The sequence below is a fragment of the Helianthus annuus genome, chromosome 8, assembly GCF_002127325.2.
Source record: "Helianthus annuus cultivar XRQ/B chromosome 8, HanXRQr2.0-SUNRISE, whole genome shotgun sequence".
NCBI classification, from domain to species: Eukaryota; Viridiplantae; Streptophyta; class Magnoliopsida; order Asterales; family Asteraceae; genus Helianthus; species Helianthus annuus.
Window position 1 is genome coordinate 41,316,321 of NC_035440.2, and position 72,089 is coordinate 41,388,409.

The 72,089-nt window shown below is 35.0% G+C and overlaps 4 protein-coding genes across 4 annotated transcripts; 1 reads left to right on the forward strand and 3 right to left on the reverse strand.

Moving 5' to 3' along the window:
• The first annotated feature begins 18,959 nt into the window (after positions 1-18,959).
• On the forward strand, positions 18,960-23,968 carry LOC110872751 (sorting nexin 2A). The gene is made up of 5 exons (XM_022121623.2): positions 18,960-20,161; positions 22,606-22,815; positions 22,895-23,155; positions 23,270-23,356; positions 23,663-23,968. Exons 1-5 carry the CDS (start codon positions 19,175-19,177, stop codon positions 23,741-23,743), a joined length of 1,626 nt encoding a protein of 541 aa, XP_021977315.1. The 5' UTR covers positions 18,960-19,174; the 3' UTR covers positions 23,744-23,968.
• A 106-nt stretch (positions 23,969-24,074) lies between these two features.
• On the reverse strand, positions 24,075-27,744 carry LOC110872750 (probable leucine-rich repeat receptor-like protein kinase IMK3). Its single transcript, XM_022121622.2, has 2 exons — positions 25,658-27,744; positions 24,075-24,843 (listed from the first exon to the last, which is right to left on the reverse strand). The coding sequence occupies exons 1-2, from the start codon at positions 27,531-27,533 to the stop codon at positions 24,227-24,229; spliced, it is 2,493 nt and encodes an 830-aa protein (XP_021977314.1). The 5' UTR covers positions 27,534-27,744; the 3' UTR covers positions 24,075-24,226.
• A 31,749-nt stretch (positions 27,745-59,493) lies between these two features.
• LOC110871062 (copper transport protein ATX1) lies at positions 59,494-60,137 on the reverse strand. Its single transcript, XM_022120037.2, has 3 exons — positions 59,988-60,137; positions 59,832-59,907; positions 59,494-59,757 (listed from the first exon to the last, which is right to left on the reverse strand). Exons 1-3 carry the CDS (start codon positions 59,994-59,996, stop codon positions 59,615-59,617), a joined length of 228 nt encoding a protein of 75 aa, XP_021975729.1. The 5' UTR covers positions 59,997-60,137; the 3' UTR covers positions 59,494-59,614.
• Positions 60,138-63,735: 3,598 nt separating this feature from the next.
• Positions 63,736-65,112, reverse strand: LOC110872752. Its single transcript, XM_022121624.2, has 4 exons — positions 64,638-65,112; positions 64,228-64,297; positions 64,044-64,135; positions 63,736-63,946 (listed from the first exon to the last, which is right to left on the reverse strand). Exons 1-3 carry the CDS (start codon positions 65,007-65,009, stop codon positions 64,077-64,079), a joined length of 501 nt encoding a protein of 166 aa, XP_021977316.1. The 5' UTR covers positions 65,010-65,112; the 3' UTR covers positions 63,736-63,946; positions 64,044-64,076.
• Between the last annotated feature and the right edge of the window lie 6,977 nt (positions 65,113-72,089).

Below are 72,089 nucleotides of genomic sequence, written 5' to 3' on the forward strand. Positions count from 1 at the left end.
CCTAACCACTTCGCAAACCGGTGCCCGAACAGCAGTGGTGGTGAAACAAGAAGCTCAACAACCCCAGCAACAACAACAGCAGCCTCAACAACAAGCCGCTCACGCCAGAACTTTCAACATCAACGCACGCCAGGCTCAAGCTGATAACAACGTGGTCAATGGTACGTTCCTTGTGAATGGTATATATGCATCATGTTTGTTTGATACTGGAGCTGATAACTGCTTTGTGTCATTTGAATTTGAGAAGCTTCTTAGACGTAAGCGCTCTTATCTTTCGTCACCCTTCGAAGTAGAAGTCGCTACCGGAAGAACCATTGCTGTCAATTCTGTGCTCCGTGATTGTACTCTCGAGCTCAACAATCATATATTTCCGATTAATCTCATTCCAATGCAGCTCGGAAGTTTCGATGTCATAGTAGGCATGGACTTTCTTCGTGAAAACCATGCTGAAGTTGTGTGTTCCGATAAGATGATTCGTTTTGTGCTAGCTAGTGGTGATATTCTATGTGTTTATGGTGAAACTACTGCAAAAGACCTCAAGCTCATGTCATGTCTTCAAGCTCGCAAATATCTCCGTAAGGAATATCGAGCCTTCTTGGCCAACATTGTTGTAGCAGAGACGGACAAGAAAAGGAAAGTTGAAGTCAAGGATGTTCCCGTTGTCCGAGAATTTCCTCAGGTGTTCCCTGATGATCTTCCTGGATTACCTCCCAGTCGTGATATCGACTTTCGAATCGACCTTATTCCAGGAGCCAACCCAGTGGCCAAAGCTCCGTATCGACTCGCTCCATCTGAGATGCGAGAACTCTCAAACCAACTCCAAGAGTTACTTGAAAAAGGCTTCATTCGCCCGAGCACTTCTCCATGGGGCGCACCAGTCCTTTTCGTCAAAAAGAAGGACGGGTCGTTCCGGATGTGCATCGATTACCGGGAATTGAACAAGCTGACCATCAAGAACCGATACCCCTTACCAAGAATCGATGATCTGTTTGACCAACTACAAGGTGCTCAGTGTTTCTCCAAGATTGATCTACGTTCAGGCTACCATCAGTTGCGGATTCAAGAGGAAGACATACCCAAAACCGCTTTTCGAACCCGATACGGCCACTACGAATTTGTTGTCATGCCTTTTGGTTTGACCAACGCACCCGCGGTCTTTATGGATCTGATGAATCGCGTGTGTAAACCGTTCTTAGACCGTTTCGTCATTGTATTTATCGACGATGTCCTGATCTACTCCAGATCGAGGGCCGAACATGCGCAGCATTTGCGACTGGTTCTCGAGTTGCTTCAGGGAAACCAACTCTACGCCAAATTCTCCAAGTGTGAGTTCTGGTTGGAGGAGGTTCAATTTCTGGGTCACATTGTGAATAGTCAAGGTATACACGTTGATCCTGCAAAGATTGAGGCAGTCAAGGGATGGGTTACGCCAAAGAATCCGTCAGAAGTTCGCTCTTTTCTCGGATTAGCCGGTTACTACCGGCGATTCATCGAAGGGTTCTCAAAGATTGCTGTACCGCTTACCTCCCTTACTCATAAAGACAAGCCTTTTGTGTGGGGAACCGCGCAGGAGACTGCTTTCCAAACCCTCAAACACATGCTGTGCCATGCACCAGTTCTTACACTGCCGGACGGAAGCGATGACTTCGTTGTCTATTGTGATGCTTCAAACCTTGGACTTGGCTGTGTTCTCATGCAACGAGACAAGGTTATAGCTTACGCATCTCGACAGCTCAAAATCCACGAGAAGAACTATACAACCCATGACCTTGAGCTAGGCGCAGTTGTCTTTGCCTTAAAGATTTGGCGACACTACCTGTATGGTACAAAGTGTACGATCTTCACCGATCACAAGAGCCTACAACATATCTTTAACCAGAGGGAACTCAATATGCGTCAACGCCGATGGGTAGAACTTCTCAACGATTACGACTGTGAGATCCGTTATCACCCAGGCAAGGCGAATGTAGTTGCAGACGCCCTCAGCAGAAAGAATTACGTGATAGGTGTTCGAAACATCCAGGCTCAGTATAACCTCGAAGCTCTCATCCGCGAAGCGCAACACGCTTGCTTTAACGAGCGTACGTTGAAGAAAGAACGAATCTATCACGATGGAACTCAGCTCGTGAGCAAAGCCAACGGGATATTCTATTATCTGGACCGAATCTGGGTTCCGAGGAGGACAGATTTGCGAAAGATCATCATGAACGAAGCCCACAAATCCCGATATTCCATTCATCCCGGTGCGGACAAAATGTACCAGGACCTTCGCTACAAGTACTGGTGGCCTGGGATGAAAAGGGATATTGCTCTATATGTTGGTAGCTGTTTAACTTGTGCAAGAGTCAAGGCTGAACACCAAAGACCTTCAGGCTTACTCGAACAACCGCCGATACCCGTATGGAAGTGGGAAAGCATAGCTATGGATTTCATAACTAAGCTTCCGACCACGCCATCAGGTCACGACAGTATTTGGGTTATAGTCGACCGTCTAACCAAATCAGCCCACTTTCTGCCAATACGAGAAGACTATAAGGTGGCCAAGCTAGCCCAAATCTACACCGACGAGATCATTAAGAATCATGGTACGCCTCGAGACATCATTTCTGATCGCGATGCTCGGTTTACATCGAGATTGTGGGAAACTTTTCAAGCAGCTCTTGGTACGACGCTGAATTTGAGTACCGCATTCCACCCGCAAACCGACGGGCAGACTGAAAGAACGATTCGTACTATTGAAGACATGCTCCGTGCGTGTGTTATCGATTTTGGTGGTAGTTGGAGCAAACACCTACCGTTGGTCGAATTTTCGTACAATAATAGCTATCACTCCAGCATCGAAATGGCACCTTTCGAAGCCTTGTATGGTAGGAGATGTCGCTCGCCTATTGTATGGCACGAGGTCGGTCATTCACAATTGACTGGGCCCGAGATTCTGCAAGAAACGACTGACAAGATCCACCAGATAAGGGAAAACTTGGTGAAGGCCCGGGACAGACAAAAGATGTACGCCGATAAACGACGCAAGCCCCGCGAATTTGCAGTTGGCGACTACGTACTCCTAAAGGTATCACCTTGGAAGGGAGTAGTCCGATTCGGCAAAAGAGGGAAACTTGCGCCTCGATTTGTTGGACCTTTTAAGATTCTGGAAAGGATCGGTAAAGTTGCCTACAAACTCGAATTACCGGAGGAACTCAGCAATGTCCACCCGACTTTCCATATTTCAAACCTTCGAAAATGCGTAGCCGACCACGACGCAATAATACCACTCGGCGATCTTCAGGTCAACGAGACGCTACACTTCGTGGAAAAGCCTGTCGAAATCATGGACCGACAGACCAAGCAACTCAGACGCTCTCGCATTCCTATTGTAAAAGTACGATGGGAAGGCAAACGAGGCGCGGAGTTCACTTGGGAACTCGAAAGTGACATGAAGGCCAAGTACCCGCAGTTGTTCAGATAGATCTGAAGCATCAAATTGGTAAAATCACACGGCGATGTACGGTTCTCGGCCTAATTTCGGGACGAAATTCCCTAAAGGAGGGGAGACTGTAACACCCCGTGTTTTCCTAAAAGTCAAAGTCAAAGTCAAGAGTTGACTGTTATTGGAATTAAAGATCAATAAAGATAAATTTCACTTTAGTTTCATTTTGATTTTCATATTATTTGGAGTAAGTGTTGTATAATCAAACTAATCGGCCGATAATCGAACTGTGAATCAACGACCGACTGTGAATCAACGACCGACTGTGAATGATAGGAAGTAACAATGCAATAAAGCTAGTCAATCAATAATCAAACTAATCGAATCAATCATCAAACTCAAGTGTGGATAATTTTTAATGCTTTTATACGTGTGTGTGTGCCTTACGTGTTACTTGTGCATGCTTACTTTATGATAAAGTGTGTGGTGAATCAATCAAATCAATCAAGACTCAAAGGTGAATCAAACTCAATGGAAATCGAACCCGAAATGGTTGTAAGGATGCTTGTATGTTAGATATAGTAGTTGAGACTAAAAGTAATTTGATTAGGAATCCTATCATTCTCAAATCATCGTTCATCGAAGTCGAAATATCAAAAATCGTCGCGAAACACTCAAAATCAGGCAAGCCGATCGAACAGGGCAGCCTGATCGAACAGGCTAGCCGATCGAACAGGCTGTTCGATCGGACAGCCGCTCGATCAGGGATGCTGTTCGATCAGCTGACCCTTTCCTTTTTTTGGAAGCCTATAAATAGGGCTGTCCTTGTCAAACTTTCCACTTTTGGAAAAGCTCTGACCGACCAGCCTCTTCTTCTCACTAAATCTCAGATTTCTCTCAAACCGGTAAGTATTTCGCTCTAATCCTTGTACGTTTTTGTTCATTAATCGATTCTACATCTTTCTATCTTTCAAAACTTGGATTTCATCCATGAAATCACCAAGATCTAGGTGTTCTTGGGTGATGTCATCATGTGTTCTTCAAGAACACTAAGTTTTGACATCATTCCACCATGAATAGCTTAGATCTAACCGATTTCCACATAAATAACCTAAAATCTACCAAAGATCTTAACATTTCACGGTGGAAAAGGATTGGAAGATGGGTTTTCATCTATCTTTCAACTCTTTTACACTCAAAAAGGTGAAAACGAGACTTGAACCGATTTACAAACCATTCTAAACAAACACATGGTTCAAGATTCGGGTTCTACCGAGAGATATACCGATTTCGGGTTAAACGTTAAACTTAAGTTCCAAACCGCCTCTGGCCGAGCTTGGGTGATTCCTGCTCGAGTCAGTAGACTAAGTAGGGACTTCAGCTTGTGGTTCAACTCGTAGTCAAAATATCTCTAAAACATCAACAATTAACGGGAATAACCGAGTGTTAAGTGATAGGTTAACCGAATCGAGAAGCTGGCCGAACGGCTAGGCTGTTCGATCGAACAGCCCAACCGAACGACTATGCCAGCCGATCGACTAGGCTAACCGATCGACTAGCACTTAGTCCCACAAACTCATGAAGTGTAATATTGACAGAGTTCTATTCGATCGATCGAGCCACTCGATTGTAATCATTACTACTCGAATCATGAGATACTACACTTCAAAACACTTAGACTTTTCGAAACATTGGAATGTCACCCGATCGAGCATGCCAACCGATCGAGTGACATATTTGAAAACAATGAAGTGCTAGCCGATCGGTTGGGCTAACCGATCGAACAGCCCGTTCGATCGGCCAACTTGAAAGGTAATGCTGCAAAAACTTCAAAAGTTCAAACCATCATACACAAACACATCCTTCTCATCAAAGGAAGAAACAATCCACTTGAAGGAACCAGCCGATCGAGCCAGCCGGCCGATCGAATGGATGTTCGAACGGACTTTCAAACCAATCGAACAGCCCACTCGGTCGAACAGCTGTCCGATCGATTGGTCTATCCGATCCAGTTTCCACTGTTCACTTTTTCCGCATTACTCATTGTATTGTTATCAAACTATTCAGGCTAACCTATTCTCAGTGCTCCTTTCAATCCACAACCAACCACTGTGAGTATACTCGATCCCTTTTTGCTTTCAGCACTTTTGGGTGTTACATACGTAATCTATCAAATTCACAAACAACACAAACTATTTGAGCGCTAACCTACTTGCATGTATTACTTGTCTAAATGATGGCTGTTTATTATGTTTACACGTGGAGTGCTATCTACCTGCTTTAGCAACGTAGTACTATAGTTTGGACTCAGCACCCGTTTACACGGGGGTTGCTAAGGACAATTACTTGCATGGATTACGGTGGTAATCATGTATTGCGAACTGTCTCGGACAGTCAACTCGAAGTCATTGGTATCGATGGTCCCATGTTGATAATGTACATGCATCGTTTGCCCTTGTGTACGTGCTTGGTTATGCGTAAACTTTTCGAACTTTATATGCTATATCAAACTTGTGTACTCACCTCTACATTATATGTATTGACTTTTATTTTAACGTATGTGACAGGTGTTTAAGCTACTAGCGTGCTAGGGAAGCGAGGCAATAATAAGCTTCTAGGAGCCTGTGACCTTAGGACAGTGTCCACATACCTGCTCCAGGGTCATAATTATCTGTAGATCTTGCACTGGCACCTGTAGTCAGTAAGGTCTACAGTTAGCCGTCTAGAAGTCTTAAAACAATATTTAATTCGGTCTGTAATAATTAAGAATCTGAGTTGTCGGAACAGTTCCCATATTGTTTAGTTGATTTCTATGATAACTTGTTATTATTTGGGACACGGTATGGGACGTGTTATATAACTGAATTGTATGATAGTTGTTGTGGAAACTTCTGAACAATCTGTTTCGCTCAGTGCCGCGCCCCGATGATTCCGCCATCGGTTGGGGTGTGACACTAGAGCCTTCCCCTGATCACGTACAGAACACACACGAAGTGTGTGTGTGTGTGTGTGTGTGTGTATTATTTTCATTTAACATAACAACTTTCAAGTTATCCCACTTTGGTCCCTCATGTTTCGTTTAAATCAAATAAGGCTACAACTCTTCGCTTACTACTAACGAGACCAATAATCAACTAGGTTAATTATTCCTAGTTAATCCTCCTTTTTCAGGTTAACTTTTCTCATTAACGGTACCTTACCCATTTCTTAATAGTAACCGAGTCTAAATTACCAAACCCGTTTTTGGGGTGTTACACTAGGATAGTTACAAGATCATCCCAGATGTCCCTATGTGGCTAAATACTGCCTAGTAAGTCCCTTGTTTCGAAAACCATCTCAATAAGGCGGTGCAACAGGCTGAACAGGCAGCTGTCCATTTTCTGCTGCCAGCGACAGGCTTACGGACCGTAAGCCTAAGCTCTTGCGGTCCGTATGCTCCTCTTGCGGACCGTATGCTGAATTGGTTGCTGTCCGTAACCGACCTTTGCTGAAATCGCCCAGGTGTGCACCTTACGGACCGTAAGCTTAAAGCCATACGGTCCGTAACCGATGGCCAGAAGCCAAAAATTTTACAAACTTCCAAATCTTGACAATGCAACTTACAAGTCCGAATTCACATTCTATCCTTTTTAGTTGTGGGTCCTTTAGCTCAGCCATTGCATGCTTGCAAGTCCCTTACATGCTTTTGGATCCATGTGAGAGTTTAAAGTTGACGGAATTACCAAGAACAAGTCTTGGATTCTCATAATAGTTGAACAAGTTTAATTAACTACTTCCAACTCCTATTAGACTAGGATTTAAATCAGAATTTTAGTAGTAACATTCCTAATAACCTAATTTCCATATAAAGGATGGAATTTTTATTTATTTAGAAAACAACCGGTTAATATATAAGATGTTTATCAAACGAATTAAGGATCTTGGGATTTATAAATCTGGGTCGCTCAGAGGTGTTTTAATAACATGTCGCCTTTGGGTCGTTCAGATGTATTTTTAATAACATGACGCCCTCTTTAAAATCCTACCATACATCTTTTTATTTGATCCGGGTTCCTGACACGTTTGTCTCATGACACGTGTCTTTATTTTATTGGGTATGATTCTACGAGGTGTTACATTAGGTATGGAACAACATAGTTAAATTATTCTCAAGAACGGTGATCGGCGGGACTCCTTTTTGGAGGTTTTCAAAGGTAGGTGTGGGAACGGGGAAAGCATCAGGTTTTGGGTTGATCTGTGGGTCTCGAATGTGCCGCTCAAGGATGTCTTTCCGTTACTTTTTAGTCTAGAAGTTGTTAAAAAATGCAGTATAAAAGATTTCTTGGGAGGTATCTCAGGTTGGTTGTGGAACTAGAAGCGCCAGTTGAGATCAGAGGAGGAGTGGTCCTGGTATTCCCAGCTTTGGAAGTTATTCAGCAGGTTCAGTTGGTGATAGGGAGGATTCCTGGCAGTGGATTGGGGCTGATTCCTATGCCTTCTCGGTGGCTTCGGTCAAGGCGCTTTTATCTAAAGGTTTGGATCATAGTAACAATTATGTTATGGATTGGTGTCGTTGGATCCCTTTAAAGTGTAACATATTTGCTTGGCGCTCTGAAATGGGTAGGATTCCGACCGCTTCGGCCCTTATTAACAGGAATATAGCGGTGGAGGTTGTGGATTGTCCGCTTTGTGGCTGTGGTGAAAAAACAGTGGACCACCTGTTCACTGCTTGTGGGTTCACTTCGGTTCTATGGCAGCACGTTAGCTCTTGGTGTCGGGTTCCGAATATTTTCGCGTTTAGCTTCAGAGACTTACTGAATTGCATAATCATGTTGGCCTCAAAGATACAGCTAATTCGGCCTTTCAAGGTATCATCGTGTTGGGGTGTTGGTGTCTGTGGAAGTGCAGGAATGATTGGAAGTTCAACAAGTATCCGAGAATTGAAGAGGTGATTGCCGAAGTTAAATCGTTGGGTTTTCTGTGGATTAGGAGTAGATTAGATCTTAAGTCCCTTTCTTGGACTAAGTGGTGTAAATTTGATTTTATGTAAGCTGTCGTTTGTGTGTGTTGTGTTGGCCGCCCGGTTTTGGGTTTGGCTCTGTTAATGAAGTATACTTTTCAAAAAAAGTATTGCTATTGGGGGTTGAGTTATAATACAAAGTGTTTAAAAATAAGAAGGGTAAGAAGCCACCAGATAGTGACAAGTGTCCTATGAGTAATTAAATGAAAAGGGTAATTTTGTCTACAAGAGGAAAGAGAATATGCACATGCAAGTCACATGTTATTTCCCCCTCAATTTTTAAACGTCCGTAACTTTTTTATACATCATTTGTTTTTAAAAAAAAATTATACCATAAAATCGAGCGTTTTTTTTATCTTTAATATGAGTACAATATTGTTATATTTTTCAAAAAAAAATTCAAAAACCCAGTTGCATATTACACAATGGACATGATGTAAAACACAATTAATGACAACAGATAAAGACACAATGAACAACATACTAAAACATAATGACCATAACGTATAACACAATGGCGATAACATATAAGTATATAACACAATAAGTATCAGACTAAAATAAAAACACAATTGATGACAACAGATAAAAGACACAATTAATGACAGCAGATAAAAGACACAATGAAGAGCAGATGAAGACACAATGGAAAACAAACTAAAAACACAATACACAACAAACTAAAACACAATGAACAAAGATAATAAAAAAAATTGAACAGATTATTAAAACACAATGGACAACATATTAAAACACAATAAATAAATATTAAACACAATGACCTGAACTAATAACACAATTTATAGAAAACCCAGATATAACACCATCTTCATTGTGTCGTATATTGTGTTATAGGTTCTTATAAAAACGCAATGGATAAAACCCAAATTAACATGGTGTTATAGGTTTTGATAATAACACAATGGACATGATGTAAAACACAATGTAAAGTAGATCAAAAACACAATCAATGACAACTAGATAAAGACACAATGGACAACATACTAAAACACAATGGCCATAACGTATAACACAATAAGTATCAGACTAAATAAAAACACAATTGATGACAACAGATAAAAGACACAATTAATGACAACAGATAAAAGACACAATGGAGAGCAGATGAAGACACAATGGAAAACAAACCAAAAACATAATACACAACAAACTAAAACACAATGAACAATGATAATAAAAAAAATTAAACAAATAATTAAAACACAATGGACAACATATTAAAACACAATGAATAACATATTAAACACAATGACCTGAACTAATAACACAATTTATAGAAACCCAGATATAATACCATCTTCATTGTGTCATTTATTGTGTTATAGGTTCTTATAAAAACGCAATGGATAGAACCCAAATAAACATTGTGTTATAGGTTTTGATAATAACACAATGTATAGAAACTCTACTGACCAAAACCCAGTTAAAAGACACAATGACCCGAACCTTTAACACAATGCAAAAAAAACCCAGTAAAAATGAAATTTTTTATTTTATTTTTATATGATAATATGGTACTCATATTAAAGATAAAAAAACGCTCGTTAGTATGATAAAATTTTTTTTTAAAAAAATGTCGTATGAAAAAGTTATGGATGTTTTAAACCGATGGGGAAATTGACATGTGCCTTGCATGTGGAGAGAGAAAATCCATAAATATAGGATTCCCTTTATGCCCCTTCTATTATCTTCTTTTCCCTACAACTAATCTCAGCCATCCAAATCTAAGATCAATGAATTAAAATCCTTCTTACCCTTCTTATTTATTTTATCCTTTGTATTTGATCCTAGTTATAATACAAAGTGTTTAAAAATAAGAAGGGTAAGAAGCCACCAGAGAGTGACAAGTGTCCTATGAGTAATTAAATGAAAAGGGTAATTTTGTCTACAAGAGGAAAGAGAATATGCACATGCAAGTCACATGTTATTTCCCCCTCAATTTTTAAACGTCCGTAACTTTTTTATAAATCATTTGTTTTTAAAAAAAAATTATACCATAAAATCGAGCGTTTTTTTATCTTTAATATGAGTACCATATTGTTATATTTTTCAAAAAAAAATTCAAAAACCCAGTTGCATATTACACAATGGACATGATGTAAAACACAATCAATGACAACAGATAAAGACACAATGAACAACATACTAAAACACAATGACCATAACGTATAACACAATGGCGATAACATATAACACAATAAGTATCAGACTAAAATAAAAACACAATTGATGACAACAGATAAAAGACACAATTAATGACAGCAGATAAAAGACACAATGAAGAGCAGATGAAGACACAATGGAAAACAAACTAAAAACACAATACACAACAAACTAAAACACAATGAACAAAGATAATAAAAAAAAATTGAACAGGTTATTAAAACACAATGGACAACATATTAAAACACAATAAATAAATATTAAACACAATGACCTGAACTAATAACACAATTTATAGAAAACCCAGATATAACACCATCTTCATTGTGTCGTATATTGTGTTATAGGTTCTTATAAAAACGCAATGGATAAAACCCAAATTAACATGGTGTTATAGGTTTTGATAATAACACAATGGACATGATGTAAAACACAATGTAAAGTAGATCAAAAACACAATCAATGACAACTAGATAAAGACACAATGGACAACATACTAAAACACAATGACCATAACGTATAACACAATAAGTATCAGACTAAATAAAAACACAATTGATGACAACAGATAAAAGACACAATTAATGACAACAGATAAAAGACACAATGAAGAGCAGATGAAGACACAATGGAAAACAAACCAAAAACACAATACACAACAAACTAAAACACAATGAACAAAGATAATAAAAAAAATTAAACAAATAATTAAAACACAATGGACAACATATTAAAACACAATGAATAACATATTAAACACAATGACCTGAACTAATAACACAATTTATAGAAACCCAGATATAATACCATCTTCATTGTGTCATTTATTGTGTTATAGGTTCTTATAAAAACGCAATGGATAGAACCCAAATAAACATTGTGTTATAGGTTTTGATAATAACACAATGTATAGAAACTCTACTGACCAAAACCCAGTTAAAAGACACAATGACCCGAATCTTTAACACAATGCAAAAAAAACCCAGTAAAAATGAAATTTTTTATTTTATTTTTATATGATAATATGGTACTCATATTAAAGATAAAAAAACGCTCGTTAGTATGATAAATTTTTTTTTAAAAAAATGTCGTATGAAAAAGTTATGGATGTTTTAAACCGATGGGGAAATTGACATGTGCCTTGCATGTGGAGAGAGAAAATCCATAAATATAGGATTCCCTTTATGCCCTTCTATTATCTTCTTTTCCCTACAACTAATCTCAGCCATACAAATCTAAGATCAATGGATTAAAATCTTTCTTACCCTTCTTATTTATTTTATCCTTTGTATTTGATCCTAGTTTCATATGGGTTGAGTTATAAACACTTTGTATTATAACTCAACCCTTCATATAAGATTAAAATTTAAATTACTATTTAATTAAGTTGACTTTGATATTAGTCTAAAGAACTAAGTCATTACTCATGTTGAATTTTTTTCACACCACAAGCTTACACACTTTAAAATTTACTATGGGAAATTAGTTTACTAATCATATTCGAAATTAAAACAAAATTTTAATGTTTTTATTAAAGTTTTATTCTTTTAAAATATTATTCAGTTCTAATTTGTGTTACAGAAAAAGTAGTTTTATAATTACCCCTCTTTTTGTAAATCTTTAGTAAATAAATTTATGAACAAAGCACTACACCAATTCTTCTGTTGCAACTTGCAACATTATTAACGACATTGTATGAGTTAAATCTATAAATCATTCGGCCATACAATTAGTTTCAATTATGTTTTGAGTAAATTCGATAACACTACGAATTTAGCTTTTGTATTTTGTAAATGAATTATAAAATGTAAATTAAACATAGGTCATTAATAAAGTTGATGTGAAATCATGTCTTCAGATTTTAATTTATTGTGTAAACCATTTAGAGTGTTTTGTTGCAAACAAGCATGCTCGATAAAAAAGGAGTTATGATTATCAAGAGACTAACAAAAAGCAGCATTCATCATATTTTGAGTACCTTAATTTTGTCTTGGTAAAAAAAGTTTTTAGATCTTTATTAAGGTCTCATTTAAGGAGTTTTTGAATAATAAAACCACACATAAACCCACAGACATGTGGAGGAATAGTTTTCAAGCTATTTGCGGTACTCATTTTGTCTTTCGGTGCATCACTTTTGTCCATATCTTGCAAAATTATAATAGTGTGATTAGAATGGTACCAAGAAAATTCACATGCCATTTATGTTAATTCTAATGTATTTTGCAAAGTGTATATCTTAGTAACTTACGTTATTTTATTTCTTGTTTATCAGTTTTTTTCATGTCAACTAACAATAAAAGGTAAAGGATTAATATTTAATAGGTACAAAGCAGGGCCGTCTCCGAAAATGATAAAATAATTTTGGGCCCCGTGCGAAAGAAAATTTTGGGCCCCTCCCCATCAACCGTACATCAAAAAACCACAATACGACTATAATTATAAAATAAACAAAACAAAAATAGTGTAGCAAAATAGCTGAATATATATAAACATACCCAAATTAGTTTGACAACACGAACCTTTTCATATAAATTAAAAAAAATAGAACTATATATTGACTTATTGAGTTCTTCAAAATTTATATTGTAAATGGTTAAATGAGAAATAAAAAACCTACAAGAAAACATGTAAAGTTTGTTAGGTAAATGATTAAATAAGGAAAAAATGAATAAACTTACAAATTTGTGGAGGCCCAAATTGAAATGTGAAAAGTCAAAATTAAAACTAAAATATAACCTTTTTACAAGCTGAAATCAGCTCCAATAAAAAACAAAACATAAATTGAAAATGAAAAAAATATACGAAACATTAATTACTGAAATCAGCTCCAATAAAAAACGAAACATAAATTGAAAATGAAAAAAATATACGAAACATTAACTAAAAATGAAAAAGACTACACAGGGATTCGAACCTAAAGTCTACGGCTCTCACATTAACTTTAGCATCCATTGAGATAAAAGACTAACATGTACATTTTTTCTGCAAGAAATTTATATATAAACTTTATATTATTTTTTAAACGATTTGGGCCCCTAAATGTTTTGGGCCTTGTGCGATGGCACCTCTTGCACAGGCCCAAAACCGGCCCTGGTACAAAGTGTTGGCAATGCAATTCAACCCAACTCTTATAAACATACACCTTTCCCTATTGTTTAATGTCAGATATGGTGTTTACTATAAGACAACCAAAGTCGAATTTGGTTCGACCTTTTTTTTAATCAAAATAGAATTTAATAGTTTCGGATATTGTACTAAACAATATATACATTTTTTTTCTATTTTAAGTTTCTACATCTGTTTACCTTGTAAATTATATCAGGACGGATCTACACTATTGCGAAATAAATCAATGGGTCGAGTATGTAATTTTAATTTTCCATGATTTATGTATGCCTCTATTTTCATGAATTTCAACTTTACCCTACTTTCTAATCGATTTTCACACCAGAATATAATTTTATTTCACATCATAAGAAAAGTCTAAATATTGTTTTGATATATATGTTAAGTTGTTCACGTCAAAGACAATTATGTGTTACTTTTGTATTGTGAGGAAATAGTAAGTAAATAAAGTTATTTTTAATAGGTCGATAACACACTTAGGTATTGTCATGTTACATGAAGTATCATGTTTATAAAACCAACCCAACCCTATTTGGTTGGTTTGACTTGGTCTTAAGTTAATTTAAAGGGTTTCTTTTCATTAAATCATATATTAAGAATCGAACATAGATGGGTCTTACTGGTTGGTCTGATTTGGTTCTTAAGCTAATTTAAAGGGTTTCTTTTCATTAAATCATATATTAAGAATCGAATACTGATGGGTCTCATATAAACAAATGTTAAATTGTAACATTTCATGCTTTAGTGAAATACATCTAGTTGGACTCTACTCTATTTTAAACGGTATGTTGGTGTGTTATGAATATTTTCTCACACGTGCTAGTGTATATACATTTATTTAGATTTTTGTATTCTCTTGTTAGCGTGCTAGTTATATTTCTACAAATGCATCACAAATTCCGATGATTCTTTTTAAAATATGTTCAAAGGTCATTTATATAGTAAATCTAGTAATTTAAAGTTTATTCAAAAATAACAAGTTTATCCAAAAATAACCATTATACGATATAAATCTAAAAATGTATCCAACTCCTTTGGACGTACACTTATTTTTCATCTTCTACTGTCCCGTCTAAAGTCATTTTATTATTTACATGCCTGAAGTCCTGAACTTTAAGTATAGTATAAAATAATGAAATTCTTAATATTTGTAAACTCTGTAATAAATTATAAAATGATACCAACCAATGTCTTAGGTTCCTATAAAAAACACATTTTCGCTTGAGAAGTGTGAAAATACATAGGAATTGACATGTAGGCATCATGTTTTAGATTTAAGCATGATGTTTTGGCAAGAAAAAGACCAAACATAACAATGTAAAACACATTGCATTGTGTTTTAAATTGTTAACCTTTTTTTTTTTTTTTTTTTTTTTTTTTTTTTGCCAAAACAACCCAAAACATCATGTATAAATCCGAAACATAATGCCTAAATGTCAATTCCTATGTATTCTCACACTTTTTACAAAAAAAAAAATTGTCCTTTTTACAGGAACCCCACCCAACTTTAATCAAAATATGTCAATTTAACTTAATAATTTTTGGTAGTGCTAAAATGATGCATTTCTATATGAAATTATTATTACTTTCAGAGACAATTTAAAGAAAATATATTTTGTTCTGTAATTCAGGATGATTTATTGATTTTTACAGAACATTTAATCATGTTAAATGACTTAAATTCATCAAAGTTATTGGGCTTCAGCTAAGAGGAATCACTGTAATTCAGGATGATTTATTTATTTTTACAGAACATTTAATCATGTTAAATGACTTAAATTCATCAAAGTTATTGGGCTTCAGCTAAGAGGAATCAGAAGCCCATGCATAACACCCACAAGAGCGGCCCAATTGTTGACTCACTTATGATGATCCCGTAACACAAATAGTAATTAATCTTGTCAGTGCGTATATCCTATGACTCAATTTGGTAGTACGAATAAGAGTAAACACAATAATATATTTAGGGTAGAGAGAACAGTATGACAACTTGTAAGGTGTGCATGTGTCGGTTTGGTTTGTTTTTTATCACTAACCATAACCGCTAGTTTCGGTTACGGGATTTCTATAACCAAACTTTGATTACGGTTAATCAGTTATGAATTCGGTTTTGGTTATTTCGGTTATTAACCAAAATTTGCAACTAAAACTAACTTTCGGCTAAACTTCAAAACTTCTAAGCAAATGGGTGTACATAGGGGTGTAAACAAGCCCAAAGGGTTGAGAGCTACTCGTTATCGGCTCGGTTAAAAGCTCGAACGAGCCGAGCCTTAACAAGCCCGAGCTCAAGCTTGAAATACAGCTCATTTAGTTATCGAGCTCGAAATACAAAGTTCGTGAGTCGAAATACAAAGTTCGTGAGTCGTGTAAACTCGCGAGCCTAAACAAGTCCAAACAAAAGCCCAGGTCCATTTCAGTGTAGGCCTATATTCACTTTGTAATAGACTAATAGTTATTTATTGTTGAGTAAACTGTCATTTTGGTCCCTGTGGTTTGGTCAATTTTGCCACTTTAATTCAAAACTCAAACTTTTTGCATCTGGGTCCCTGTGGTTTCAGTTTTATTGCTATTTTTGTCCAAAAATGAAATCAGGTCATATTTGTCTTATAAAATCCTGTTATTTTGTCATTTTCTGCAGGGGCAAAATGATCATTTCTTTTTTATAAATAAATACCATATTTTATAAGAAAAATATGACCTAATTTGCCCCTAAGGAAAATGACAAAATTGCAGGATTTTATAAGACAAGTATGACCTGATTTCATTTTTGGACCAAAATGGTAATAAAACTGAAACCACAGGGACCCAAATGCAAAAAGTTTAAGTTTTGGACTAAAGTGGCAAAAGTAACTAAATCTCAAGGACCAAAATGACAGTTTACTAATTGAAGTATGCACTCTTTTATATATTTATTTATTTATTTATTTTTATTATTAGTAATGATTTATTATTTATCATTTATTATTAGTGTTGTGATTATTTATCAAATTATTTTATAGTAGTAACAAAAGCTATAAAAAGTAAGTATATTCTTACAAAATTATTATCATTTAATAGTTTACATACCGAGCTTTAATATATAACAAGATATGTAGCAGGTCGTGATATCCAAGAATTATACATATTTTGACGTGATTCAGATATATTCTCACAGCTAGCTGCATCATTGTCTCTCTTTAATGTCCATAGGTTGTTTGTGCTAGCAATTGGATACTCTCCTTGCACCTCTACCATTATAAAATGGTCACCATTCACGTGTGGAATTGTATTTTTTTTTTTTTTTTTTTTTGAGAACAGGTGAGGGTCTCTCCAAAGCGAAAAACAAGTCGAACTTTTGTATTTTATTTAGATAAGAAATGAACGATTACATTAAACTTGTTCGCAATCAGGAATCCTGCCTATGGCATAATCATCCAATGTTTTATGGTGCAACCCCCGTCCCTGATCAATCCAAGGACGTAAACACATCTTCGAATGAGCCTAAGAAGACCTCAGTGTACTTATTTCTAAACTAAAATACTAATAGCTCTTCCATCAATGACCTCCAGATAAATAACCATTCATCTTCACTATATTCAAGAGCAGAAGTTGTTTCCCGAATCCCACGACCGCAAATATTATTGTTTTGTCAAAAAAATGTAAAGTTTCATTCGTTAAGAAAACCCAAAAAAACAATCAAGTTAAAACAATTTTAAATAGTTTAAAAAGATCAAAGTTAAATTAAACAAGAATTACTGTAAACCTAATCCATTCTAGTGCTTAACCTCACACGCGTGGCGGATTCATGAATTATTTGCTGGGGGTGCGGATGAGGTGTTCAATCATATTTTCAAGGGGTGCGGTCAGGTTTTTACCTAAAATATACACTATTTTTTTTCAAGTGGTGCGACCGTCTACCTTGGCCAAAGGGTGGGTCTGCCCATGCTCACATGCGCTTAAAAACATGTAAAGAGATAAGTTTTGAATTTGGAAAAAAAACGTAAGTTAAACTTTTTTTCAAAGAAACAAATATAAATACTCACATCACATTTGCTCATCCTATTAAATTGAATTTGAAAATAATTTTATTTATTTCAATTATCAAGGCAAATTACATAATGATAGTAGGTAGACGAGCAACAATCTGCGTCGCCATCCCCTTTTAAAAAACGTCGTTAAACTTTTTTCAAAGAAATAAATATAAAAACTCACATCACATTTGCTCATTTCTATCAAAAACTCACATCACATGTTTCAATTCAACTTTATATAGTAAGTCATCAACTATATATTTGTTACAAACATATCGTTTTCAACTCAACTTTATATAGTAAGTCATCAACTATACATTTGTTATAAACATCCCGTTAAGCATTACACAAAAATCACTATCAATCTAATATAGCGTTGGACACATTAGTTGAATGGGGTTTTTTTTTCTTGCTTAGATCAAGATTCATATGGGTCAAACAAAACACTGTAGGTGCACTAGCTTAATTCGAACAAGGACAAATATATATTCACTGGTTTGAGATAAGGAAGAGAATCATCTCAATTAACTAACCATATGCTTAGAAACATAAAATTATATCATGTAGATACCTATCACATCTCTTATTTTATCACTAAAAAAAGTGAGGTTATGTGACTTGGATGAGAACATACATATGTAAAACTCATCATATTGACCTAAACGAGGTCAATCTAACAAGTTCATCACTCAACCTCGTTTATTTTGTAAGGTCGATCGCTCAACCCATCTAACACGTTTAACTCTAGTGTATTATATCATTTATATATGGTTTGAATATTTTTATAAATTACTTAACTAAACATTAACCAAATTAAAAAGATAAAGTGGCTGACCTTCTATTGCATTGGCAGCCCCATAGAAAGGTCATGAGTTTGAGTTTCGCCTGTAGTAAAAATGCTCTGGTTGAGCCAGTAATTTTACCACAGTTGTGTGCGCTCCCGAACGTGGATGGTGACAGGCTGGGTCACTAGTGACGTGGATGACGTTTTTTGCCGTTGAGTTTACCCAGTGATCGGGCACTTGTTGGTAATGTTTTAAAATACGGTTTTTATATCGTACCGAATCTGGCTTACAAACGGTTTAACCGGGTGTATCGACCGATTCAACCGAGTGTACCAGGCGATTTAATCGATTTTACCGAATGGTTCAACCGATATAACCTGCTGATTTGAACCGGTTTTTAAAACAAGTTGTTGGTTCTTAAAACAAGATTGAGCAAAAGTGGATTGAATGAATGTCAACAACACTCTCGCCGTGTAAACTCCGAAACATGTTGCACCGGCGATGATCTATATCTCTATCACTCCGCCACACTTTGTCTACATCTTCCCCAATTTCAAACCCTAATCATTTCAACCTCATCAACATCCCCCAAATCACTTCCAATCCTCTCCAATTTCTCAATTCACTTCACGAATTACAGTAATCGATGATGTCATATGAACAACAGGGCTTCGAAGAGCCCCAATTCTACTCTTCTCACGAATCAATCGACTTTAACAACCCTAAATCCCCCAATTCCACCTCAACACCCGCACAATTTGCCGAAATTCTCACCACTGAACACGGTGATCCTCTTACACATTCATCATCCTTTCACACAAACCCTAACTCCTTCAATTCGCTCATTGATTCATCATCATCCTTTCACACAAACCCTACCTCCTTCAATTCGTTCATTGATCCACCGTCGTACGCAGAAGCTGTATTCAGATCGTTCGACGGCGTTAAATCCGATCAAATCAACGAACACGACGATGTCTCCACGTCAGAACCGTCTGTAAGTAACTATTATTTGCATATTTCAGTTAGGGATCCACGGAAGATACATGATCTAGCTGCTTCGGTTGACTCGGTTAACTCGGTTGTTTCGAGTGGGAAGAATTACTTGACCTACTTGATAACCACATGGACTAACCTTCCGGAGTTTAACGGAACCGAGTTTAGTGTCCGGAGACGGTTTAAAGACGTTGTGATGTTATCTGATCGGTTATTGAAAGCGTACCGAGGGTGTTTTATTCCGACGAGGCCAGATAAAGGTGTGGTGGAGAGCCAGGTTATGCAGAAGCATGAGTTTATTGAGCAGAGGAGGGTGGCTTTGGAGAAATATTTTAAGAAGCTGGCTGCGCATCCGGTTATTCGGCATAGTGAGGATTTGAGAGTGTTTTTGCAGGTGCAGGGGGATTTGAAATGGATGAATGTCGGGAATGTGGGTGCGGTTGTTGAGAGTAGGGAGGTGGGGAATCAAGGGAAAGGAGGGAGAGATGTGGTTAGGATGTTTAAAGAGTTGAGGCAGTCGGTTACGTATGGTTGGGGTGGGACAAAGCCGCCTTTGGTGGAAGAGGATAAGGAGTTCTTGGAGAAGAAGATGAAGTTGCAGGATTTTGAGCTGCAGTTGAGTAATGTGTCTCTGCAGGTTAGTTGTTCGTGTCTTGTGTATGTCTTTCTGTTGATTTACTGTTCATGTAATTGATTATTTGCTTGGCATCTAGAGCTTTAGTTTACATACCGTGCCATTGATGCTTTAAAACTTTAAGTAGTAGACTAGTAGTATAGGGGGTGACGTGCAATCAGTGGCGAATCCAGGATTTTTCGTCACTGGGAGGCTAAATTGGGTCAGGTTACATAGCGGTAGGTCATAACGGGTCAACAGATCAGGTCATAACTTGTTGGGTAAAAAGTTACATTAATCGTAGAATTATGGCACGGCTTTAAGTAATAATGTAGGCAACTAAAAACACAATAAAAAAATTTAAATAACATAGAATTTTTGGGGGTGTGGGTGTTCAAGAAAATGAGTTCCCATAGTCTAGAACATGAGCAAGCCGCATAAATGTAGAAATATGATGGGTAGGTATCAGTGCATTTAGAATACATACATCAAATTTAGATAGAACCTGCTAACCTGTTGCGATTTATTTGGAAGTTTTGAATCATAGAACTTATGTTAAAATTCGTTTTAACCTGCTACAATTAATTGGAAGTTTGGAACAATGGAACCAAATGTTAAAATTTGATTACTCAATCAAACCTTGATATACCTGCTGTTAAAATTTGATTACTCAATCAAACCTTGATATACCTGCTGTAGTTTAACTGAAAGTTTGGAATGGAGATTGAACTGACGGAAATTTTAGTTTTAATATTGGATTGCATTTGGTAGTCAAGGGGCCTTTAGGGGGGCTGTTAGATAAATCAAAAGGGCCCAATTATTTCAATTCAAAGATTAACACTAATTATATGAAGTTGAGTGGGTTCCCCCTCCAACCAAAACGTACGTCCGTCCACCCCCGTTTGCAATTTGGAGACCTAGAAGTAGGATATATATACATATTAAAGGTTTAGATAGGAATTCAAAACTAGTGCTCATTGCAAACTATGGTGGTTTAGTTCTTATTGAGATGATGGCCATCATGGATGCAGTTTGGTTCTTATTGAGGTTGTGTGTGTATTCAACTGTAGATGTTATTCTCATGATAGAAAACTATGCCCTCATTAGCAAAATTGTCGTGGTATTGTGTTAGTACATAAAAACAAGGGAAATTAACAAAGATACGAGTCGATTGATGTAAAACTTACCGCGAAACGGTGCTCCAAACGGCTTGATTTTTGTTAATTGGAAGTTTAAACACCCGAATTGAAGCACCGTTTTCGTCATTTGGAGCACTTTTTCAAAGTAAATTTTACATCAATCAACTCGTATCCTCATTCTGATCAAAAGCCCTAAACCATCAGTTTGTAATTCAAAAAAAAACTTAACTAACTAAGGACTTGTTAAGGCAAAATAGTTAAAAGGTGGGACTGGCAGTGGGAATATTTAAAGGTGGAATCGGTAATGGCCAATGACATCTACTTGGGATTATTAGAATCCAATTTCCCTAAAAACAATCCTTAATTATAGGTATAGAACATTGACAAGGGTAGATTGGCGGTTCAGATATGCAAATGTTCATTACTATTGCTTCTGGCAAGTCAGCATATGAGTAATCTTATTAAGAAGACAAACTACCAAAAAGCAGTGTTCCAGGAATCGCTAAGCGCTAGTCGGCCGGTGGGGTATATTTTTACATGTAATCTTCAGTTTTTATATATATATATATATATATATATACGCACACATTTTTATGTGTAATTTTTTTAGCAAGATAAGTTTTAACCCCTCATCGGCTCATTTTTTTAAGTGAACAAGATTAATCACTGAAATTTACAAGGTTTGACCGGAAAATGGCCGGTAATCGGCCGGAATTTGTCCGGAACTGCCAATTTTTGGCCGATTAGGACTGCATAGGGCCGCCATTGACCGTCTAGCTATTAATTGGCCGATTAAAGGAAAATTACTTGGTCTCATACTAGCGATTAATCGGCGACTAATCAGGTGCTAGTCGGGATATTTCCAACCATGCCAAAAAGACTTGCAGTTTTGAGAGGTTAACAGGATCAAGGAACGATACTACAAGATTTAAAAATCAAGCTAAAGGGTATGGACTATGCAGAGTGTTTAATGGCTGTGGATATGAATTTCTGCTCCATATCCTGAATGTGGTCGCATATTAACTAGATACATACATATACAAACATCTTTGAACTACAATTATGATATCTGCATTATATGTTTTTAATTGAACATTACAATTGCCTATAAATTCCATAATTTGTTTTGCTTTTGCACTGTTGTCTGAACATAAAACCAATTTCTTAACATTTTACGTTTCTAACTAAATGTGTTATGTAAATTCAGTTCCTAGCTTGTTTTGTATTTATGGATAAAACAGATGTGAGCTATAATAGGGATTCCATTAAAAGTCTGATATGTTTTCTTTTAACTTTACGACTTAAGTTCATCATCCTATTGAACTGCAGGCTGAATCTCTTGTTAAAGCTCAACAAGACATAGGCGAAACCATGGGACAATTAGGTTTGGTATTTGTTAAACTAACCAAATTTGAAACCGAGGAAGCCGTGTTCATCTCTCAGAAAACGAGAGCCAAAGATATGAAAAACATGGCAACTTCTTCTGTTAAAGCAAGCAGACTGTACGGCGAATTAAATGCACAAACCATCAAACATTTGGTAACGTCTAGATACCTCAATACAGTTACATAATTTCATCGCTATTGTTAGAACAACATATTGTTTTTGATGGGCACAGGACAAGCTTCATGACTACCTAGGAGTGATGTTAGATGTGAACAACGCATATTCAGATCGATCAAATGCGTTGTTGACAGTTCAAACCGTTGTAACAGAGATTTCAATTCTAAGTTCAAGAATTGAAAAACTTGAAGCGGCTGCATTCAAGATATTTGGTGCTGACAGGTCTAGAATTCAGAAAATAGACGAGTTGAAAGAAACCTTGAGAGTTACAGAAGATGCCAAAAATCACGCAGTCAAAGAGTATAAACGTATAAAGGTAAAATAGTCCGTACCCATCATCAATTTTCTATGCCTATTCTTGATAGTCGTTACTTATTTTGAGAGATCTTGATTATTGGTGTTTAAATAATAACAATATACTAAAATGCAGGAGACTAACAAGACTGAATTCGAGAGGCTTGACAAAGAGAAGCGTGAAGATTTCATTGGGATGTTAAAGGGATTCGTCGTCAATCAGGTACCACTTTCTTATAATTTTATCTTTAATGCTTACAAGTGGTCGATCAACGGGTCAAAATGTGTGGATTGACAATTTACCCACCAAAACAATATCAATCTAAACTCTTAAATAAATTCGGTTTAGAAAGTTAGACTTTCAATATGTTTGATCCATTAGGCTGGTTTGAGATAATATAAATCCAAATCGACCTAAAAATATAAACAAATTGATTAAAGTTGACATGATTTTTTAAAATAAGATGGAGATTCTTTCTAGTTTTGAGTAAATATAATTCAAATGAATTATGGTTTGTTTATGTAACAGGCAGGATATGCAGAGAAGATGGCAAGTGTATGGGAAACATTTGCTAAGGAAACAAATGGATATGCAGGAAGTTGTAGCTAAAAGTGGTTTAATGTTTTTGTTAATGATGTTATTCAGTTATTGCAAGTGCATATTAACTGTCACTACCTAAATTTTGTGCAGCAACCACCCAAATAGTGTTTCCAAAAGGTGTACTATAAGTGACCATATGTCCAAAATGGCTAGTCTTTGTATTTTCTTTTTATGTTTTATAGATGATAAATATTACACATTTGAAAAAAGAAAAGTATTACTTCTTTTTTAAAATAATATATTGTTTGCCCCTCTTTTATCTTTTATATGAATCAAACATCTACCATTAACCAAACTGTATACTCTAAAAGCCGAAATAATGTTCGGTTTTTACTCATAATCAAATCAACCCATGCTCACATGTTATTACCGAAAACAAATACAACCAAAACTTTCTACTTAAGAAACTGAATCAAGTTTATGAACTCATATTTACAACACCTCAAAAAAACTCAAGAATGAGCAGATGGAATACAAGCTACTGACCTAAATTCATTCCCTTGTCGAAGGACCACCACCTCCACCTTCATCGCTGGAGCTTGTGGCGGTTTCTGGTCTAATCTGTTCTAGCTGCTGAAGAACTAGTTGCGCCTCCGGTCTAGCAGATGGAGATGGATCAACACAATGCAAAGCAAGTTTCAGAGTGTTCAACAACTCATCACCGATCGCAGTAGCATCCTTCATCAACTCCAAATCAAAAACCTCATTAGTCCACTCTTCTTTCACAATCGACGCCACCCATTGTGGCAAAGCAACACCATCATCCACCTCTGCTGGTGATTTTCCGGTTAAGAGTTCTAACATGACGACACCAAGACTGTACATATCAGTCTTGGTGCTGGCTTTCTTGAGCTTGGAAAGCTCAGGCGCCCGGTACCCGAGTGCACCTGCGGTTGCAACCACATTCATATTCCCAGCATTTGTCATTAACCGTGATAACCCATAATCCCCGATCTTAGGGTTAAGATAGTCATCAAGAAGAACATTGTTTGATGTAAGGTTTCCATGGATTATGTTTTGTTGTGTGTGGAGGTTGACTAAACCTCTTGTCATCCCTTTCATTATTCTCATTCTTGTTGGCCAATCAATCGGCGTATTCGGTCCTCGAGCTACATCAAAATTCAATAAAAGCTTCGTAAACAAGATTTTAATAAAATGGCATCTAATTTATGAGATGATTAGATCATATTGGCCTATGTATGTGATTCTTTTCTCATAAGAACCCATTACGTTAACTCATAGATCCTATCAATACCCTTGAAGATGTGAGTCCACATCTGCCTGAGGAAGAGGTCTTGAAGACCTTTTTTAATAAAAGCACTTCCAGAAAACAAACACACTGCAGATTCAAACGTCTACGCGTGATCTACGTGGTGCGTGGAGCAGACATAAGAGGTTCTGAAGTGCTTTTGACAAAAAACAAACACCCCCTTAGTATGAGTGTATCTATATTGTGTGCTAATGTGTATGTATGTATATGTATATGGAAGGGTTAGAATGAAAGCCTACTTGAGATGAGAAAAACTTGTAAAAATCCTATGTAACAAGCCGTTTTCTATTAAAAAAAAATAGGGCATGTAATACACATACTTTCAAGTGTTTTGAGCCCAAAAGAAAATAGAAAAAGCGCCTATGGATTATTTAAAAAAAATAAAACCATTTCCTACGTAAAAGTTGTGTAACACTATACGTAACAAAAAACCTTATTTAAAAAAAAAATTCCGATGCCCCTGATTTTTTTTTTTGGCTCAAAACTCTTAAAAATATGTATATGACATGCCCAATTTTTTATACCAAAAATAAAAAAAATAAAAAAAAAAAAAACATTTTGTTACATAGAGTTTCCGAAGTTTCTTCATCTCAAGTGAGTTTTTATTCTAGAATTCCCCTGTACATGTATATGTGTATGTGTGAAGAAAGTACCATGGAGGAAGGAAGCAAGGCTTCCTTTGGGCATATAATCAAACACAAGAAGTTTCTCCCCCTTTGGACCCAAATAATAAGATCTCATCGCCAATAAATTCGGATGCCTAATCTTCCCAAGTGAATTTACTTCATTTCTGAACTCCTTTTGGTTCTTTGTAATTCTTTCTCTCAATCTCTTTACAGCCACTTGAATCCCATCCACCAAAGTAGCCTTATAAACAGTTCCATAAGTACTCTTCCCCATTATCTCCGCCGTCGCACACAACAGATCATCCGCCGTAAACTCCACCCCACCTTCAAAATGCACAAGATTCCCTCCACCCTCACCCTCTCCTGCCCCCACTGCCGCCGTTGCCGCAGTCTCCTCCACCGGAATTTCCTTTGCAGGGCCCACTCTACCTTGTTCACTATCCTTTTCCTTCACATTGTCTTCTTTCTTTAACAAGCAACACAAAAGTATACAACAAACCAACAGAAACACTGCTATCAAAACTCCACCTAAAATAAGCAAGATATTTTTCGTATTCGTTTTCCGGTGATGGCTCTGGCTCTCTACCGGAGACGTGGTGCACGTGGCGGAACGGCCGTACCCACAAAGATCAAGATTACCGACGAAAACGCTCGGATCGAATTTCGACGAGAGTTGATCCGGGACACGACCCGATAGATTGTTGTAGGACACATTAAACACTGCAAGATTCAGTTGACCACCCAAGAAAACTGGGATTTGACCAGTGAGATTGTTATGAGCTAAATTCAATGAAGTGAGTGACCTCAAACCAGAAAAGCTGTTCGGTATGCTGCCATTAATAAAGTTATAAGAAAGATCTAAACTTTTAAGCTTAACAAGTTTCCCAATTTCAACTGGAATCTCCCCAGTGAAGAAATTATGACTGAATGAAATCACTTCAAGATCAGTCAACTTGCTTAAAGACACAGGTATTCTCCCAGTGAACAAATTATGGTCAAAAGTCAAAGATTTGACCAAGGGTTTATCCCAAGAATCAGGGATAACCCCTGAAAAATTATTATACTGCAGAGATAAAAACATGAGAGAATTCAGTTTCATGAGTGACACAGGAATGGAATTTGACAAAGAATTCAAACTCAAATTGATATTAGAAAGCATAGTGCAATTCCCAAGGGAATCAGGGATTCCACCCACCAATGAATTATTACTAAAGTCAAGATCTTGAAGCAATTTACATGAACCCAATGTAGGAGGTATTGAGCCTGTAAACTTATTATTATACAACTGAAGCCCTCTAAGATTGGGTAAAAACCCTAACTCCTTTGGGATTGAACCACCAATGGAATTATCATGAAGACTGAGTTTTCTAAGAGCTTGAAATTGACCAATTTTTGAAGTGATTTGACCACCTAAACCTCTCCATGGGAGCTGTAACACAATAACCTGACCCTGTGCACACTTGATCCCTTCCCACCCACCAGAACAAGCTCCATACCCACTATCATTCCAACTTTTCAAGAAACCATTTGGGTCAGTTAACCCTTGTTTGAAAGATTGGAGGGCTTGTAAGTCTGATTCTGTGACTATTATCCCATCCCAAGATTGGCTTGAAACAACAAAGGGTAAACACCAAATGAGTAGGTGTGTTAGTAAGGTGAAAAAGTGTGTGTTTTTCTTCCATTTTTGTTTCTTTTTGTTAAACCCAGTGTTGCATTTGTGTAAAGATTGGTTTTTTGTTGAAAAAGGAAGAGTCTTTTGTGATGGGTATGTGTTAAAACAGGTTGAAAATGAAATGAGTAGGTGTAACAACAAGGTGAAACAATGTGTGTGTTTCTTGGTGGGTGGGTGAAAATGGGGGGTGTTCTGAGAAGGGTATTTGTGGAAAGTGAAAATGGAAGCCATTGATGAAGCAGGAAGAAGAAAAGGTGGTTTTTTTAGAGTTTAGCAGGCGTGCAAAGATGGTTCAGTGAGATGAACAGTGATTTTGTAGTGGGATGTGATGGATGAAGAAGGTTGCTGCTGATGTTTGCACGTGATGGGCACGCTTCCGGACTCAAAGATCGATGCAGGTATCTTGTTAACAAAAGTGAGTGAAACTGTACACCAGTGAGTAATATACAAATACTCGAAAGTCGAACTCATTTTGTTCTACTGACGTTGTATAAAGTCTAATATAAAAGTTTATCATTAACAATAATAAAATTGTACGTATATGTCAAGACTATTAAGAACTTGTACGTATATGTCAAGTCTATTAAGAAAATATTTTAGTTATTGGTCTGTTAGGGTAGTCGGTATGGCTTCGGGGAGTGGCTTCGGGGAGAAGGGTTGCCGAGTGGGGAATGACATCGGGTGTTTGAATGGGGATCGGTGAGTGGGGAGGGTTGATTTCAGTGTATAGTCACCGATGAGAGGAGAGAGGAGAGAGAGAGGAGAGAGAAGAGATACAACCAATCAAGTTTTTTTTTTTTAATTGAGAGGTGTTTGAACCATACCTAGTGATTGAGTGTAGAATGGGAAGTTGACATGACATGCTATATTGGGTAGAGAATGACTCAAACACCCTAGAGTGATTGAACCATACCCTCCACCCTTATTGGTGGGTCGGCGGTTGAATAGGTGAACCGAAATCCGACTCGTATATTTATTTGGGACGAAAAAAATCACCTTGACACAATTAAAACCGCGTCATGTCTCCTGTTGACATGCTTAATGTTTAATTGTGTATATATGTTATAGGCTAAATTGCACTTTTCGTCCTTTATGTTTCAATGTTTCGACAGACGTTGTCCTTTAACTTTAAAAATTACACTGTATGTCCATTATGTTTGCAATTAACTTTAAAAGTTACACTGTATGTCTTTTATGTTTGCAATCATTAACGGGCGGTGTCCTTTCAGCTAAGCGCAGATAACTTTTTTATGTTAAAACCCCTCACGTGTAACTTTGTAAAACTCCTTAACAGTAGGGACCATATGTGCAATATTCAAATTCAGTTGGCCAACAATTAAACTATGTATGTCCTTTTAGTTCATGTAGCCACGCCCCATCTTCTCAACAATTAAACTCTCCTGCAAATACAAAACGCTCAAATTCCCACACAACTTCATAATTCTCAACAACCCATTAGTCGAAAACCCAGAGCACAAGTCAAAGCTTGAAAACCCTAAGTTTAGAGCCTCTGTTTCGGCAATTAGGTCAAACATGGTGACACAAGGTTTATTTTTAACGGTCAAGGATTCGAAGAGAGGGAAGCATTGACAAAGACGTAACGACGTTGTGAGGTAGAAAATAGCGACGGTGACGTGTTTACGTGTGACAGCGTTAACTTCGAACCATTTCCGGCAGATTAGAGAGACAGAGCTCCGGCCACGATGGCCGTGGAAGCACGACGCCACGCAGTTGAACACCGTGCGGTGAATTCAGTTGAATCGGGTTGATTTGAGGTCTTCTTCTCTGGTTGTGCGGTGAATTTCAGTTGAATTCACTCACTATGTAACTCGCCATGCATCACCGGAATTCGTTGGTTTGAAACTCCGACCATCCCTACTTCCTCATCGATCCAGCGCACCCAGAAGGTAATTCGTGCATGCTTTCTGTTTGGATTGTGATCATGAACTAAAGCCCTCTGCCAATTTGATGTGGCAGAGGCTTAATCGTATTAATTTTGTGAATGGTTAGATTAGGGTTTATCGTGCTCTGATTTGAGCTTAGGGTTTTCAAGCTTGACTTGTGCTTTGGGTTTTCGACTAATGGGTTGTTGAGAATTATGAAGTTGTGTAGGAATTTGAGGGTTTTGTATTGCAGGAGAGTTTAATTGTTGAGAAATATGGGGTGTGGCTACATGAACTAAAGGACATACAGAGTTTAATTGTTGGCCAACAAAATTTGAATATTGCACATATGGTCCCTGCTGTTAAGGAGTTTTACAAAGTTACACGTGAGGGGTTTTAACATAAAAAAGCTAAGGGGAATTACTTTTTGAGTCCCTATGTTTTATGGGTTTTAGCTAGTTGAGTCCAAAAGCAAAAAGTTTAACGACCTGAGTCCCCATAAGCATTTTCTTTAACCATTTGAGTCCAAATTTCTAACCCAGTTAGAATTTTGTTGTTAAGTTTTGTTAAATGACCAAATTGCCCCTATAATTAAAAATAAAAAAAAACACATGTTCTTCACAAGATCAAGTACACCCAGTTCATTTCTTCAAACACCCATCAACAACAAACACAAAAAGATCATACATTTAGACCCACATCTAACTTTCTTGAACAAAATCAAACAAAATCTGCAAAAAGGTTCAAACTTTACCACGAAGAACAGCACCACATCCACCACATTGATAAACAGCATAATCAGTAACCTTAGGCAGCAGATTCTCACACTTGGGGCAACGAACTAATCAAACTTTTGCTAGACTTTCAGACATTTTTCCTCAAATTTACACAGATTGTTGGTTCTTTTGCAGAAATTATTGTTGACCCAGTTGGGTATGCAACAAGAAGAAAGAGATAGATTGTGACTTTATGTTAAAAAGATTCTGATTTGAGAAATTATGGATGAAATGAGAGGAATCCCATGAAATTGCAGAAAAGAGAAATTGGGAGTTTTGTGAAGTAAATAGGATAAATCCAATGGGAAAGGACGAAGAACAGCACCACATCCACCACTGTCGTCGAAACCCTAACCCCACACACCACCGTCCGGTAATGGTGGGGAAGGCAGTGATAATGGTGGAGGTACGGTTTGCAGGCGGTGACTGGTGGTTGACGGTCAATGAAAGGTAGTGATAGTGGTGGAGGTGCGGTGGGGGTGGTGGTGGTGCAGTGGTGGTGCGGTAGTGTTAATGGTGGTGGTATGGGTAGAGAGAAAGAGAGGAGGGATGGAGTGTGAAATGTCTGTGCACGTGTGTGTATAACAATATATATAATTTATTTTATATATAATATTAAAATATTTATGCATTAAAGACTTGTTTCTTATACTCTTGTGCATTTAAGACTCGTACTTTGTGTGTAAATGACCAAATTACCCTTGTAGTTAACAAACTTGGTGGATGGAGTTAGAAATTTGGACTCAAATTGTTAAAGAAAATGCTTATTGGAACTCAGGTCGTTAAACTTTTTGCTTTTGGACTCAAGTAGTTAAAACACATAAAACACAGGGACTCAAAAAGTAATTTACCCAAAAAGTTAACTGGGTTTAGCTGAAAGGACACCGCCCGTTAATGATTGCAAACATAAAGGACATACAATGTAATTTTTAAAGTTAAAGGACATCGTCTGTCGAAACATTAAAACATAGAGGACGAAAAGTGCAATTTAGCCTATGCTATACATGGTGACTTTTGACCAATTTAAACAATTTCTCATATGACTATGTCATCAAATAAATCTTTTAGTTAAGCTTAATATAAACCAAAAATAAAATAAAACAAAAGTTAAACAAACAAATGTTTTCATGGTTTATATATGTAGAGGCGAGTTGCATACAAAGTATTCAATGCATATGAAGATACCAGAGTCTTTGGAGCGAGGGGTGAGTTCGTTCGCACTAAATTTACATATTATAAATTAGCAATATATTAGTGCATAGAAATGTTATACCTTATACTTTAGGGGGTTTAAAAAAAAACAAATTGACATTACACTTTTAACCCGTAACTTTTTGATTTTTTTTTTCAACCAGAAGTTTTCATCTTTTTCAATTTAACCTCACAACTTTTTTACTTTCAACTTTGATCCCCTATACTTTATATATTCCTCAAAACTTTTGTTTTACGCTTCATTCTAAATTTTATGAGTTAACACGTCGCAACGTACGTGTGTGGTTCAACGTTTTACACTACGCTCTAAATTTTGCGAGTTAACATGGTGCAATGGTGCGTGTGTGGTTCAACGTTTTTACATCGTCTATTTTTCCTGTTTGATTTGTCGCAACATGCGGGTCCTAAATCGACTTAGGGCTGTTTGGCAACATCTTAATGGTTAAGTGCTGAACCAGTAAGAGGTCTGAACCATTAAGTGATGAACCAGTAAGATGTCTGAACCATTAAGAGCCTGTAAATGCTTAACCGTTCATAGGCAAATGTCTGACCAATTCAGATTAGATGTCTTAACCATTCAGACTCTGTATAAATCTTAACCATTCAGAGGCAAATGTCTGAATCATTTAGACTTCAGACATCTGCTCGTAAAACAAACAGTCTGAACCATTAAGTATTGAACCAGTAAGAGGTCTGAACCATTAAGAGCCTCATTAAGAGGTAAACAAACTGTTAGTAATCTGTATGAAATAACCGAACATAATCTGGACAGAAAATAAGAAAACCGAAGAAATAGTAAACGATTGAACCGGGCTTGTGTTTGACACAATTCCCTTAAACAGATTCGTCGTTTGTTCCCAGGGTACTGTCACGGCTCCCCGACCCACCCTGGACGGAGTCGGAGGCCGCGAGGCAGTTCCCGTGGTACGCGTAGTATTTATTTTATGCGACAGCGGAAGTCTTTGATTAATAGGATCTTTTCACCGGAAAATACTTGTTTAGTATATTACACAAAGTTAATGAATAAATCCAGAATTTACAATAAGTTGATTTCACACAGAAATCTTTATTTTTCCAAAACATGTTTTATTTCTTTACAATGAGCCACTTCCCTGAGCTTGATAGTGCTTTACTGCACTTTTCCTAGATCACACAGATCACCTGAAACATGTTTGAAAAAGGTTTTGTCAGCGGGGAAATACTGAGTGAATCATTCCATTTTCTAAAACGACCCGTTAGTTATAATTTACAGTATTAAGAGCGATTACAATGTTTCTATCAACCAATTATCAAGAATGGGTATTTGTCACTCGACCGGATCTGTGACTGTGGTCATACCACTGTTGGGTCCCGTTGCCCTAATAGTGACGGTTTACTCACACAGAGTAATAATCACTCACATAGAGTAATATTCACTCACCTAGAGTGATACTCACTCACCTAGAGTGATAAAAATAGTAATGTGCACAATACCCCACATACCAGCTGTAATTTGGTGATTACAAAGACTTAATCCCTGTAATTATAACCTTGAAAGTAATTTGAGGTATTGTAATACTTACTCACAAACGGTGAGAAAACAATTTAAAAAGGAGAATGACTCACTTTTGTAGATTAACGAGCAAATAGATAATGCCTACTAATTAGCCTTGATTACACCTAGTTTAACACAATGCACACACATGCAGGTTAGTAACTAATACAGCAGTTACGTCAATTCACGAGATTAAACCCTCACAACGATTAATCAGTGCAATACTCGATAATTCAATCGGATTCACAATGAATAACAGAGCATAGTCCGAATTCGAACAGCACTCTAATATTCAAGTCGAAATCACAATGATTAATCAAAGTACAAGCTCAATTGAGCAGCACCCGGACTATCGTTGGATAGTTATAATCGATCGGACGTTGAATCGTAATAGCGATCGAGTTATTACCCTGATTGCGGCAGCGGCTCGTGATTGTGTGTGTGTTGTGGACTGAATTGCATGTAACTCGACGTATACACAGAGTTTTCACGTCGTTTTAAGTCTCCAGTTTACATGCCAAGGTCGGCTATTTATAGCAGAAATTTCGACTCGCTTACGGACCGTATGCCTAACCCCTTACGGTCCGTAAGGGAACCTGGTCTGCTTACGGTCCGTAAGGACTAACCTTTACGGTCCGTAAAGGGTGCAGCCTACTTCCTAGCCTAGCTGAATTCGGTTGTAGCTTTGGTGAATCAAATTTTCAGCCAATTGGGACAAAGCAACGTTTTAATTAAGATAATTATCAATTAGGGTTTGCCCCCCTCGAGTTTTAGGGGCCCTGATCCTGATTCCGATTATTCCGGAAATTTCAGGGTTTATGCCAAATTACTTGGGTGTCTTAATTAGGGTTTTCTTATTGGATAATTATTATCCTAATTACCGGTTTTATTGACAGTTGTTACAGGTACGCCGGTTCGAAACAGCACCGCGCGCTGCCGGACTGAAACACTTGCCTGAAAAGTAAATTGGAGAATGCTGCAGAGAGATCGAGAGAAGAGATTGTTTTTCGGTGTGTCTCAACTGATCAGCTTTGCCTTCGATTTATAGTGTCAGAACTATAACCGAAATCAGCAAATTAAAGACCAAATAATGGTCATTAGAATATCAGTTTAATCATTTTGAAAAATGAAATAATGATTCTCATTCATTTCAGTTTCAAAGCATAAATCAGTTAATTGAAATAATGATCATTCATTCATTTCGGTTTCAAAAACAGAAAGTCAAGAGTGCAAAAACTGGTCCACGCGGACCCGGGTTTTCGGAACTGCATTCGTGTCCGCAGGACGTACACGAGTTCAACTAAATCCGGTTCCATTTTTTGCACCCCCCTGCGTGCGCGCGGGTAGGACTTGTGGTAAAACATGTCATAAGACTTCAAAGGCTTCATTAAGGTTTCACCTTATAAATAGCCTATTTTTTCACTCCCACACCGATGTGGGACAAGGTGAATTACCAACTTGAGACTTTCATTCACACTAAACTTCCAACACAAACAGCCCCTTAGTTATTATTTTCTATGTTTTACGTTTCAGTTTAATCTCTATGCATTAACACGCCACAACTTTAGTGTTGGTACGTGGTTGTTGGCGGTGGTGTGGCATTAATGCTATTTGTCACGGTTTTACGCTCCCGCTGCAACGCGAGGACACTTAATACTAGTTGCGCACAAAGTTACATAAATACGGAGCCTACGGTGATAATTACGCAACTTAAAGACGGTTTTGGATTGTATCGCCTCTAAAACGACTTTGGTTAGGCAGGGAATTGCTATGTTGTGTTGCTGATGTGGGCTCGCAAATGAAGATGTGCAACATATTTTTGTCGGGTGGGCCTCACGGCTAGATGTATAGGGTGGCGATTATGCTGGTGGATGAATATTGTCACCCGCAAGATAATGATTCGGTAGCGGATAGGGTGGAGTATTTCAAGAACCAACCAGGGTCGAGAATTTGGAAGAAAGTGGTTTCGGTTGTTATGTTAGCTACAATCTAGAGGCTGTGGACATGTAGGAATGACAAAGAGTTCAATAACAATTAACTAACTAAAGAAGATGCTTATGTTTGGATTAGGAATAGTGTAGGAATGACAAAGAGTTCAATAACAATTAACTAAAGAAGATGCTTATGTTTGGATTAGGCATAGATCTAGATTTGGTGCCCTTGTATGTTTTTCTTGGCTGGGGCTTTAATTATAGGGGTGTAAACGAGCCGGGCCGAGTTCGTCTAGGCTTGAGCTGGGCTCGTCATGTTTTTATGAAGCTCGAGCTCGAGCTCGGCTCAGTTCGAGCCTATTTATACGAGCTCGAGCTTTAACGAGCCCGAGCGCGAGCCTGTAATAGAGCTCGTTTTGTTATCGTGCCCGAGCTTGAAATTGAAAGCTTGTTTAGGTTCGCGAGCCTAAATGAGCCCAAACAAAATTTTACTTTATTTATATATAATAGAGTTAATTGCCCGGATGGTCCCTGTGGTTTGACATTTTTTCACGTTTAGTCCCCACCTTTTCAAAATAACATGCTTGCTCCCTATGGTTTGTTCACTCGTTACTCGGGTAGTCCCTAAAATGGATGAGTGTTAACTTTTGATGTTAAGTAAATATAAATAGACTAAAATACCCTTACTATTAAATGTATTAAAGAGGGTCCTATCTGGGCACACATGGCGGGTTGCCCCAGTATCAACCCACCACCCTTTTGGCTCGTTACCCACCAAATTTACCTCCTCCGCCATGGCAGTGAGGTCTGAAATCATGGCCACTAATGGCATACCATCATCATCAACCATAAGAGCCGTGTCACGTTTAGGCTCTTTACATTGGTCAGCACGGTGACCAGTTTGTCCACAGTTGTAACACTTCCCTTTAAAGGGACCAGCCTTCTTCTTCACACCACCTTTCTTTGGCCCAAGGTCAACACCTTCGTTCTTCCCTTTTTCCATTGAACTTGTGGCCTTTGTTACCCTTGTGACCCCTTGAGGATTGACCATGTTCCACAAGGTTCGATTTTGCAGAAGCTTCAACTTGACCTCCTTTGTGTGATATTCTGTTGTCCTCTTCAATACGAAGACGAACACAAGGTCTTCGATAGTCATTTCCTTTCGCTTATGCTTAAGGTAATTCTTGAAGTCCACCCAACTAGGAGGCAATTTTTCAACAATTGCTGCCACTTGGAATGTTTCACTCAGATTCATCCCTTCTTACAGAATATCACTAAGAATAATCTGCAGTTCTTGGACTTGACTCATCACAGTTTTTGAATCAATCATTTTATAGTCCAAAAACCTAGCCACAACATACTTTTTAGTACCCGCATCCTCAGTCTTGTATTTCCGTTCCAATGACTCCCATAACTCTTTGGCAGTTGGAACCTTGAGATACACGTTATACAGGGCGTCTGATAGGCCATTCAACACATAGTTGCGGCATAGGTACTCAGAGTGTTTCCAAGCATCAATAGCACTCACAGATTGGACATCAGATGTCCCTTCTGGGAGAATAGGAGGAGACTCTGTCAAAAACCTCGCAAGGTTTAGAGTGGTCAGATAGAACAACATCTTTTGTTGCCATCTCTTAAAGTTCAAACCAGTAAACTTCTCTGGTTTTTTCAGCATGGTTAGCAACTGCTTGAGCCGCTTGGGTACCAACCAATGGTCCCATGGTAGTGGATGTGGATCCAACGGTGGTTGATGTGGTTGCTGCAACAGTAGCCATTTCTAAAACAAGAGCAGAAATTCAGTCAGTTTAAGGCAGAAACAAATTGTTTATAAAATTTTTTAAAACCAAAACAGTGAACGGGTTTAAAAATCTGTTTTAAGCTTGTATGAAACCGTTCACAAAATAAATAAAATAACAAATTTTATTAATAAACATTCTGATTACAATACATAAAGAAGAACAGAAGTAAACTGAAAGAAATTACAATACAAGTAATTTAAATTAAACTAAGAACAGATTACAAGAAAAATAAGGAATAAAACGAAAACCAATGGTGACTGAGGCACGTGAAGATCACGCTTCCCTTAAAACATATTTCGGGCCACCCAGGTGAACCCGTCTGTTTCCCAGGGTACAACAGCCTAAGCAGATTGTACTGCCGGGATTAGCCTAGCACCTGAAAAAATACCTGAAACAAGAGTTCTTAGGGATTCGAAGTTAGGAAATTCTCTCTGTGTGCTATGAACCATACGAATTTCTATGTTGCTGTATCTGTAAACAGAACACCCAAGCTGTATATATTGTTGTTTAGAATTTCAACTGAAAAGTCATATTGAATACATAATTCAATATGATTAAAGCCATATTGAATACAGAATTCAATAAAAATTAAGTCTCAAATTTAATGAGAACTTAATTCAATTTAATCAGTAGGAATCTAAACTGTCACCAGACCACTTGCTCAAGCCACACGAACCCACACGCATCTAAAAAATAGTAAAGGCGGCTCCAAGCGGCTCGCGGCAATGCGAGCGAAGTGCAAAGTGCGTCATCAAAACGCCACATTCTGCCCATCGCCCGGTCCCGTGCCCGAGCGCAGGTCGGGTGCTTCGCACCCTCCTGGCCACTGAGTGTGAGTAGTCATACAAGAATACATTCGTGTAGAGAATTCTAATTATAAATCCACAAAAGATTTATCTCTCCACCTATGTGGGACAAGCTCTATTTCCCACATGCTTATGGTTCCAACACACAAACTTAATGCACAAGATCTCTCATTCATGTTGGCTTAATTATTAAATAATCATTATATTAACAAATAATATAATATTATTTATAAAATTTCCAACATAAACCAAGAAAAGAATTGAAGCTATAAGTATTTCAGAGCATAAACATCCTCTTCAATCGGCGTTTCAACGCAAATCACCTTCGATTTCGTTGATAAAATTCGCCAACAATCAGATCAAAACATCACTCGTTTCACCGATTTCTTTTCAAGGAAAAGCCCATTCTATTTCAACTCAGAAGTTATTTTCCGACCGTATGAAGAGTTATCGGAGAAACCACCTGGCTGTGGTGACAAGTTAGTTGCCATCGCCGGAATCAGGATCACCGGAGTAAGGGATGGGCAGGATGGTGTCGGGAACTCGAGATGAAGAAGATAGGTTAGGGTGGGGTCTTTTTTTAATTTAATAATATATTTTATTTTTAAAGAAAAAAGGTAGGCCCATGTGTTTTCTTAATTTAACTATTATTTTTTATCATTAAGGGTAGTTTAGTAATTTCGTATAGACTTAACTTGAAAAAACTAACCTCCATCCACTTTAGGGACTACCCGAGTAACAAGTGAGCAAACCATAAGGAGCAAACATGCTATTTTGAAAAGGTGGGGACTAAACGTGAAAAAATGGCAAACCACAAGGACCATCCGAGCAATTAACTCTATATAATATGATACTAATGATGATAACCTTGGCAAGCCGAGATGAGCTTTTAGCTTGTTTGAGGCTGTTCTCAAAATAGCTCTACCCGAGTCAAACCGAGCTTGAGCTTTGGTTTTAACTCGCGAGGCGAGCTCGAGCTCAAATAAGTAGGCTCAAACCGAACCGAGCCAAGCTCGAACTTAATAAAAACATGACGAGCCAAACTCGAGCCTAGTCGAGCTCAGGCTCAGCCCCGACCCGACTCGTTTAGACTTTATACATAGTTATAAATGTTTTCGTTCAAAAAGATAAGATATTTGCCAACTACTTTTTTAAGGGCAAACAATATATTTTTCTTTTCATGATATTTTAGATAATAAGTTTGTATTCTAATTCTAAAATGTTTATTTTGATGACATGTTTATTTATGGATGACACGTGTTTTGTCATCAAACTATTTCTGGAATTCCGTGGTAGTTTTCGATCATGTCACTATAAATTGTTCACCGCCATGTAGACCAACCATTCGTCCCTTCTGCAACACACCCACTATGGTCTAGTATTGACCCTGGTCGTCTCGTACCCAGATCACTTTCATCTAATTAAGGTTCGGTTTTACTCATCTTTCTTGTATCAAATCATGTTCTGTTTTTTAATATGATTCAGATTCTGTTTCGATTGCAAACGATTGATGGAAGTTGGATCCATTGGTTTTGTAGTTCGATTTGAAATGGGGCCGGCCGGTGAATGAGTTGTTAGAGATGGTTTTATCTCTTCAAATGTGGTATTTTCCGATCGTGGTTTCTCTGTTTAAATTAAAAGGTATAGACTGTTTTCACATAGTTAGAGCAACCATGTCATGCTTTTAACATAAAGTAGAAAAAGTATGATTGTTATAAAAGTCAAATTTGAATGATTTATACTTTTCTTTACAAGAAAGTTAAGATAGATGGGAGGACAATATTATCTTCTTCACTTGTTAGATATACATTTTTTAAAATCTTTTGTATTTGTATTGGATTTGTTTATATTATATATATATATATATATATACTAGTAGGGTGCCCGCGCGATGCGGCGGGGGCGACACTTTGCATTACGGCACTTGTTTCTGGTAGTTTTTTTATTCGTATAATATTTATGATAATATTATTGTGATGGATATATGTCATAAGTGTTACACATATGTAAAATTTTGTTTTTTACAAAAATTAATAATCATAAGACAATTTTTATAAAAATTAATAATCAAAAGACAAAAAATAAAAGATAAGTTGTTATAATTGTAAAGTATGTTTATTTTATTGGTTAAATTATAAAGTATAATTTTATTCTTTAAAGTTTGTAACTTTTTTTAAATATCCACATAGCACTCATCCAATAAACTTTAAGTTTAAAATTTTCGTTTTTATAAAAATAAAAAATAGTATTTGACTCGTAAGTACGTTTTAGACCTTTAACTTAAATTGTTAAATTTCGTTTTTTTACAGATATAAAAGTTTATACTTTTATAAAATTTCAAGAACTTTTTTTATGAAAAAAAGGATGTTAAAGGTTTATATCTTTATTAATTTTATATCATACTAAGTTCAGATTTTTTGTTCCTAACTAATCTTATCTATATGAGTCTACTTTTAACTTATAATCACTAAAAATATGCAACACAATCTACTATGTATATGGTCAAGTTGGTAAAGAATTCTTTTGAAACTGACTAATATTATCTAAACTCAATCACATGCAAAGTACTATCAATATCTAGAGCCCCCGCGAAGGAATTCTGCGTGGCTCTGATGCCATTCAGAGCGGTTATCAATATTTAGAGCCACGTAGAATTCCTTCGCGGGGGCTCTAGATATTGATAACCGCCCTGAATGGTATCAGAGCCACGCAGAATTCCTTCGCGGGGCTCTAGATATTGATAGTACTTTGCATGAGATTGAGTTTGATAATTTAATTGTATTAAATTTAAACTTTATAAATAATAAAGTTATCATGCTTAGATTAAATCAACAAAATGATTTATTAGAAAACGAAAATTTAGATTCTGAAGTTGATTTTGATGAAAATTATATATCCGACGAAGATTTTAATTTTAGTAGATATGAATGGACTAGTTCTGACTTTGTATATGATGATACTGATTGACAATATAATTCATCTTAATGGATAACCATAATTTTAGTAAACTAAAAGAAAGTGAAATTTTTTTAAAAATAGATAAAGATTTGATAGAAGTACAAAAAACTATCATATTTTATGGAGAAAATATAATTTTTAGACTAGATAAAATTATGGAATTATTAGAGTCTACATGTCCTAATAGGAAAGATAAAGAAAAAATAAGTAGGCTACAAGATCCTTTGATCCAACTCTTACAAAATATGAAAATACCTAAGGGTTATAAAGAAAATTAGAAATGAGTTCAGATACGGAAAGTGAAAATAATATAGTCTCTAACGTAGAAGATTCTGAGGTAGAGAATTTAGTAACTAAAGTAAGAGATATGGAGTTAAATGAAAATTTTATAAATATTAAAGTTGGTGAAAATTTTAATATAAATGATACACCTAGTACAAGTAAAGATAAAAATATACCACTAAGAAATGAATCTCAAAGGCCTACTCTAGGATATGCTGTAATAAAGTCAACAATAAACAAGAAGATAATTATAAACTATACCAAGTTATGACAAATGAACCAATTAATCCTTTTGGAATATATTTAGATATAGATTGTGTGAACAATACTGAAGAGGCAATAGATAAATGGGAAACCGCTTTTAGAATAGCAGTTTCTGTTAATAAAATGGACATTGAAACAATAAAAGGATTTTTAGAAAGGACTCTTTTAAACAGTGCTTTAAGATATTGGCAAAACATAAGCCCTGATACAAAAAGCTATATATTTGAATCAGAAGATCAAAATATAGCAAACATAATAACAAGAGCTGTTGAAGCTTTTAGATTAGAGTTTTGTGGGGAAGGTAATATAATAAAAGACCCAGCAACTATACAAAAATATTTGATAGCTTTATTACGTCTATAATTATGTGATATTTGTGAAATTGATAGATATATTTGTGTTTTTCAAGATTATTATTATCATATCTATAACCAAGTACCAGATACATGTAATTATTTACCCTTATTTTTTTGCAAAGATACCTGACCCATGGGGGCAAAAACTAATAAATACATATAACCCAGGAACACTGATACTTTAGGAAAAAGAATGACACATGCTAGAGATAAATTGAGCGAGTGGTGTGGAGATGCCATACTAGCTAAAATGAGTAAAAACTTAAAAAGAAAAATATCTTTATGTTGTAGTAGCCCAAAAATACCTTTAATGATAGGATGTGATAGTTCTTTTTACTATGGAAAGATAAAAAGAAAATATAAGAAAAGAAGCCATTTTAGGAAAAGATATTTTAAAAAGCGTAAAACCAAATACTATAAAAGAAAAGGATATAAACAGACTTTTAAGCCTACATATAAAAGAAAACTAAATCATAAAAAATGTAGATGCTTTATTTGTCATAAGGAAGGACATTTTGCAAATAATTGTCCTAAAAAGTTTAATAAAAATCTTTAAGTATTTGAAATAGATGAGGATATGGAAAAAATGATAGATGAAGGAGAATTCATACAAATTAATGATCTTCAAAATATAGATTCTGATGAAAGTATATTTATTTTAACTGAAACTGAATATGCGTCCTCTGAAAATGAATAAATCTGATGTAGCTACTACTAGTAAAACAGATAATTTTATAATTGATTGTCAAGAAGAGCAACTAGGAGAATATAAACAAGAAATTTTAATAGATAAGAAAAAATTAAAACAAATACAACATGAAAATTTTTCATTATCGAATTATTCGGAATTTAAAATAAATACTTTAGAAAGGTTAGGAATAAAACCAAGAAATCATAATCTATACTATGGATTGAATATTCAGGAACGAGCATTAGATATTAATATAACATCTAACAAAGTAATGATACCATTGTTGTCTAAAAAAGATATTCAAGAAAAACTACAAAAGATAAAGCCTGAAATAAGGAATACTTTGGGATGGGTACACGTTGGAGCCATCCAAATAATAATAAAATCCACCTTTAAAGAAGGTATAGATACCCCTATAGAATTAGCAATTATAGATAATAGAATCCAAAACAGAGAAGAAGCATGTCTAGGAATACTACGAGGAAATTTGCAATATGGTAAACTAAAGTTTAATATATACCCAAGAATTTCCTATTATATCCAAGACAAAGATTTTGATAAAACTTTAAGTTTGTTACAAGATTTTAAAAGAAAAGAATTCTTTAAACCACAAAATAGGCCATATTCTATTACATATGCTATATCATATGCTATATCAAATACCCACCATTCTAATTGTTTTAGTATAAAGGATACTATAAATTTTCCTTTTTTGTTTAATGAAGTATGCCAAATACAAATACCAATCCTGCCTAAAATAGAGGAAATAGATTCAAGACCATTAAGTCTTGATTTACAAGATAAACCAATTCTATTAACTAACCAGATCACCCCTAGATTATCCTTTACAAATAAAGGTGTAGTTAGTCATCCCCTTGCAAGGCTGACTAATTCTAGTAGATTTTATAATATCATTGAAGCTAAAGAAAACATAAGAAATTATAAAATAAAAGGAGAATATTTCAATGGAAAGAAATTTTCTCATATAAATATACTAATAGATACAGGTGCAAATGGAAATTATATAAATCACAAACTATGTGACCATTTGCAAAAATATCCGTTAGAAGAACCTCACCAATATATTAACTTTAATGGTGAGTTACATGAAATAAATGAAGCCATAGAAACTATAATTAAATTTGGTGAAGAAAAAATTCCATTAAGATTGTTAATAGGTAATGGAGATGAAAATGATACATTAGAAATTATGCTAGGATTAACTTTTTTAGAAAATGTTAAACCTTATCAAATAACCTCTTATGGGTTAAAAATCACATATAATGATAAGATGATATATATACCAAAATGACAAGTCCCAAAAGTATATACATCCCTATAGGAATAACCTATAAGGATTATAAAGGTGAATACTTTGCTGCTTATATAGATAGTGGATCAGGGTTATGCATATGTAAACCTGATTGCTTTCCAAAAGAATATCATGAAGATTTAACACCTTGTAACGGTGTTAGTTTTTCAAAAGATATAACCCCTCTAAGAAGAGGAGTAAAAAATCCAACAATATTAATAGGATCATATATGGTTAAATGTCCACCATTTTATTTTTATAATTCAGGATCTGATGTACTATTAGGAAATGATTTCCTAGAAAGATTTAACAAAATAACTTTTGATATAATAGCATATCAAATAATATTAAAAACACCATGTCACCACTTAATAGTTGTAAAAAGAATAAAGAATGCATATGGGAGAAAATTCCCAATTAATTTTACAACACGCGCAAGCCAGCGTGGTGATTTAGGATACAAACAAAAACCCAAACTTGAAAAAGGTATACCAATTTTGGAATATTATCCAGAAGAACCACTAGATTACCAAGTAAATTTAAGAAACCTAGATAACCGCGTAGAAAACATAAAATATAAGTTAAGACAGTGTTATACAGATAATCCACTACAATTTTGGAATAAAAATCAAATAACAGCAAAATTAGAAATGAAAGACAAAGATAAAGAAATTAGAGTAAAGCCTATGAGATATAATCCAGAAGACCGGAAAGAATTTAGCTCCCAGATAAAAGAGCTTCTGGATTTAAAATTAATCAAAGCTAGTCATAGCCCTCATAGTTCTCCTGCATTCATGGTAAGAAAACATGCAGAAATCAAGAGAGGTAAGCCTAGGATGGTGATAAATTATAAAAAATTAAATGATAATACTGTTTTTGATGGATATTTTTTACCTCATAAAGAATGTCTAATAAATTGGACAAGAAATAAGAAGATATTTTCTAAGTTTGATTGTAAAAGTGGATTTTGGCAAATAAAAATGCATCCTGATAGTATTGGATACACAGCTTTTTCTACTCCTCAAGGGCAATATGAATGGCTTGTAATGCCTTTTGGATTAAAAAATGCACCACAAATATTCCAAAGGAAAATGGATATAATATTCAAAGATTATGATTTTATTTTTGTTTACATAGATGATATTTTAATTTTATCAGACAATGTTAATTTGCATCTAAAACATCTTGATATTTTTGCAGATTTATGTATAAAACATGGATTAGCCTTATCCGAAAAGAAAACTAGTCTATTACAAGAGAAAATAGACTTTTTAGGGATGAAAATAGATGGAAAGGGAATAGAACTCCAAAGTCACATTCTTGAAAAAAATTACAGTCTTTCCTAATAAGTTGGTAGATAAAAAACAGGTACAAAGTTTTCTTGGCATATTAAATTATGCTTCAGATTTTTATAAAAAATCTTGCAGAATTAAGAAAGCCCTTTCAAAATCTACTTAAAAAAGATAAAATATTTACTTTTGATAAAAATCTAGAAAACCAAGTTAAAAAGATTAAGGAATATTGTAAAAACCTACCAAAATTACAACTTCCTAAAGAAAATGATAATCTTATTTTAGAAACAGATGCCTCAGAATGCTATTGGAGTGGGGTACTTAAGAAAATAGATTATAATTCTGAAAGTGAAAAAATAGGGGAAAGTATTTGTAGATATTGTTCGGGTACTTTTAGTGATACTGAACAAGATATCATATAAATGAAAAAGAATTATTAGCTGTTATTAAAAGTTGTCAAAAGCTTTATTATTTTTTACTACCAAATAAATTTTTGCTATGGACAGATAATACACAGGTAAAGGCTTTTATTAAAAATAACTTGCCATCTAAACCAGAATATAAAAGACTTATTAGGTGGCAAACACTATTGTCTGAGTATCATTTTGATATAGAAATAATCAAATCTGATAAAAATGTTTTAGCAGATTTCTTAACCAGAGATAGAGGAGCAAGAATTAGCCCAAAGGATGGATAAATATATTGATGATATGGATAAACAAATAAAGTCGATAAAAGAAATTGCAAAAGATATGGGAGAAATGTTAAACATCATTGAAACAATCCCTGAGAAGATCCCAGATATAAAGGATTTGATTGAGAGAAATTGTCTTCTCATAAATTCTAAGATATCATTTTATGAGTTTGACAGTATGAAGATAAAGTTTCTGGTAAAGCATCACATAAAAGAAAGAGTAGATCTTTCTTTCATTTATCCTGAAGTAAAAAGGGAAAAAAGAGATAATCCTTCCACTTCATCAGTTGGAGTACAAACGATAGATCTTACCTCTGACCAGGAAGAACCTAAATAAAAATCTTTTTCATTTTTTCCTAATACGGGGAAAGGCTCTACCTTTAAAAATATTTTTCAAGAATTGCCAACTCAACCAAATTATGTGGACCAACAATGGTTCAAGATGAAGGAACTATATGGCCTTCAAAATACAGATATAAGATATATTGATTTTACAAGGATCTTCCCTAGAATCAATTATCTACAAGGAAACTCTACTGAAGAGATAAGATACTGGTATGATTTTGGAGCAGTCAATAAGATATATCTTACTTTACCCGATTTTCCCGAAATCTCATGTTTACCAAAATGGGTTAAAGATGGAGTTAGAGATTGTTATCTAAATAATTCCACAATAACTCCAAAAGATGTCATGGCTCTAAAACTCTTTTCTGCAGGGCCTGATTTTTACAATGAATTTTATTATCCAGCTTTCCACTTTATTCAGATAGAAAAGGTTAATTTAGCCTTTACTTATTAAGTTAATACTGAAAGAAAGATTTTTCATAATTTTAATGAAATGATGTTCATTACAGAAGAGGATTAGGAATTAAAGTAATACTCCAAGCATTGCAAGCTACTTTTAAAAATGGATTTAGAACATATGGTGGGAAAAATATGTTTTCTTCTGTCATGATTTCTCCAGCAAAAAATACTCCACCATCAGCCAAAAAATATTTAGAAGATAAAATCCAATTTTTAGAAAAGGGCATAATAAGATCGAGTCCTCAGGCTCAAGAAAAGGTTTGCTTATTTAGGGATCATAAAAAAAGGTATGAATCCAAGAGATATATGTCCAATATGCTATAAACAAAAAGACAAGGACACTATGAGTATTGATTCTCAAAATGAGGGTCAAACATCTGATAATTAAGGATTTTATAAATCCTTTACTCCAAAAATGATATTCAAATCATCAGATTTTTACCGTTCAAAGATAAGGCATACAAACAAGGATTTAAGACTCACATAGAGTTAAAATTTACTTTTCCCAAGCCCACCAACTTTAAGGGACAAGGATGAACGTGGCTAGGGAGGAAAGACTCATTAAAGAAGTCCAAATTCCCAAAAATGGACTTTCTTTCATAAAAAAGACAAGCAATACCTCCTAACAAAATGAAAGTTACAAGGACATGCATGTGAAGAAAGAAAAGACAAGGAAGAAGACTAGAGCTTATCTAAACAAGAAGGTTATAAAAAGAGGAAAAAAGAAGGATGGAGGGCATCAAGCTTCAACGAGTGTTTAAAAAAGTTTTTATGTACTAAAAAAGTGTGTTGTATTTTGCTTAAGTTTTGTATCTTTTCTAAACATCTTCCATTGTAAATCATCCACCATGAAATAAAAGTTTTACCTTTTCCTTATAAAGTCTTTTGAGTGTTCTTTTTATTTATAGATATTTTTCTACTAAAAAGAAAAAATCTCCAATCTTAAACCGTCTCTTTTTACCCTACACCGGAGGTAGGAAACGAAACCAGGTTGTGCTGGATATTGCTGAAGGATCCAAAGGGGAGTTACCTAAGGTCTCTTAGGTTTGGTGTGAAAGAACCTAGTAAAAAGACCCGTGGTGTAACCCGGCAATATTTTGGTCAAAAAGGAAAAAGGTACGGAAGCATGTTGGACCCTTGTTCTTTTTAGTTTTGAAATATGTTTAAATAATTAACACTCTTAGGTTTTAAAAGGAAACTTTTAACAAACAAATTCAAACAAAGTTTTATTTTATGATAGTTTTTATAATCTAGAAAAAAAAATGTTACTTTTTAATTTTAAAGTCTTTCTTAAAATTTTTGTCATATAAAATAGATTTAATATGTGGTTAACTTTAATAATAAACATAAACAATTTTGATATGATCTTTAATCTTGTAGATAATAACCTACTTGAGCTATCAATTTTGAACCGACAAAATATTTCGGCAAATACCGCTCTGAATGGTATCAGAGCCACGCAGAATTCCTTCGCGGGGGCTCTAGATATTGATAGTACTTTGCATGAGTAAAAAAACGAAATTTAACAATTTAAGTTAAAGGTCTAAAACGTACTTACGAGTCAAATATTCCTAACTAATCTTATCTATATGAGTCTACTTTTAACTTATAATCCCTAAAAATATGCAACACAATCTACTATGTATATGGTCAAGTTGGTAAAGAATTCTTTTGAAACTGACTAATATTATCTATAACAATATAGTTGAACTTATAATTCCTCAAAATTTTCAACACAATTTAGTATTTATCTAGTAATGATTGTAAATTTATGTAGTATTTTATTTACATTACTTGTTACAAATTTTTTTATAAAATAATTATTTTTTATCAAAACAAAATGTTTTGTTTATAAATAAAGTAAAAAAACTGTTTTACACATGTAATGTTTTGTTTTTTAATAAAAAATAATAATCAAAAGACAAAAAAATAAAAGATAAGTTGTTCTAGTTGTAAAGTAAGTTTATTTTGTTGGTTAAATGATAAAGTTTATAATTTTATTATTTAAAGTTCATAACTTTTTTTAAATATCCACATGGTACTCATCCAATAAACTTAAAACTTAAAATTTTTGTTTTTATAAAAACAAAAAAACAAAATATTGTAGTTGACTCGTAAGTACGTTTTACACCTTTAACTTTAATTGTTAAATTTCGCTTTTATATATATATATAAAATTTTATATTTTTATAGAATTTTAAAAATAGTTTTTTTTTAAATAAATAGGATGTTAAGAGTTTATATATTGCTTAACTTTATATCATAGTAAGTTCAATTTTTTAGTTTAGTTTTAAAGTTTATTACTTTATTATTTTTTAATTAAGAAATACAAATTATTAGATTAATATCCAAGAATAACTGCAACATTTTATAATTTCAGCTTCACTATATCTAACTGCAATATCTATTTATTGCAACTTTAGGATATTAACTTATATAAGTTCAGCTAACTTGTAAATTTAGGATACTAACTTTATTTTGAACTTTATTAATATGGTCCTGCATTATATTAACACCAAAAATAAAGTTAAAATATAAAATAAACTTTATTAATACGTCTAGATTAAACGTAACAACTGAAAATGAAAAAAAAATATAAAAACACTTGATAGATTTCATATTAGACTGCATGAAATCTGTTTCGCTTCTGAATTGACACTCGGGGTATTTTTAATCGGGTTTTCTGGTTTGTGTTTGAATCGGCGGTATCTTCTAATTCCTCTTCTTTGTTATTGTCCTCAGAATCATCTAAATTAATAACCTCGCTCCATTTCCATTGAGAGAGTCTCTTGGATCTCTTCCTTTGACTCTCAAACTTTTGATTATTAAAAAGGAAAAAATTGAATACAAAGTTAAAAAAAGATTAAATAAACATTAAAATTACCTCTTCACTAAATTCACGTTGAAGATTAGACTTGTATGGACTAAACATTGCACCATAAGAAATAATATCAACACTTTTATCACCATCATCCTGCAATAAAACACACATATAATAACATAACGAACATGTTAATACGAAAGATATATGCAAAAATAATACTTAAAAACCAGCAAAATCAATACCTTAGAAGCTTGTTCGACAACTGGGCTGTTTAAATTGGCATGTTCATCATGCAACTGAATCTGAAAAATCAAATAAGCTAACATTCACATAAAAGTAAATAAAAGAAAACACATATTCACTGCTGCGGTATAATAGAACTGACCTTAAAATTTTCAATCCCGCATGCTTGGTTTTTCGCAACAATTGAATTCAGAACTGAATCTATTTTTAACTTTGTTTAGCAATACATACAGGTGTCCTGCTATGCATTTATAGTGGTAACTATAGAAGTGCATTAGGATTTAATTTTAGATTTGTCACCCCTTTATTTAGGAAGTTTGTTGTGGTAAGTTTTAAGTTTTTATAAGATATATCTAAGTATAGATATTAGGCAGTTTTAATAAAATAAAATATGACACATAATATATTCATTTTATGTTACGGTACTTTTAATTCTTTTTGCTTTTATTTGCATAGATGGAGCCCATCTTCGTAGATTAGGCACATTAGATCACAAGTATTAATTATTTGTACATTAAAGCATTGTCAACTTGTACCTTTTAATCCGTGCGTCGATATTGAACAAGACAACTATCAAAACGTCGACAAAAATGTGTAGGTCGTCTTGCTATCTTTGGATTTTTTTAAGCAATATAGTTTATAAGATATGTCAAGAATACATAAAAAATATAAGTTTGTTGTGAAGGAGTGAATTGTAACTAATTATCTATAATTTTGTTAAAACCTCAGGGATTTAAGTGTAATAAGTTTAGGGGCTAAAAAAATAAATAGTGTTTAAAAGACCAAACTAGCCTCATTTTAGGGGTCTTTCTATAAATAAAGGGGGGGGGGGGAGTTCTTATTTTTTAGGTATCTTAAAATACCCCTCCCTCATGCATTATAATATAGTATAGATATATATACTTTCGTTCGTTAGCCTCTAAAAAAACTGAACATGTGACTGGGCTTAACTTTATTTTACCAAATTATGGTTTAAATATTATTGAAAATCGGAGTTGTATCGACGATAAAATGTTTTTTATCAGAAGCTATAGCGAATACTTGTGTCTTGACTAATGGAACCGATTTCGATCAAACAGCATTGGTATTGGTACGAGTATTATCTGAAATGGTACCGGTATTTACCTATATATTAAAAAACAATTTACCTAATGAATAGTGACATATTAATATTTTATAAGCAGTATTCCCACTCTCTAATAAAAAAATATTTTCTAGTCAAATTATTTTTTTTTTAAATGCAAGATATTATTATTTTAGACAAAAAAACTTGAGTCTCCAAACATGTTTCTTGCTTTTATTATCTTGATTTCAGTAGTAAAAAGTCTTTGTTTAGACTAGAAGGTATGGGGCTCGTCCCCATACCCGTCCGCTGCTTGCCGCCCCAAACCTTCCATCCCCTTGCTCCGGTGCGGGGCCAGGCCCGTCTTCTCCGTCCGCTAACAGCTGATCTCGCCATTCGTCACTCCCACACACACCTATACATACATATATATATATATATATACATATATATATATAAAGAGGTTCATCCCCCACCCCCTAGGTCCATCCCCTTTAAGCCCCGCTTACGTGGCGGTGACGTGACGGGCCCCATCCCCTTGAGGATGAGGCTCACCATACCTTCCAGCCTTATAGATGTCAATAAGATTGCACACAAAACCATGAATATCTACAAAATTTGTTTTCAATGAATAAAACAATTACATATCTTTATTTATTTATATATTTATTTATTTATTGTATACTATTATATATTCTATTCTATACTATTCTATTCTATACTATTAATAGACAAACTTGAATGAATAGTAATTCTTTGTTTTAAAGGTTTTTTATGTGTTATTTAGTGGTTTTTTATATATATCTTATATAACTTGCGTTTGTTTTTTATCGATGTAAATCACGTGTCGGTATTTTTTTGGTCATATCAAGATTTTTTTTCCTCTATGGGTTGTTGTAACGAGTGTAGGTGGCGTAACAAAACAAACCAATACCGATCAAATCCCACTATGTTGGTATATTTTTAGTCATATCATGATTTATTTTATTTTTTTCTTTATTGGTTGCTATAACAAGTGTCAGTGCCGAAGTTAAACGAACTAATACCCACCCACGGCGCAACGCGAGGGTTTCCGGCGCAACGCGCGGATTTAATAACACTAGTTCATTTATATATATATTTTTCGATCGATGCAACACATGTGTATTTGTTATTATATTTTTCGATCCATGTAAAATACGTGTCGATATCCTTTTAGGCATATCATGTGACAACCACGGGAAAACCAGGTAAACCCTAATTGTGCTTGAAACCCTGATTGAGCGTAAAACCCTAATTGTACGTTCAACCTACACGATTCACGAAACGAGAACAAACATGACTCGGATGAATCCGAGGGTACGTTATGAGTAGTACATGATCAATAATGACAAACAGTGCGAGTAGGATGCCTCAGTGTGTTAAAAACAGGTTAAACGGAAGCTTACCTTTTAACAGTGCACAAACCGAGTAATATCGAATTAGATACAAACGGGAGTGCCGTAGACGATTCTAAGGGCACGGAAATACTTGAATATGATATTTAGACCATAACGTAAGCTTTGAGGCATTATCAGGTAGTTGGCACGTTAAACGAAGCAACTTCCGGTTAGCGAAACGCCTTTAATTTTAACGCAACTGGAAACAACCAAACATGCAACGAACAGTCAGTCAAGCCTAAAAACACTTATTTAACATAAATATAAGTTGTTATAAGTCAAAATATCAAAGTGTATTAATTTTGTTGTCGGTGGGTTCGGTTTTCAAAACCGTTAAAAACCGCGCGAAAAAGAGTCCGTTTGGCGCACCCGGGACGCGTTTGCGACCCGAAAACGAACCTAAACAGCATTCACAATAGCTCATTTTTGAAGGTTGTTTTTTCTCATTTTTACAAGTCATCTATTTTTTTCTTATTGTAAGGGTCATTTTTACATTGTGTTTTTGGCTTCCATATTTGTGGAAGAACGTTGAAGAATGAAAAATATTGTCAGGTGGTGGGGCCAAGCCAAAGGGTGGGGTTGGGTATTAAGGTAAAAGGTGATGATGATAGGTGTTTTTAAGATTCCTTATTGGGTGGGTTTTGAGTGTTTTTAAAGAATGAGTGTTTTTCTGATGTGGCGGGTGACTAGTCACGTTTTTAGATATTTTTTTGTGCTCCTTATTGTGGATGCTCTTATACTTATCATGTGGGCCCCTTAGAACCACCTTTGACCAGTCAAAGGGATCTAGACCCCCCCCCCCCCAAATGTACCGATCGATCTTTTAAAGCATAAAAAAGGTCCTTTTTCTTTTTTTTTTAATCTCAAAACCACACCTCAAAGACACCTTAGAACAAACCTACATAGCAAAACCTACTGAATTATCTCAAGAAGAAGAATAAATCCAAAGGTATAACACCTTTTGATCATGTTTTTATGTGGAAAAAAGGCATGAAAACTATGATTTCAAGAAAAAGAATCCTATTTAACCATGAATTCTTAGGGCGCTTGACAACCTAATCTGATTTTGTACTAAATAACATGTAAGCTACTGATACATGTTGATTCATAGTGGGAAAAGTCGGATTACGATGCAAAAACACAAAGTATTCAACAAGAATCGAACATAACACACCCTAATCGAAAAAGAACAGATTTAAGGTTTGATTGACATGGGTTTTTACATATTTGTGTTGTTTATGGTGTATAGGTACTTAACATAAGCTTAGCTCACTTCTGGACACACAAGGATTGCGGAAAAATGCAAGTTTCGCTAGGTATAACTTTCGAAAACTGAATTTAGAGCATAGAGATTTACATATAGCATAACATTGTCCGTGGGTATTCATTGAACTTGAAAATTGGTATGGTGATCATACATGGTGAAAATAAGACTCGATTAAAATTTTAGAATTTTCAGAAGTTTTGGTGATTTTTGGTGAATTTTTAACTGTTTTAAAGGAATAAATTCGGATAAAATACTAAACGAGCTCAATAAATCACCAAAAATTACAGGGATGTTGAGTTTAATATAGAAAACATCCTAGAAAAGTTTGGGGAACACTGAATGAGTTTGACTTGGGTTTCAAAAATCGCGTTGTCGCGAAGTTTCGGCAGCCGGAAACGCGGTATAACGAATTCAGAAAAATCCCAAATTTTTCTAGGAATTTCCTGGACATATTGGGACACTTCTGTAAGTTTTTGGGAATTTGTGAAAGTCGGATCATTTTAGGCGCCGATTATTCGGTTAAATAAAGTTTTAAAATGAATTTATTAAAATTGATAAATTAAGTTTATAGATTCTGAATATATTTTTCTAGAATTCTATATATTTTTACCAATTTATATAAAAATTTTCAGAGTTTTACAAAATATACATTGAATAATAATTTTTAGAATTAAAATTTCACTATTTTAAACAAAATCGGCATTTTTGTACGCGTAACGAACCTGCCGGAACCATAAACTAACCAATGGCTAAATTGACGATAATTGGAACATCGGAGTTATTCCTGAATGTTCCAGGGTAACTTGGGTAATTGGGGAACGTTACACTCTAGTTTGGGGAAATCCTTGACGACGAAAACGGAAACTAAAATTTGAACGTGTTAGGATCGGTTAACGCCCGAACTTCCTTAATGGACAACAAATCATTTTAAAATCTGAAAAATATGGGACATCTAATATGATCAGCCACTTTCCCGAACATCTAGAACGGCTAACCGTGACCGGCACGCACAACGATGCACAGAAGCCAAACACAATTTGTCACTAAGATAATACCCCCCACCCTACTGTTATGCTATAGGTCAATTCTCGGATGAATATTTCCATCCGAACCCAAGTTATAGCAATTTCCGATCCAAACCGTGTTTTCGGTAACTAGCCCAACACTAACTGATACTAGGATTGAAGTGGTAGAGCACTAATACATATACCCCACGTGATTGTTGTGCTTACTAATTACGTGACTTTCATTACCCCATTTTTAAATTGTTTTCATGTTTTACATGGGGTCAAATGCATGTTACATACGTTCATATGTGCATATATATATATATATATATACACATGAATTGATGTGAATTATCTGAGTAAACACTAGTACATGAAAAGTCCCCACAGACCCAAGTGACTAACCGTAGGCCGGTAAATGTGTAAATAGTACTATTGGTCCAACAAACCCAATTGTGATGGCCAGGAACGCCATAAGATACATACGCAATTGTACATGTTCAAACATAGGCTATGGGGTACTAGCCATAACTACACAGAGGCAGTGCTGTGGTGGTGGACCACGAAGTTGAGTTGGCAATCAAGGCTTCACTTGTGGGCTCAGTATGTGTTCAGTCAAATGTGCCAAACTTGAACTATATTTACATTTATGCAATACAAACTAAAACAGTGAAACTCACCAACTATTTGTAGTTGACCTTTCCAAACTGTAACATGTTTTTTAAGCAAAGCAAAGGAAGAGTAAGCAGGAACGGTTTGTAGAAGTTCCAAGTTTTGAGTATAGATAGTACGTGAATAGAGACATAACTACTAGTACCAGACTGCCTGTGTAAAAACTTAGTTGTAACTTACGTGTTGTTGTGTAATTAAATAATGTAACAAAACACGTTGGTAATGTATAATATAACATCTTTGTGAGCAATGTGTCTGTTCCATGCATTCTGTCTCATCTCGTGGTGTGCTTTCGTTATGGGACGGGGTGTGACAGAAGATGGTATCAGAGCCATTGATTATAGAGATTTAGGTATCCTTAATGAACCTAGACTATAATCATAAGATCATCTTCCCACAAATCAACACATGTAGTGACTGAAACATCGTGGCTATTATCAGGATGGTCTTGTCGGGCAAATAAGTTACTCTTTTCCGGAACATAATAACATATTTTCGTAGCAGCATGTATGACTGCATCATAGGTACCCAGCAGGCAATGATGATAGTCTAGTACAGACATGCTTATGCCATTTGAGCGAATTAGACCACATGTGTGTTTGTTTTTATATATATTTTTCGATCGATGTAAAACATGTGTGTTTGTTTTTATATCTTTCAATGTAATAGTTTATGCATTTATATCTTTCTATGTATATGCATTTAATTTAATACTATCAATATGGATGTTTACATACAATGCAGTAGTGACTGTTAATAAAAACTATCAACATTATCAACACTTGTTTCTTCACACATCAAATTAAATTAGTATAACTACAGTTAATAAAAATAAGCCACAAACCTAAAATGCAACTCTCCCATCAAAGAAGGTAACACGTATTACTTTTCACGATGTTGCAACAATCTATCTATACTTTCTATAAAAGGAGAAAACCAAGTGACATAAGAAAAACTTCATTGGCATTTAACGATGTTGGAACAATGCAACTCTCCCATCAAAGAAGGTAGAACATGCAACTTTTCACGATGTTGCAACAATGATATAGCAACATCAATGTTGAAACGTTGATATGTGAAACAGAGCTTCACTGAAACAACGATGTTGGAACAATGATATTGGAACAATGATATTAGAAGGATAATGTGTACATAATCAACAAATGTTCGAACAAAGAAATGTAATTGGAGATTAACCGGCTGAATCATGAGAGCTATGCATTTGAGAGAGAGAGATATGCTCGCAAATATGAGTGAGAGAGATTTTGAATGTGGAGTCAGATTCATATATGTTATTTATAGCGAGCCAGATTCATATATAGTTTGAATTTTGAATTTGGAGTCAGAATTTTGAATTTTGAATATGGGTAGAAGTTATGGGCAGACGTTTGAAGTGTGTATAAACAGTTGCCCTTTTGTATTTGGGCAGAGGTTTGAATTTTCAATGTTGGCCAGACCTTTGAAATTTGGTTGTGGGGCAGACATTTGAAAATTAAAGTGATTTTATATATTAAGGTTTATGATGCAGTAATGCATAAGAAAAGCCTTGTTGGACAGCCTCTACGGCTGTCACCTCAGCTTTTTTTATGTCATTTGGTTTTCTCCTTTTATAGGAAGTATAGATAGATATAAAAGTTAAACACTGTTTTATAATTCCTATATTTGATATGATAAAATATAAAACTTTAACACTACTCGCTTGTTCATGTTTAAACTTGGACTTTCCTGGTAAGAAGTATGTTTGTTTCTCACAAAAGTTATATATATTTAAATCCTTGCAAATACCGTATTTTTTTTGAACGGCAAATTTGGATCACTGACGGACCACTGGAGTATCATCGTGCCACCAGCGGAACCACCTGATCATATCCACCTCCACTAGGCATAATGCCTATACACCAATTCAGGAGGAAACCCAATAAATTTGGGAAAACCCCCTTTGTGGGAATCGAACCCAAGACCTGTTGGTCTTAAAGTTTTATCCCACGCCAAGATGCCACTAGGCTATAAAGCCATGGGCTGCAAATACCGATGGGTTTTTTTAATGGCAAATGGTATTTAGATATGTCGTGTTCAAAAAATTGAAAAAAAAATTTGATGTTCAAAAAATTAAAAAAAAAACTTTATCGTTTTATGAATTCTGTCAGAAAAAAAAAAAAAAAACTTTATAATTTTATGAATTCCGCTATCTTGATTAAAATGAAAAAAAAAAACTTTATAATTTTATGAACTCCGCTATCTTGATTTAGAAGATATTTCATTAATGCAAATTTCATGAATTCAAATAAATTTCCTGTATATTAGGTTTTTCTGAAATTGGGTGTTACATATGTCGTGTTTGTTCTTTTCATTCATTGTCGTGGAACTGCAAAGTTCTTACCAACATATATCATATAAACAATCAATATAAATCTATAAAAAAAAAAAGAATATATTTACAAATTGATGAGAAGAAGCTGAAATGCTCACGATCAGCCCATATCAAAGGACCTATGACCAGAATAATACTATAGCACCATAATCCGAAAGAAAAAGACACCCTAAAAAAGGCATTCTGGCGTTACCGTTTAATGTAGGCAGGCATTCTAGGTTCTAAATACAATTATAATATTTTTGAAATAATGTAGTCAGGTATTTTAAGCGTAGTGTGATCCACGATATTAATATTTAATGTATTTTAACTGTCATTGTTACCATTTATTTATTTATTGTATTTTAAGCGGTCCTTACTCCTTATTTACTTTTCCAGTGTAACTTTTGTTTCTCTCGGGTCGGGTCTTCAACATTTGCTGCTGCAGAATCTATTTATTATTTTAATACATCATGTTTTTCAAAGTAAAACACTTCTTACTTAAGAAGAAGTAACACACCTTCACCTATGAAAACATGAATGTTTTCTGTACCAGGGTGACGAAGATTCAAGAAAGCCTCAAAAGTAGGGCTGTAAACGAACCGAACGAACACGAACAAGGCCTTGTTCGTGTTCGTTCGTTAAGGAAATAAATGTGTTCACGAACGGTTCATGAACACTTATCGAACGAGATTTTATGTTCGTGTTCGTTCATTAAGGAAATGAACGTGTTCGTGAACGGTTCACGAACACAAACGAACACAAATAAATTTGGCGAACGCGACGAAGGATAAAGATAGATGGCCCAGAGAGTAGCACTCGAACTTGAATCCTTTATTGTGGAACGGAGGTCGATCGTATTCGTGGATGTAAATAATGAGAAATGAAAGGGAAATGATGCATAAACAAGGTGAAAGCAGGTTTCCTATTTTAATTGTTAGGGAAATAAAATAAATAAAAGTTTAATAATATAAATAGTACAAATAAACTATAAGAAAGCACAAAGATCTTCAATTAAAACACAAACATACGAACATAAACGAACGCAAATCAACGAATGTTCACGAACACGTTCACGAACACCTTACCGAACGTTCACGAACACAATCGAACGAACGAGACCTCTGTTCATGTTCGTTCATTTAACTAATCGAACGAAATTTCTTGTTCATGTTCGTTCGTTTATTCGTTCGTTTATTAAACGAACGAACATAAACGAACTTCCCGCCGAACGGTTCACGAACTGTTCGCTGAACGTTCGGTTCGTTTACAGCCCTACTCAAAAGTCGAAACTCAGAAGTTATTTTCAAATAGTTTTAGAAAAGTGAAAATTAACTAAACATTATAAAATCTTTATGGATTAATGGTAACTAGTAGGCGATCCCGCGCGTTGCGGCTGATTAAGCCTAGCTAACAACACATATCACATATTAAATTATACCATAACTACTAAACGCGACATTTACTACATGAATAATTACAAAAGACTAATCGTATCTCACTTGTCAATTTCATCCTAAATCAACAATTTGAAACCCTAATTTCCCAAAATTTTACCCCAATTTCACTCTATATGCTCCATAGATAACAAAATCAAACTCTGAAACCCCTATTTTCCCCAAATCTTCTTTCTTTCTTCAATCCTCTAGACGATACTATCAAACCCATGCAACAGAATAGAGCACAATCAATAACAAAAAAGGGAAAAAATAATACCTAAGAGGAGAGTTGAGTTTCGCAGTGAACCCTAATAGGCGGCGTTCCTGTTCGTATGAAGGGACGAAAACGAAGCAGATGAAAGAGGATTGAACCTTCCTGCAAGGCACCGTCACCATCATCATCACCGGCGAAGTGGGCACCGAGATGAGGATGTCAGCCGGAGGTCATGCCTCTGTCGTCTTCTGTGTACATTAAACCATCTGACGCCGTTAACGTGAATTCACTGTTCCTCGGTTATGTTTGAAATTAATACATATATATGAATTATATCATTTTACATATTTTATATCCATATGCCATTGATAATTATACCAATCAAAAAGATTATGAGATATATTTCAAAGGATTTTTTTTTTAAATTCCATATCCATTTTTGTTCATGGATATATGGTCCACAAATTCAACAAAGCACAAACTTTGACCTATAAATTCAATAAAGCACAAACTTTGACCAAATGGGAAATTCGGAGAATTACAATGAGTGTTTGGTACTAGAGAAAGATAAAGATGATGATTCTTGGAGAAGGAAACCACCATTAGTAGTCGATAGCCAAGAAAATGAGAAATCGACGGTTGAGGATGTGAATTCTTGAGATTGTGGGTCGAGAAAGTGCGATGGACCATTGGCTATTGGGATGTTGTATATGAAATGACTACTTGCTTGCCTAGAGGTAGGGGGAAAGCCGGTTTGTAATGGGTTTGAGATTTTCTCCAAGAAACCGGTTAAAACCAAACCGATCCTTTTTCCCCATTAAAAACCTTTCCCAAACCGAACTGGTTTGGCCAAAGGCCGGTGTTGACCGTATTTGACCTAACCGGACCGGTTTGGGCCTAGAAACCAACTTGTGCACCTCTCGTAATTCCGCATTCCCATATATTATACAAAAATGGGCCTAAAATTATATAACAAAAGACTCTGCTTTATTTTAATAATTGGGTCGGCCCTTATCTAGCGAACCGCGAACCACTTATCAATTACCACTATTATTCTTTATTTGTTTTCTTGTACTTGAATTAGTTTCCTTTGTTGATGGTTTTTATAACTAACAAATAATATTATTATTTCTGGTAGATATAGATTAGTAGATTACAATACAAATTAAAAAAAAAAAAATTGTTAGAGCATTGTTGGAAACGAGTACAAGATGAGGCGATCTAATAGCTTGTGGTTGAACCTTGTTCCCAATTGGTGGCCTGCTTCCCGATCTTGTGTAGAGCCTTGACGACTTGTGCATTGGTCACATTTCCAGTAACGGTCACCTTATTTAACCTCGTATCAACATCATACGTCTCGATATCTGTTGAATTAACCAACAATCTTAATTATGCATCCAACCAACAATACTATGTTGTTGTTAGTTCATAATGATACCTTGGATCTTCTTGATGGCTTTTAAGATCATCTTAATGCACTCTTCACAGTGTAATCCCACCTTCAATTCTACCACCTGATTTATTAAACGTTAGGAGTCACAAGGGTAAATAATAATAATAATATGTAAATGAATTGATTGATGATGATACTCACGTTAGTCATTTGATTGGCTTCGAAGATGAATCAAGTTTAGAAATGTTGAATATGAGAGGTGAAATCCAGATTGTAAGAGGAATTGGATTCGATGGGAAATATAGAAGCCACTTTTGCTACTTTTTTTTTGGGGGGGAGGAAAGCATCTCGTAATGTGTGTTAAAGGGAGAAAACCATCATTCTCAAATACGCGTCTTCTATCATAACAAAAAAAAAAAAAAAAAAAAACCCAAATTTCAAACTAATATTAATCACGCGGAGGTGTTAAAAAATTAAATTAAATTTGGTAAAAGAAATTAGTGTGCATTAATAAATACACATTTAGCATTTTTTTTAATTATCGAATCAGCAAGTGGCTGAAATGCAGTGACGGATCAGCCCTATTTTATGGGTTTATATGAACCCACTTGGTTCAGGGGCGAAGCATTGAAGGGGCCGGGGTGGGGGGACCCTCTGAACTTTTCGCTCAGTAGTGTGTTATGTATGTATGTTTCGTATAGAATTTTTTAGATATATACGTTTTCGACCCTCCGGTTTTATTAAAAAAATAGGTATTTACTTTTAGGTCCGGTGAATTCCGACCCCCCCCCTCCCCGGTGGAAATTTTCAAGCTTTGCCACTGACTTGGTTTGCAAAAAATTTAAAAAAATTAACAAAAATCTTGTATAATTTGGAAAAAATAGTGATAATACATCAAAACGAACCATCGAAAAAATTTCCTGAATCCGCCACTGCTGAAACGAGAAGCCACATAAAGAACAAAATTACAAAATTGCAATGCAAACTTTGAGCACCATTGTTGCCGTTCTCTAGAGGCAATCATCTACCTATTTTTTTAAACGTGTTCAGCTTAATCTCTCCATTTTTTTTTGTTTTTAATAAATTTTGAATGTCTTTCTATACTAATAAACAAAAATTATTTTTGGACACGTATCATTCTCTGGTAATTTCTCACCCTTAGTTTTTTATTTATCTCTTTTATTTAATAATAATAATATTAAACATCAATTTAACTAAATCTACTTATCTCTTTTGTTTAATTGATTTCTTTTTTAACTCTAAAGTTTCAATCTTTAGCAATTTAAGTCTAAAGTTTCGATATTTGGTATTTTAACCCCTTTGATTAATTTGATTTTTCACTTCTAATTCAAAAGTTTTCATATTTTGCAATTTAATCCCTTTATATATTTTTTTTTACTTTCAATCCAAAGCTTTTCATCTTTTGCAATTTAATCTCAACATTTTTTTTTACTTTCAACTTTAGTCACTTATATATTTTTCATCTTTCATAAGTTCTCTGTTTAACGTGTCGTTCTAAATTTCCGACTTAACACGCCCCAACGTGCGTGTGGGGTTCAACATTTTTCATCTATTTTTTTCCTGTTTGACATGTTCGTCGCAGCGCGTCTATTTTTCCCCGTTTTATAGGTCTGTCGCAACGTGCGAGTCAGGGATCGACTTAGTTATTTTTTTTCTCGGTTTTACACACAGGCTTGTGATCATGTGAGAAACATTTCCCTTTCATCTAACAGAGTTAATTACCCGGATGGTCCCTGTGGTTTCATGTTTTTTCACGTTTAGTCCCCGCCTTTTGGAAATAGCAGATATGCTCCCTACGGTTTGCCATTTTGTTACTCGGATAGTCCCCTGAGTAAATGTCAGGGGACTATCCGAGTAACAAAATGACAAACTATAGGGAGCATACCTGCTATTTTCAAACTAACTAACATCTACTCAGGGGACTATCCGAGTAACAAAATAACAAACCATAGGGAGCATACCTGCTATTTTCAAAAGGTGGGGACTAAACGTGAAAAAACGTGAAACCACAGGGACCATCCGGGCAATTAACTCCATCTAACATGATATATAACTATTGAATCTCCGCCGCATTGCGGCGGGTGGTAAATCTAGTATATTACTACATATAAATAAAGATTCAAGTAAACTGTTATGTTTCATTTATTTTCATCTATAATCTGATTGTAAACTATTATCTTTTAAAATCGTCAAATATGAGTCAATTTGCGATAAATTTATTTATATTAAGATACAAATACAAATAAGCGATAACTAGTTGTTTATTCAAAATTATATAAAACTTAACTTTTTAGATGTAAATAACAGGGTAAATTTTTCTTACTAAGTAAGAAGTTGAAATAATTATACAAATTATTATTCTGTGTTTGAGAAACCGGGGTAAGTTATAAAAAAAATGGCTTTTCATCTTTCACGTAGTTGTATTAACTTTTCTTCTACTCACAAAATCATTGTTCATTTTTTCTTTTACTTTTAATCCCTTGAGTTTTCATCTTCTATAAATTTGTTATATTTTTTTTTTTTACTTTTAATCCCTTTACTTTTTATTTTCTACAAATTTATCACAAACATTTTTCATTTTAACCCCAACAACTTTATTCCCCTATACTTTTTATATTTTGCAAATTTGTTATTTAACGTTCCGGTCTAAAATTTGCGAGTTAAAACGCTGCAATGCATGTGTGTCATTCAACGTCTTTACGTCTATTTTTTTGCGGTTTAATAGCCGTTGTAGTCATTCTTTTCTATATTCTACTTTCGGCCTAATTTTTGCGAGTTAACACGCCGCAATTCACATGTGTGATTCAATGTTTTTATGTTTACTATTTGTTCTATTTCACAGTCCCGCCGCAAAGTGTAGGTCCTAAATACTAGTTATATATAATAATCCAAATATAAATATATCATCAAGGCGAAATTGATAAACTGGTAAAACAAATTAGGTTGTGCCGTTGGGCCTGTCTTTAATCATTTTTCTACTTAAAATTTTAAGAATTTCACCAAAGGGAATTTGGCTTACAGAAGCTAGAAATGTACAAATCACTAAAATGAAACAAGGACTCAAAAAAAAAAAAAAAAACTCTACAGTTATCTGTCTAGAAAATCAAGAAAGAAAAAACTAGGAGAGTTACACTAACACTATCCCATTGAATTGATATGATATTAAACCTATCCTTGATCAAAGTGAAGATATATCGTCGATAGCTTGTCTACGAGAACAATTTTTAAAGATCACAGAGTTATGAACCAAAGGGTAGAGTAAATGATCACCTTTTTGAAGAAGCCAATATAGAAGTTGATTTCTCCAACAAAGGGGCCTTGTAGAAGGGTCCCGTCTGTGCGACCCGATACCAAATCTCATTTGCATATGGGCAAAGACTCAACTGATTCACTCCCGGATCGGCAAAGATGACATTGGAACGTTTATTCCTCTTGCTGCTGCCAGGTTCTATCCAGCCTTACCATGAAAAGCCATAGCAATTTAACAGGGATCCAGTTGAACCAAAAAGACTAATTAGATTGTTCGGTAATCGGTATAGGAAGAAGGTTGCTACATAGGTTATGCCTTACCGATCTAAACTTTCCATATCAACTAACTTAGCGTCGTTTTAGTTAAATCCATTAGCTTTTTAATTACATATACATGAACCCGCATTTGTAAGAGAAATGTAAAAGTAAAATCTCAAAAATACCAAAGGGCTTCTAAAGTAAAATCTCAAATGTACACGTTAAGAGCTTCTCTAATGTAAGCCTAGAAATTTCGGCCACTCTTTGCAGCCAGTAACGCTCCACCTCTGTCACAAAATCTGTCCGGCCCACCGTTGTACACGAACGGGGCGCGCAAAAACGCCCAGTGACACAAGATGAGCTAAAAATTGCCCATCGGGCATGCTCAGGGATTTATAGAAGCGTTGAGAAAGATGTGATGTTCTAGTAAAACAATCAGAAAGCAAACCCTTGAAACTGAAATGAATGATATATGAACAAGTTCTTTTCACCATGACTTACAAATTTTCAGACAAAATAGCCAGAAATACTAGAGTCTGGTAGTCATACAAGGAGAGTATAAAAGGCATGATACCAAGCTTGGCTAGAAGACTTGTTGAAGAGTTTAACCACTGCGTTGACCCCATAATGCACTGCAGTACACAGCATCAACATTTAAGAGACACAAGACCACGAGTACGAAAGAACAATAACAGCAAAATTGGACAAGAATGCAAGTATGCAACTCACTTTGTTACCAACAACTTGATGAACACAGAACATTTAGCTTTGTTTGTCCTCAACCTTCACTTCATCCGAATCTGAGTCACTAGCATTGTAACCTATCAAAATATTAACAAAAAGAGTATTAATAACATCACTTAATAAACGAATCTGCCCATAAATAAGATCGTAGAGTACAAAAACTTAAAACCTGGGTGCTTATCACCAACTTTCCAAACCGAGCTACGACTCCGGGAAGCTCTACTGATCCAAGCTTGACCCTAACATACAGAGCATCAACACTAACTTATTTTCTGCTATATAAATATCCAAGTTCAAGAATAACACAATGCAAGAAATGTCCCATAAAAGTACACCAATCAGAATCTATTTCTAAGATTATTAAAAAAGATTAAGGATTAATGTAGGATGAGTTTGTACCCATATGTTCACAAGATAATGCATCAAGAACATGACTTTTTTTTGATAATATGGTCACTTCATCAATGGCATTCATAAAGATTTTAAAAAATGTGTATAAGCACTTAAAAATATATAAATCTAAAATGTAAGGAAGTGAAAAAGTAAAGGAAATAATAAGTGGGGCAAATGATCGAACACCTTCTGCGCATCTTTAACAACACCATAACCACTACAATACATCTGACCCACCAACACCTGCATACTCGTGTCACCGGCTTTAGCCTCCTTAAGGGTATCTTGAAACCACCGTCTCGAGCACTCCAGCACCACCTCCGCCAAGGGAATCCGGCGGTTCGTCGACGAACTCTCATCCATTATCTTCAACCTCTGTTGTTGCTTCTCCGAATGAACAATCCGGACCCCCTTGGGTTTCGCGGGTTCCGGTGGAGGCACAACTCGGGTCTTGTTGGAAAGGGATTTAGGGATTCGTTTGGATTGTTGGGTCCTGTCGGATGTTATTATTCTGGCGAAATCTTGAAGCTTTGCTGAAGATGGAATGGATTTACCCATAAACGAAAGACACGAAATTGACTATACAGAAATTGTTTTGGTCCGTTACCTTTGTGAATCTTGATTGATAAGTTCCTGAATTTTATCCCAACCGCTTTCCCCCTTTTGATTTTCGTTTTGTGGGTTTATGGATCGAGTATCCGACCCGGATGATATGCATTTTAGAAATAGTAATATGCAACAAATAGACTGATTGTTGCATATGTAGGATAAAAACTTAAAAAACCTAAATAGGATACCTATCCATGATGATGTTTCCTAGAGAAATTAAGTACAAATACGTGTTATTCACGATTGTGAATAACAAGACAATAACAAAATTAGTTTATATAGAAACTTGGACGGAAGTAATCATCAAAGTAAGTATTCTCAATATAAATATTATTGAGAAAAGTAACGATCACATTAACGAATGTGATTGTAAAATAGTTTGACAAAAGGAAAACATTTTATATGTTCAAAAATAAAACGGGTAAAACTAATGATTGTTAAGTAGCAATTAAATAAAGTTTTACCGAATGAAATCATGAAAATGGATATGGATAGAGGCGTTACTTACATGGGGCATGATGTGAAAATTATAAAAAGATCATGTGTACCATGTGTTAGTCGCTTACTCTGGCCAGGTAAGTAGTGAACACATAATACCATGAACTTCTTATAATGAACGCATTTACGTCCGATGTAGTAAGGATGGGACGAATGAGACGAATTAAAAAGGTACCCAGACGGATCAAATATGCATAATGCTTAATAATAAATGTAAACGCAAACCGGGTGACGGAAGCGTACTACATTAGAATAATGAGCCAGGGAGAAGGGACAAGGATCAATGTAAATGAAGATACAAACCGACTAATGAGAATGTTAGTGTATTGGGATAAAGTCTGATTGTTCATAGGTGATGGAATTCACACGAACAAATCAAACGATTGAATAAAAGAATAAAGTACTTAGTTGAATAAAAGCGATGGATTTCGCTAAGACGACCAAATAAATCAAGACGAAGTCTTAATGCATACCGGAGTGGTTGCTTTGATAATGACTTCGTTAAAATACTCGATAGATGGGTAGAATTTCAGATATATGCGTAAACCAAGAGGCGGGAACGCGGATTAAAAGTCAAAGGACTTGGATTATGAGTTATGACTAAAAGACGATAAAATTTTGCAAACATAAATTTTGATAATCATGTTCAACTATTTTGAGGTTGAACGGGTTGAATAAAGAATAAAGTTTGACTGTCATAAGTGATAAGTGATGAAATTCACACGAACAAGTCAAACGGATTAAATAAAGAATAAAAGCTCGGTTAAAAAAAAGCGATAGATTTTGCTAAGACAATCAAATAATTCAAAATAAAGTCTTAACGCATACCAGAAAGGTTGCATTAATAATGACGTTGGTAAAGTACCCAGTTGATGGGTAAGATTATATAAACATGCGTAAACCGAGAAACGGAAACGCGGATTAAAAGTCAAAAGACTCGGATGATGAGTTGTGACTAAGATGATGAATTCACGCAAGGAATTCAGGACAACCATTATATTATTATATAGCTACTCACAAGTACAATTAGAGTGAGTGTGTGCTATGTTCAATCTTATAAGGTTGAACGGGTTGGGAGAATATAAAAAGGAAAACGCAAATCAGGTAACGGGGGCGTTAAAAACGTTAAGATAAAGAACCTGGGTAGCGGGTTGTAAAAAAAAATAGGTGTAAACCGGATAACGGTAAGCGGAGAACAAACCGACGCGTAAATAACGTAAGAAGTCATAGAGTCGGAAGAATAGTCCAAAAGAAAATGAATGTAGCCTTAGACTAAGGTCAAAGGCAATAAAATTCAAAAATGAAAATAAATGATTTTTAAACTTAAAAAGGGTGCATTGACACCAAAAATATATTTTAGAACGGAATAGGTAAGGGGACATCTACGGGATCACCATAACCTTTTGATAGTAAACAGTGCGAAGGTCTACGGGACCGAATGACCCTCGGGTCACGAATAAAAAAATGAACTATAGGGGCGTCGCCTTAAAGAAGAGAAAGCCTAAAGACATAGCCTACGATGCTAAGTAAAAGAACCTACGGGTCACTTGGGTAAAGCGTGGGAACTGGCTACGATTCCCCGTGTAAAATAAGAACGAAAAAGAATAAAATTCTTGATTGTCAACTTCTTGATATGAGATTCGGTTTTAGTGAGAAACAACGTTTTAACAAATATGAATATTATGAGAGGAATTGGAAAATGGTTAATATCAAAGGATATGGGTCTTAACACCGATAGGTGCAAGACGATATATTCGAAGAGAAGATTATCGATAATGAAAAGTTGATATAAACTTAAACTTGGCGTGATGCGATCATGATCAAGAAAAGTAATATAGAATATAATCACATTGTAGCGTGAGTTAATGGATAGGAGATCATAAACTCATATAAGGCCGGGGATGGCAATATGGTATACCGAATGACGGGGTATTAAGTAGCCGAAGACTAGTAAGTCTAATCGGAAAGACCATTGAAGGTCAAAATAGTAATTATAACGTAATAAAAGCGCTTATCATTCAGGATTAACGTGTAATAACCGTGAACTATGTAAGAAAGGTTTCGGGGACGAAACCTCTTTAAGGGGGGGGGGTAGACTTGTAACACCTCGAAAACGGGGTTGATAATCAAACCACATTAATATTAATGAATGGGTGAAATGCCGTTAGTGGTAAAAAAAATCAACTCGGTGAATATTAGGATTTAAATAAATAAACCTAATATTAAATAAAAAATGAACGAAAGCTTTTGAGAAATAAAAGTTTACAAGCAGCCCGAGTTAACGGGACTTAAAATAAAACGGGTTATAATCTCCCTGAACCCACTAAGTTATCTAGGAATATTTAACTTAGTAAATAGTGTGTTGCTAATTAATAAAATCAATAATATTAGCCCTCTTTATAAAAAATGAAACATGAGGGACTAATATGGCCAAGTGGGTAAACTAGTTTTATTAAAAACTAGTAATAAAACACAACACACACTAAATGTGTGTGTGTGTGCATGAACGACCAGGAGCAAGAACAAGGGGTGTAAACCCTAGTTCATCAAGATCTTCAAATTGAAGGGCTGATTGAAGCCCAAATTTGGGTTTGAATGTATATTAACGATCACCTAGTCATGGGGATCATAAGGTATGTCATAAAACCTAGATTGGTTAAAGTTGAAATTTGAGACAAGTAGGTTACTTGCAAATAGATCATTGGAATATAATCCAAAGTTGAAATTGAATGCTTATGTGTGACACCTGTGTCACTTCTACCATCATACAAATACCAAACCAATGAAATATTGTATTTCGTACTTGGAATTTGTATAAATATGTGCATCGTTTGCACATATCAATTCTTGTTCGATTTCGAGCTTTAAATCGCTTTCTAGAAGGTTATACGCGAACTGATGCGTAAATATAAACAGTTTAACGCAACAAACACTCTGGAATAGTGACATAGGTTTAACATACCTTAAATAACCTTTACATAACTTAGAAATAAGTTTGGGATGGTTGGTGTGTTGAAATCAAGTTTATTCGATCGCAGGGACTAATTGTGTCAATCTGTGAAAGTATGCCGATTCATACTGTAACGGACATTCCGGAACTTGATCATAAGTTAAACATACCCTAAATATCCTTTACATAGCTTAGAAATAGGCTTTGAGGGGTTCGGTATGCTAAAACAAACTTTTTGGTCATTCAAGGACTAAAAGCGTCAAAAAGTGCATAAGTTTGCATTTTCGCGCATATCTCACGTTCTGAATACATCCAGACATCCAAAATTTATGTAATCATTAAAATATTTTATTTTAGTGATTGGCATGATAAAATTCCATTCGTCGCGTAATTTGGATCGTTTTTCGCGTCCGTTCGTGTTTCGTCGTAATTAACCGAACAACGCGACCGTACGACCAAACGAACCGACATCCGAGATGTTTTTGAGCATATTTTAAGTTCCCTATACTTTAAATTCATTTTAGAGCTTTGAAATGGGGTTAACGAGGATTAAACGTGTCAAAAATGCATCAAAAACCAAGTTTTGGACCTGCAGGGGCTAAAATTGACAATCTGCCAAAGTTTGCTAGGCCTGGGGCGTAAGCCTTGATCAATTCTTACGCGGCCGTCGAGAGCCCATCAGACAGAAACTTCATTTTCAGCATTCTGGTCATATTTCAGGGGTTTAAATGCAAAATTCTCAATAACTTGGGCTGAATATTGATGATTTTTAGCATCCCATTGTATTTTAATACCTTGGGCGTGTAAGGCCAAGATTCAAGCTCGGTTTACGAGAAACGATCCTAACGGTTCTTGGTTTTCTATAAATACCCACCTCCATTCATTCCATTTTTCACACTTGATCTGATTTGTTCTCTAAGTTGGAGTGTTTTCACTTCATACCTGAGAATAATTAGATCAAAATTCCATTCTTGGACCTCTTGTAACTATTCTTTCGTTCTTTTTCGCGTTTTTAGCGTGAAAGTCAAAAAAGTGTTTGACTTTCAGCTTTGACCAGTTTATGGTCAACACGAAGTTCGTTGAACTTCGCAACGTGAGCGTAATCACGATGGTTATAGTCCCTTGTGACTATACCTACTGATTACCACGTTGATTAGGCGTAGTGACGAGTCGTAGTTTCGGCCAAAATGCATATTCATGCGTATTTTGTAACCAAACTATTCTTGGATATCAAAACCGTTTGTTTTGATATCTAACTTGTTTTCAAACTTTGTTAAACATGTTTAGCTCGTCACGTTTAGATTAGTGCTTATGTAGAGTCGTAAGTCAAGCGGTCTAAACAGCTTAGACTTTCGAACTAGACCCGTTTGGTCGATCATTAGGATCCGACCAAACATGTTATGTGACCATAGTTGTATAGGGAATAACCTTCCGAGGTTATACCTTATGGTCACTTCGTTTAAGTAGTTGTATGATAGGTAGTTTATATGCCTTAGGAAAATGACCAAAATGCCCTTTTTACGCATAATTTCATTTTAAACATATGTAACCTAAATTTTCACATCTAAACTGATTAGGTAACATTATTAGACATGTTAAGGCATATAATACTTGTCATAGGACTAGTTAGGCGGTCCGAGCGCGTTTTACGCGAACGACGCGTTAAAGTAGCGCAAGCTGCCTAAACGGGTCGTAATGGGTCGTAAGCACTTAGGTTAAGTTTCGTTTTAGTATGTAGGCTTTGTTAAACCATATCATATGAGTTCCCACACTCAACTGGTTTACGAGACCTCATCCTATCCGATCTTCCGATTTAGGTCCGGTTTATTTATGTAGTTACCTATATTAGGTGCCGTTTGATTTCCGTGATCCCTCTAGCTTGCTTGGTAGTTGTTCAAGACTTCTAAGCGCTCTTAAGTGAGTACATAGTCCCCTCTTTTACTGTTTTCAATGTTTTGGGGTGAAACATGTGTACCTATTTGTTATGTTCATGATTTCAAAGTATAGTTTATTATACATGTTAGTACTTATCTTTTGACAAACTGAATGATTATTTATGGTTTAAACACTAATTTTTCAAAGATTATAAAATTAAATGTTGGATTGTACTTGTTTTATACATTCACCAAACCGATTGGTAGTATGATATAGCACTATAGGATTTGACACCCCATTCCTGTTGTCATGGAATCTCAGAAACCGATATTTTATCCAAATAGGGATTGCCTTCGTGGTATTTCTATAGTCTCCTAGGTGTATTTTGATGCACTAGGTTTGGTTGAATTCTTAAATCACATTTTTATTGTATATTTTGTTATACTCCCAAAAGTATAGTTTGATATACTCTCATGTGTGATATTGTACAAAACCAACATATATTTTGTTAATTAATAAAACATAGTTTGATATGTTATTTATAAAACCAAAACATAGTTTAATATGTTATTTATAAAACGAAAACATAGTTTAATATGTTATTTATAAGACCAAAGCATAGTTTAATATGTTATTAATAAAACCAAAGTATACTTTTGATATACTACTGAAAATTATTATTTTGACGACTAAAGTATATTTAATATACTATTTGTTTAATGATTTTGGAACTGAAATATATTTTACTATATTACTTAATCGACTTTCTTAAAACCAAAGTATATTTTTTTATATATGTACTACGGACCTTTTTATCAAAATATTGTTTTACAAACAATATATTTTATACAAACTCATTTTACTTAGTTATTTATTTACCTATGTATTATTCTGTTATTTCATTTGAATTCTTATAAATTTTAGTATGATTTATAAGAGAAAATATTTTAAGGTTCATGACTATTTTTGATTAAATATTTTTTTTCTTTAAACTCATAAGTCATGAATCTAATTAAAATAAAACCTATGTATCTTACAGGCATTTTTATGCTGACGTACCTATTTTTACACATGTTTTAGGTACTGTTATGTGATGATTGTTGATGCATGCTATACACAGGATGGACTCGTGCCTTAGCGACTTTAAAACTTGAAAGATAATATCTGTATTTATCTGATTTGTAATAAAACAATGAGTTCAAAAATTCAATAAAACGAAATTATTTAATCCATGGTTGTGAAACAATGATTCTGTTACGACACTCCCCGATGTTTCCGCCACGATTTGTTGTTTTATGTGGTCGGGGTGTGACATTATGTATCCTTAATTTCGTTAGTTATGATGAAATTATGAAGTACTTGATGTAAGGTTACTTTTAAGTGATGAACAAGTAGATTATCAAGTGGGTTTTGATAATATGATAAAGTTTATGAAATAGTTATGTTTAACACCATCATGGATGGTAGTATTAGGAAAGATACTTGAACAAATTATTATGAGTTTAAGTATATGTTCATAGTTGCCATGAAATAGGTTAAGTATGTTATGATGAAATTGAAGTTATATTCAAATGAATGGATGCTTAAAAGCATGTTATCTACTAGTTTGTGAGTAGAACTTGATTACATTAGGTGTTTGGATGAATGCCTAGTAATGCGATGAAATGGGTTTTTCATATAGATGAACACCCTTAGTTCTTGCGAAA

What these genes read in the sequence shown, in the direction of transcription:
- LOC110872750 (XM_022121622.2), bottom strand. Translation starts at nt 27,533, where the DNA reads ATGGCTTCCATTTTCACTTTCCACAAATACCCTTCTCAGAACACCCCC. An exon ending in CCTTGCTTCCTTCCTCCATG is followed by an intron (nt 24,844 to 25,657) that starts GTACTTTCTTCA and finishes ATTTTGATGTAG; the next exon opens with CTCGAGGACCGAATACGCCG.
- LOC110871062 (XM_022120037.2), bottom strand. An exon ending in AGCCATCAAGAAGATCCAAG is followed by an intron (nt 59,758 to 59,831) that starts GTATCATTATGA and finishes TTAATTCAACAG; the next exon opens with ATATCGAGACGTATGATGTT.
- LOC110872751 (XM_022121623.2), top strand. Translation starts at nt 19,175, where the DNA reads ATGATGTCATATGAACAACAGGGCTTCGAAGAGCCCCAATTCTACTCT. An exon ending in TGAGTAATGTGTCTCTGCAG is followed by an intron (nt 20,162 to 22,605) that starts GTTAGTTGTTCG and finishes ATTGAACTGCAG; the next exon opens with GCTGAATCTCTTGTTAAAGC. An exon ending in CACAAACCATCAAACATTTG is followed by an intron (nt 22,816 to 22,894) that starts GTAACGTCTAGA and finishes TGATGGGCACAG; the next exon opens with GACAAGCTTCATGACTACCT.
- LOC110872752 (XM_022121624.2), bottom strand. Translation starts at nt 65,009, where the DNA reads ATGGGTAAATCCATTCCATCTTCAGCAAAGCTTCAAGATTTCGCCAGA. An exon ending in TTGTTAAAGATGCGCAGAAG is followed by an intron (nt 64,298 to 64,637) that starts GTGTTCGATCAT and finishes TCTGTATGTTAG; the next exon opens with GGTCAAGCTTGGATCAGTAG. An exon ending in AGTTGGTGATAAGCACCCAG is followed by an intron (nt 64,136 to 64,227) that starts GTTTTAAGTTTT and finishes ATATTTTGATAG; the next exon opens with GTTACAATGCTAGTGACTCA.